Source organism: Schistosoma haematobium, chromosome 2 (genome assembly GCF_000699445.3).
Source record: "Schistosoma haematobium chromosome 2, whole genome shotgun sequence".
Taxonomy (NCBI): domain Eukaryota; kingdom Metazoa; phylum Platyhelminthes; class Trematoda; order Strigeidida; family Schistosomatidae; genus Schistosoma; species Schistosoma haematobium.
In genome coordinates, this window is record NC_067197.1 from 8821185 (window position 1) to 8893273 (window position 72089).

General features: G+C 36.4%; 1 protein-coding gene across 1 annotated transcript; it reads left to right on the forward strand.

Moving 5' to 3' along the window:
* Positions 1 to 21072: 21072 nt before the first annotated feature.
* MS3_00006147 (uncharacterized protein) lies at positions 21073 to 31505 on the forward strand (the record flags this gene model as incomplete). Its single annotated transcript, XM_012940977.3, has 2 exons — positions 21073 to 22221; positions 29025 to 31505. 2 exons carry the CDS (start codon positions 21073 to 21075, stop codon positions 29928 to 29930), a joined length of 2055 nt encoding a protein of 684 aa, XP_012796431.1. The 3' UTR covers positions 29931 to 31505.
* Between the last annotated feature and the right edge of the window lie 40584 nt (positions 31506 to 72089).

Consider the following 72089-nt stretch of genomic DNA (forward strand, 5'->3'; position numbering starts at 1 on the left):
GCTCGTACCTACTGGGATCACCGGGTAAGTAATAGTGAAGTTAGACTCAGGGTATTAGGGAACGATGGTAAATCAGTTGATGAGGTTGTGAATCTTCATCGATTGAGATGTTTGAGCCACGTGTTACGTATGCCTGAACACCGATTACCACGACGTGCAATGCTAACCGGTGTTGGAAATGGTTGGAAGAAAGTTAGGAGCGGCCAAACCAAAACCTGACATCAGTGCTCTAAGTCACTAACTTCTGATCTGAGCCATGTTGATAGATCCAAACTACTTGTTTAGGGTCTGCGTGACTACAGCAACCACTAGTGGTTGAAGACTCTGGGTGACATGGCTCAGAATCAATCACAATGGTGTAGGTGTATACACTCTCTGTCTTCCCTTAAACTATGAGATTAAAATCGCTTCATATCTTTCTTTCTATGAACCAATTCTTTCTCCCTGTACTATATCCTTATATGCAATCTTTTTTTATATATTACCACCGCTGAATTAACCACTTCTATAAATCCGATGTCCGTCTTGCTGTGCAAATGAGGTATGGCAACTTGGACCGATGCATATATGTGCCTGGTCCTACGTTGTAGCTGACTGACTGACCGACAAGGACGTTTCGTAATTAGCTGAACTATATCATAGATTCGTTTCTGCTAATATTATGGATACACATAAACAAAAGTACAACTTATATAGATATATCTATACACACATATGAATTAATTTATTCCATGTATATTCTATTGTTAATAAATAATTAAATTCATGATAATATGTCAGTTAGAAAATAAATCTGAGTTATGCATTACACAATTCAATTCTCTAGAATATGTAAATGTAAAGGGTAGTAACATGTATAATTTTATTTTATTTTTTTTACTAAGAGAACTTTTCATTTTTGCTTTTTTTTCTTTTGTTGTCTACAAAATGATATAATACCATTCAATAATATTCGCATACTATACACTACTGATAAACGTATATAAGTAGAATGAAATCAACCATATAGTAGATAATAATAATAATAATAACATTTACTATTGAAGTTCAAGTTATTTAATTAGTTATGGTTTATTCATTGAATTATTACATTTAATCTGTGGAGTTCGTAACCAGTTGGTGGGTATAGGTAGAGTGGGTGATTAGCCCGATCTCCAGCACCCGGGTTACCACTCACGTTAGTTCATGAGTCACTCGTCTCATTATCCAGGAGGCACGACGCGGACGTGTGAGTCGGATTTCGCCCCCCATTACATTTAATAATGTTCTTTAAATATTGTAGAAGATGCTTTGAAAATTAAGACTGTGGTGAGTGCTACTTATATTGACAATAAGTAGTATATAACACGAGTCAGGAACGTAATATCTGGCAGCAGAAGATGGGGAAGATCAAGAAAGGAAGAACGGGGATAGAGAGCAATTAGTATAGAAATGTAAGAACAATGAAGTCCGAGACAATTATTGAACATTTTGCAAATTAAGAATTATAGTATGGTTTTTCTATTTTAGCAAGTCACTCTTTAGTGTTGTACCAAGTACAATTCGGTTATGCTCACTTATGTTCTCCTTCACTACGTTTTGGTAAAGTAGAAAAACCATACTATAATATCTAATTCGCAAAATGTTCAATAACTGTCTCGGACTTCATTGTTCTTGTATTTCCATACTGACTGGTTTCTATTCCCATTCTTCCTTTCTTGATCTTCCCAATCTTCTGCTGCCAGATAATACATTCCTGGCTCGCGTTATATACTACTTATGTCAATATAAGTAGCACGCACCACAAGACAATGATAACTCTTACTATATGCTAGTATACTATTTAATAAAGTTACAATTCCAATCAGAATGTAAGCAATTTTGTAAGATATTTGAGGAAAAAGAATATATGTTCCATGATGTTTAAAATACATTATAATAACAAATAAAAGCCTATGGAACTGTATCCTTCTACATAGATTCTTAAGTCAGTTGAATTTGAACAATGCATATTACCAAATATTCGATAATTAATCAGTAGTGTAGCAGCAGCTTCAGCATTACGCCTCAGTATGCACAACGAGAAAATCAAGATCCTTAAATACAACACAGATAATACCAACCAATCAATCACACTTGATGGAGAAACTCTTGAAGATGTGGAAATGTTCACGTACCTAGACATCATCATCGATGAATCAAAAGGATCTGATGCAGACGTAAAGGCAAGGATTGATAAAGCAAGTACTGCATTCCTATAATTAAAAAAACATATGGAACTCAAAACAACCGTCTACAAGCCCATATCAAAGTCACAATCATCAGTACGAACGTCAAGACAGTTCTACTGTATGGAGCTGAAACGTGGAGAACTACCACAACCATCATCAAAAAGGTACAGGTATTTCTAAGCCATTGTCTACTTAAGATACTCAATGTCCGTTGGACGGGTACCATTAGCAATAGCCTACTGTGGGAGAGAACAAACCAACTTCCAACTGAAGAGGAAATTAAGGGAAGACGATGGAAGTGGGTAGAAAATACATTGAGGAAATCATCAAACCACATCTCAAGGCAAGCTCTAAATTGGAATCCTGAAGGGACGAGGAAAAGCGGAAGGCCGAAGAACACACAACATCTAAAAATGGAAGCAGATATGAAAAGAATGAATAGTAATTGGAAAGAACTAGAAAGGATTACCCAGGACATGGTTAGATGTAGAGTGCTAGTGAGCGGCCGATACTCCTCCACGAGAGGTAACAGGCGTAAGTTAGTAAGTAAGTATAACATTCAGTCACAGCTTAGAGATTAAAATATGAGTTTAAACAAAGCGATAACTAAAGTATTTACAGAATACTATGAATTTATGTTGTATATTCTTGGTTTCACTTCAGCTGTATATAAACCAATAAGTATAGTTCAAAATATTATTATGGAATTTCTTTCAAGAAACAGACGTATAAGATTTGTTTCCATCATTGAAAAAATGATAATTTCAACTCCATTTTCTGTTTTATCTTCTTTTATTCTTTATGATTTTTTTGACATTACTTCATAACGACATTCTAGAATAATAATAATAATAAAACACATTAGCCAGGAACTTTTAATTCTTCTTAAGTGGACATCCTGTTGACTTATGAACAATGAATTTAAAGTCATTTCTTATGCCATAACGAAGTAAGTATATTCATCTACAACTAGAGAAAGTAAAATGAAAACAGAGAGCACGGAACAACAAAGCAATAATTACTAAAATACCTCAGTCAGATCTACCATAATGCATGTGTTATGTGACTCAGTGATATACTGTTCATGCTAGATATTATTCAAGCTAATTACGGTTCTCAGGGATGGTATTAATGTAAAGTAACAGCAGATAGACAGTTTTAACTAATGGATTCAGTAATAAGAATGGTTAAACATTTAAAGTTCCTATAGTCTCATTTGTGCAATAAGATACACTTACAGGTGCTAGAACATCTCTTGTTGAGAAATGTCGATAAAGATAAACTGCAATGAGTTCACGTCTTATCGGTTACCTTCATGCACTTAAAATTAAGTTGGACATTGAAATAAGTCTTCAATCTGATTTAATCGAATAACTGATTCAATGTTTCCTTTACACACACACACACTCTATGTGTGTAGTAGTAGAATATTACTCGGCATTCTTAATACTTTATTTCTATATTTTACAGGCAATTTTACCATTCTGTTACATAACAAAATAAATACAAAACACCATTGAATGATTCATTAGCATATTTTGTTTTAGTTAGAACTTTAAGACAATTTATAATGTTAAATTGAATGACAAATCTGAGATATGTATCGTTATATATTGTTCCATATCTTTGTGACTGTGTGAGGGCATATGCATGTGTAGGTTTGTTAGCACAACAAATATACTTGTATATATGTATACATACAAAGCACTCTTCACTGTGAATTAATTAATTCGATAGCCTTAAATATTGACTATAGTTTAAGCCATGATTGGTGTAGTGTAACCATTTCTCTAGTGAGACAATCATAAAGAATGACAGTCGTTAGTTGTTGCAACACAGACCGAATAAATCAAAGTTTGACATATAAATTATTGGATTTCAACACAATTGCTGAAGGACATTGTGTACAACGTGATATGTAGAGATTCTCAGTTTCCCTTGGTGTGGAGTCGTGAGTTTACACTGTCTATAAAACACAAACTAGAAAGTAACAGTAACTCCTGTCCAACTTGTGGTTTCTCTTTAGTTGAGTTTAGCTCTTGGAAATAATGACATCACAATTTTATCGTCCATTAGTAATATACTTCATCAAGCCATCTGATAATTGAACTGACAAATATCTAAAGGTACCTGATGGATAAATTATTATCCAAGCCTTCAACTCTAAAATTACTATTATTTTCTTAATATTTCTTAATTGTTTATATAATAGACGCCAGTTATTTTTAATAACCATCTGACGGTATCTTTCGTTAAACTGACATCATCACCAAGAAAGTTAGATGTACCTCATTTGTTTTATTCCAATCAGAAGATTATTTACAGGTTCATGTATCCAAGTTAAGCTTTAATGGAGACTAGTGATACTACCTAATTGTTTAAACCAATACAGGTGGACTGAGGTTCAAACTTTTAACATAGCGATTCAAAGTGAAGTGCTTAACTACCGCTCCAGAGAATTTTAAAATAAATCTTTGATCATGAACATGTCTTGGGAACACAAAACCACGAAAATATGAGAAAAGTTAGTCTATAAAGAAGATATTTCGATAGTGTTTGTTATTCCACTGAGAATCTCTTTCATTGTGCACTATGGTCGTTTTTCAATATCTCCTTATAATTCATGTAGTCCATCAAAATGTTTTTGCAAACTTCAATTCATTTGTAACCTTATATGCTAGAAAATAAATTATTTGTAGTCTCAATGTATAGACGCAACTGAATTCGTCATCACCCTTAGTTTTTTAGGTAAAGTTGTAATGCTACATAATGTTTTCCAATTCCTCACCAAGGTTACGGAATATGAAGTGAATTGTTGAATCATCGCATATGACCAATGTAATACATATGCATTGATCATTCATTTTAATCGGAAATAAAAATGTTTGTCTTACTTAAGCTACTTACAAGTAATATAAATCTAATTCCAAAACGTTAGTATTTATGAACTGTAATTTTGGCGTAGTTTACAAACTGCATTGTGATCAAGACATTACAGGAAGGTTTAGGTTGATAAGTAACGAAAAATACGTTGTTGAACATTATGTGAACACTAAGAAAGTGCCATTCTTGAAAGTGATTTTAAAATACCTAGTACATATTCGTATCAATCTACCAAGAATAATAGCGATAATTACTCTGGACGAAAACGAGTTCTTAAATTCCACAGAACCAAGCCAACAATATTAATCATATTTTTCTACCAAACTTATAATAGATTAGAGGCACTCAGCAAAAATTGCTATTGATATATTTTTTAACCGTCACCATCCAGTTACTATTCCATAGGTAAACATATTATTTCTTGATTGAAAATTTATTCATATGACGAGTGGTTTTGTTTTTGATCATTATTCATTTTGGGGCTTAAGTCAATAATATGGTCTCGTGTGCAGCCACTGTTGGGCCACTTCAATGTCATTCATGTTATTTGTTTGTTAAGATTCTATTCACTTAAATACGAAGCCTACTCAAGACCCTGTAAAATCTATATAAAAACTAATATATAAATAAAAAGGCTCCAATAGCTTCGAAAAAAAGGGAGATAGCCAATTGTGTATCACAATACAGTTTTTAGCACTATATTTTATAACTACACATAATCCCATACTCTCAGCTCCTTTCTGAACCACCTCCGTCTGTCAGCAGTTCATTCACTCATACATTGCTCACACATATCTTCTTTAACTTATTAGAATGCTCTTGCTTAGTAAATACTCTAATAAAAGAAAATTATACTGAGTAACCATACCTTAAATTTTCTTTCATGAACATTGGCTGCTCTGCCTCTCACCCTTTCTTTTACTTGCTCCCTTTTTCAGCCCCCTTGAGATATAGAACGAGTGACTTCATCCTGCACGATCCTGAAAGCCTCAGATATTCCAAAGCGATATAAGGTTGCGATTTCTAGAAGCTCCCACCTTCAATGGATCTATCCTTGACCATCAGTTGCACATCGCAACGCCACTTTCATGAAGCGCGCCAACTGTTATACTGACTACAACCATTTACGTTTCATATCTTATAAATTATCAACCCTGCAGAGTAATTTACTACAGTGGATATTGTATCATTTGTAACAATTTGATCTTGCCTGTAAACTGGCATGCCTCATGTAAAAAACTGTTATTTGAGAATAAATTATTATTATTATTATTATTATTATTATTATTATTAGATTTTAATCATCAGTCATTACAATCCACCTTAATAACAGGGGTCGAATACTAAGTTCCGACCAGATTAAAACTTCAAACACTAATGATTTTGAAAAATAGCAATATACAAAACCAAACCGTTGTATTTTACAACAGATATGGTACAGTAACTCTGTAGTGTCGGTTATTATGTTTAGCCCATATACCTTATTCTGGCTTTCGGACAGACCAATCTACTCATCCTACTTGAGTCATATCTTGACATTGTTAATTATCCGCTTATCAATCTTGACTGTTTTTATATAAGCGCATATGTGTGTGTGCATTTCTTATCCTATTCATCACATGTCTGTAACTTATTTTTGTGTGACTATAAATATTTATCAACGCTTGACTAAATAGAGTTGGCTTACCTGCCATCTCCTCTGTGCGTCGTTTCACTTTGCTCTATTCCGTTCGCTTCATATACAAAATATATGTATTCAAAAATCCATTGTCGTTATTTAACTTATTTAATTCCGTTATTGACTAACGCGATTTAAGTCGATGATTATATACGAAGATAGGCGACATATATATTTCAATAACAATCACTCATTCGATCAAACTGGAGTAAGAACTCAGACCACTAAAGTGGAGAGCCCATCGAAAACATCGATCTAAGGGGCTCACTAAAACTCAGCCGTTGAAAATTCAAATCAAAATCTTATCACTGGACTCCTGTTTTTACACTACCGGAAGGAAGTTGGATCATTAGAATTGGGGCAAATAATTATTGAGATTTAATTTCGAATTATTACGTCTTTGAGTCAAATTAAAAACCACTTCTACCAACCATAACAGTGCTATCCCGTAACACTTTACTAACATCGTTATTCGACTCAGTTACATTATAACGTGAACAAACCCATTTGTGAAATATATATATTATTGGGTACACTTTAACGCCGTCAATGATGTACTTCAAACTTAGGTGCATAGGTTGCACTATCCGTATTATTGTCTTTACAGTTAGAAATATTGAATCACATGATCGGCAACTTATTCCGAGGCCTTAGAAACACAAAACTCTGCTGAGGATCGACATATGATACAAGTGGGGCAGTTTCTGATGCATGACTGATGTTGATCAAGTCAACGTTTAGATCTTGTCAACTTGTTCTGAGATATTTAGCATATCACTATCAGTGTGCACTGACTATAAAACCACTGCTTACTTATTCTTGTATCTAAAGTTAAAAAACATAAGCCTTCAGGAAATCGAATTAATGATAATCCGACTTTGATTTCATTCACCCATTAAGTATAACTTTATTTGATTGGTTCATATTTATTCCACATAGGACTTTTAAGAAATATTAACGAATATGACACTGTAGTAAGTAATTTCCTACAGATACGATTCAAACCTACTCCTCAAACTGTCGAGTACATAGTCCTAGCTTAGCCACAGTCAGAACAAGTAAGTATAAGCGAGTTCTTCGGTTGCCGTTCTCAACTTCACTGTCCAAAACTGTCCGTCAGAACCATAGCTTACTTCCTCGACAACGACTTTAGGTCATGGACTTCTTCTTGCCTCAGTATTGCTAACGAGGGCTAAGTCGCCTGGTTGTCAATTTTTTATTATGTTTGTGGTGACCTACTTTTATCAAAAGAACGCGATGGCTTTAATGGAAACAATCATTATTATAACCAATTGTACCAGTGATTGTTTTATTGTGCTCGTTTGTTTAACTGTGCTAAAGACAGCCACATTACTACTTCATTGATTGTGACCTTGCACGGGTTCGGTTACGCTCGGTAACCACGCTTGTACTTCTTTGGCACGATCTCGGTATCCTTTCGATACCACGAGATCGTCAACAAATACATCTCCACTACAGCCATCAACTGCCTTCTGATATTTGGCTTACGCGGGATTTTATCGGTTAACTGGCACGTAGTCTTCTTGTAGTAGAGTTCATGGTCAACCGCGACTCGACCCCACGCTACATGTTCAGTCACTTGTCCCTGATTTTGAGAGTCGGTAGATATTTTCGTCCACAACTATTCCGAAGTGTGGCAGTTAACCTTTGGGCTTCTTTGTATCTTCTATTGTATGATAACGTCTAGTCGGCGGAAACTTCGTCGGATGATAATATCTTACAAATCAAAGACAATTTGTTCGGGATTAGAGCCCCTAGGACACCGGAATCACCTGGTATTTTCACCAGTGGTCTGTTGTTTTATATCATTTTAGCCTCAGCCAAAAACGTTTACACTTTCAATGGTCAGTACACTTTGAAATAAAAAGCCCTTCAAATTCTTCTTGTTGATCTTCTGACGCACCCCCATACTCCGCCTCGATAACTTGCCCTAATCGAGTTGAAACGCCATTGACATACCCATATATCGAGATTGTTCTCTATCTTGTTTTGATCCCAAGATCATATTATCTGCATCAAACTAGCATCTGCATGTCCTGTCCGCGTTCAAAGTTTTTTCCTAACTTCCTCTTCATATGGAAGCTGGTCTGTTCTCTCCCAAAGTTGGGTGTTAATGATGCTGTCCGGCCAATTGGCACTGAGTATCTTGTGTAGAAAACTATTCAAAAACACTTCTACTGCTTTGATAATGGTTGTTGTACCTCTCCACGTTTCAGCTCCGTACAGTAGAACTGTCTTGACGCTCATATTGAAGACCCTCACTTTGATATTGACTGGTAGACAATTGTTTTGAGCTGAACATGTTGATCTCGAAGTTGAGTGTCTTTGGTATTTTGAATTACTTGAATTGTAGTATGAACTAAGAATCCCCGAAATAACGCAATTGAGATGCGGCCATTACTTTGTCAATCCTCAACTCCACATCTGCATCAGATCCTCTTCATTCATCGATGATGTTTCCCAGGTACGTGAAATATCCTACGTCTACCAGAGTTTCTCCATCAGGTGTGATTGCTTGGTTGTTCTTCGTGTTGTGTTTGAAGATCTTGCTTTTTCCCTTTTGTATGTTGAGGCCAACTGATACGGAGGTTTCTGCTACACCAGTTGTCTTCATCTGCATTTGTTTTTGTGTATAGGATAGAAGAACTAGGTCATCTGCGAAGTCCAAATCAGCTAGTTGCATGCAAGCTGTCCATTGCATTTCGTGCTTCTCGACAGATGTCAAGGTCTTCATAATCCAGCCAACCACCAAAAGAAAGAGCAAAGGGACAGAGTAGACAGCCTTGTCTGACTCCGGTCCTCAGTTCAAATGAATTTTTCAGCTGTCGTCCATGCACCACTTTGTGGTATAGTCTGTCGTATGAATTCTGTATGACATTGATGACTTTCTCAGGAACACCACAGTGTCGAAGAAGTTCCTTTAATGTTCTTCTGTCTACACTGTCAAATTCCTTCTCATAGTCGAGAAAACTGATGTATAGTGATGAGTTCCGTTCAACTAGTTTTTCAACAGTTATCCATGGTGTTGCGTTTTGGTCCGCGCACGACCGATCTTTACGGAATCCAGTTCGTTGATCTCGAAGTTGGGCGTCCAATGTGCCTTTCATCCGGTTTAACACTACATTTAAAACGTTTCCTGTTAATGATAGTAGAGTGATTCCTCTATAGTCCTCACATTTGCTCAGATCTCGTTTCTTTGGAATCTTGATGAGATGTCCTTCGTTCCAGTCTGCGAGCAATTTTCCCTATTTCCAATTATTTCTGAATGGGATGTGGAGCATGTTTGCTGTTGTATCTTAATTGTATCTTGATTCACTTCTCCAGTTAGTACACTGTCTGGTCCTACTGTTTCCCCACTGTTGACTTGTCTGATGGCCATCCTGATTTCTTCGGTCATTGATAGAGTGACATCTGTGTAAAGGTCTGTGTATGCTGCCCTGATGTCCGGTATGTTTAATGGAGCTGGCCTCTTTAAAAGTTCCTAGAGGTATTCTACCCATCTGTTTATTTGTTCCTGAACCATGGTCATTGTCTTGCCTTCTTTTACCTTGACTGCCCTTTCTGATTTACTATATCCCCCTGCTAGTTTCTTTTTTGTATCATATAGTTGTTTGATATTTCCTCCTGTTGCGGCTTTTTTCCGCTGTCGTTGCTAGGTCTTCCATGTATTTCTGCATGTCAGCTCCCATGTTTCACTTCCTTGTTTGTATGGAGCTGAAACATGGAAAACTATTACAACCATCATTGAAGAAGTATAAGTACTTATAAACAGTTGTCTATGCATGATACTCAATCTTCGTTGTCCCAATGCCATCAGTAACAACCTACGGTTAGAGAAAACAAGCAAGCTTCCAGATGAAGAGAAAATTAGGTACAGATGATAGAAGTGGACAGAACATGTAGTACGTAAATTGCATAACGAGGTAGGTTCCAACCTGAATTTATGAAAGGAAACGGAAAAGAGAAAGAGCAAAGAACATATCGCGGTCATAAACTTATCATTTTGAGCCGTTCAAGCATTCAGACCGCTCTTCTGGAACGTTATATGTTTTGCGTTTTCTTGCTCACAAGTTTATAGTTTCAGATTGGATGACACATATCTATAACCATTTACATTCTTCGTTCCAGCTATTATGTATGTACTTTTGTTTAACTCTCGGGCAAAGTTTTTTTAGAATTACGGACATCCGTATCACTCAATCTCGTGGACCTTTATCTGACTCTAATTGGATCGTTTGATTATTGTTATTGAAATATACATGTCAACTATGTAAGATCCATTTTGAATGCTTTGTGTGTTTGTGAAAATCCCTTCATGTATATACTTGCACTTCGTTCCTACTGATCCTCTTAGTTGTACATTGTTAACTTTTTGACTACATTTGAATTGTTAATATTTGTAGTTTATTATAGTTTTCGTTTTTACTACACCTTCACTAATTCCCCGTGTTTCTTCCCGAACTGCACTTATGTTGTTTTACTTTATGCTAAGTCTGGGCGGCAGCCGTTTTGGTTTGTTCCTGCTTTTGACTGCTTGACCTGTGTTGACTGGAATTGTGCATTTTGGTTGTGAATTGAAGCACTCTTCCAGAATTGAAAACACTCTGTGTTATAGAGCGACCAATTATTACTTTTTGAACGAATCTGTACGTGATCTATCCAGACAGGATAGAATAACAGTTATTTGTGGTCATTGGTAATTTTCTTGCATCCTTTATCAACTTTCTTATTTATTGTAATTTAGATTTGATCAATTGAAAAATTATTGGTTGGATAGCTGAGTGGTTATATTTGTTTAGGTAATAATGTACACTTAAATTTATGGTAAATTATAGAACCGTCATCTTACCCAATTACTTTGTTTTGGTTTCAAACGTGCGAGGGCGCGTATCTAACTCATCCAGACAGCTGTCCATCAGTCCAAACCATAGTTTGGATCTTACATCTATCCTCGTATATAGCTATCGACTTAATCCAAGTTAGCGAAAAAACGGAATTAATAAGCCAAATACGACATAGGACCAGTCACTACAAACTATCTCCTGCAATCTCAGTTAACTTTGTATTACGAAATACATTCGCTCACATAAATGGCAGAGTTAAACAAACTAGGTATTGTGATGTACGCTACTTATATAGACAGACATAAGTAGTACGTAACACTAATCAGAAGTGGGAAGTTGGCAGCGGAATGCCAATTGGGGTTTAGTAATAAACATTAAGTGTGACTTGCTTGGTCACGCCATCCACTTCCAAATCATGTAAGCCAACAATCATCTCACCTGCATTCATGATCTACAACGCAGACAAAAGTGCTGTTCGTAGAAATTAAATGCACTTATCCAGTTCAAAAAACTCGAGTAGACACATAAAAATGAAATACGCAAATGAGCATATAGACGCAAACGTACAGCTATACAGACATCTTATAGTCATGTGTATAGATTGCAGAATGTGGGAAACGGCCGGGATAAATTGTGTCCAAAATCCAAGATGAATCGTGTAAGCGTGTATTAACATAAAGGCTTTTACAGAATCACGTATATTATAGGCGGTTGAATCAGAGCATTATGTCTAAACTGTACAGTTATTGGAGAAAATAGTTTCCGCAATGAGTTGAGACGTAAAATTTTGTGAATATCTAGCTGCTTCCTTTCAGTCGAGAATCCGTTATATGTATTTAAAAAGGTTAGCATCAATAGCTTACTCACATGTTATTTATTTTGAGGACTAATATACAGATTCAGTAAAAAAAGAAATCGCGTAAGGGTTAAGTGAAAAAAGCCAGGATAACATTGTTAACCATTTTCCCATGATAATTATTTATAAGACATGGAATTCTTCTGAGTATTGGATAGTGGTAGTAAACTTTATTAATATCTTCCAAAGTACGTGCAGTCGATCATAGTATTTATATAAATGAATAACTAAAATTTTATCTTTATAGCGTCCTAAACGATCAATGCAAAGCTTTGTAGTGTTCGACAAATGAATGCAGGCTTCTGCAAATCAAAAGTTCACTCTAAGTTACTGTCTGTCATCTGTTTCTGTTGTTTCAGTTTCACTTCCAGTTTGGAAAGGACAGGAGGCTTGATGACCTGTGTTAGTCCTGGCAACACTGGTCTCTCAGTTGATCCAACTTTCTTTTGAAAGAGTCGACGGATTGAGCCTCAACCACGTGCTGAGGTAATGAATTCCACTCCTTGATGATTCGATGGGAAAGTTGATAGTCAGCTGACAAGTAATTTGTTCTGGGCTTGTGAACCTTTTTGGAGTGTCTTCGTAAATTCTGTTTTGGAAGACAAGAAAAATGAGGGCATATCAGGTGCAAATTTATCACTAAGCAATTTGAAAAATGTAATCAAGTCGCCTCTAGTTTTACGATGTGACAACGGGAAAAGGTTTAGCTTGGCCAGTCTAGCATCATACGGAAACTTCGCTAGCCACTTGTATGCAGTACTCAAGTTTAGGACGTACGAACACTGTGCACAAAGTCAAAAACGTTTTGGCGTCGACATGACTAGAAGCCCTACGTATTGACCATAAGTTTCTAAAAGCCTTTGGCGGCTATTGCACGACAATGTGCAGTAGTCTTGAGGTCTTGGCTAACGATGACTCCTAAGTCATTATGTGTCTGGACGACAGGTAGCTCAGTGTTATTCATTGTCTATGCATCTGTACCTTGATGACCGATATGCATCACAACACGCTTGTAATTATCTACCGGAAACTGCCAGGTTTGAGACCATTCAGATAATCCCTTCAGGTCTGTAGCATGGAGTCGAGTCGCGGTTGACCATGAACTCTACTACAAGAAGACTACGTGCCAGTTAACCGATAAAATCCCGCGTAAGCCAAATATCAGAAGGCAGTTGATGGCTGTAGTGGAGATGTATTTGTTGACGATCTCGTGGTATCGAAAGGATACCGAGATCGTGCCAAAGAAGTACAAGCGTGGTTACCGAGCGTAACCGAACCCGTGCAAGGTCACAATCAATGAAGTAGTAATGTGGCTGTCTTTAGCACAGTTAAACAAACGAGCACAATAAAACAATCACTGGTACAATTGGTTATAATAATGATTGTTTCCATTAAAGCCATCGCGTTCTTTTGATAAAAGTCGGTCACTACAGTAGCCGCCACTAGAAAGGGTTTACACTTTCGATAATTGGCGGTTTGGTTCGTGGGACTGATCGGCAAACGTGCGGTTGTAGGACGAGAGGATTGGCGGAACAGGAAGCGATCGTTGATCCTCAAGTTGCCAACGAAGGTCTTTCACGGAGAACGGCGTCAGAAGTGTGCTGTATTTGTTGCTCGAGTTAGCATACCATACCAGAGTGGTTTGTACCCAGGATCTGAAGATTGCGCTCGTAGTGATACGGGCCAGAAAACGCTGCAGACGTAGGATGAAACCACGTTGAGCCAAGAAACCGGAAGCGACCATAGCAACCAAGTACGAAACCGAATATATGCTAGGCAGATTCGAAACCAGAACATCGACTGCGTGCGTTGACAAGAGCGTGGGCGATCAGGTCAGCTTTCGCCGAAGTTGACTGAAGTCGACGGTACCAAACGGAGTATGGCCTGCAGCGTGGGCTCAAAATACAAAAAAATAAAAAAAGAGAAAAATGTAGCATGCATGTAGTGTAGGGATAGTCCTACACAGCATCCGTTATTGACTGTGTGGTTAGACGCGAAAGCGTATGGGTAAGCGTGCTCGGCGACCGGAACGTGAGACGGTAGTCTCGTTCGTATTTCGTGAGCCCGCAATCTCATCTGAAGTCAAGGGCGGCGTGGTCTGCTGATCTAGACGTGAGACTTAAGTCTCGTCCGTAGATGGTGCAGATGACGCGTGCTGTTGACCGAGACATGAGAATGAGGTCTCTGATGTATCTAGCGTGGGACCTGAAGTAGATGTAAGGATCCCGCCATTAGGTTTGATAGGTCTAGCATTGAGTCTCAAGTTATCGTGTAGGGCCCTGTCATCGACGTGTTCTGGGTTGAGACGATCAATGCTGACGGTCTCGACGCGGCCATGTCGATCAACCTTGAAGGCCTTTTCGTGACGAGAAATCACGTGAAAAGGTCCTTCGTAAGGCCGTTGCAGAGGTTTGCGTACCGAATCTACTCAAATGAAAACGTGTGAACAGGTAGATAATTCTCGAGTGAGAGCGACCTGTCGATATTGTATTCGAGTTGACACCGGAGACAGTGTTCGCATAAATTCAGACAGTCGGTGGATGTGGTTTGATTTGCCGAAATCGTTACTGCTCCGTAGTGTTAAGAATTCCCCAGGCAGACTCAATGTTGTGCCGTATACAAGTTCAGCGGCGGAACATTGGATATCTGCCTTCAAGCTCGTCCTGCTACCTAAGAGGACGAGCGGTAAGGTTTCGTACCAGTTGTCGTTTTCGTGTGCCCAAAGAGCACTTTTAAGTTGGCGGCGAAACCGTTTGACTAAACCATTCAATGCTGGGTGGTAAGCGGTAGTGCATATGCGTCCCGTACCAAGCAGCCGGGTCAGCGAGGAGAATAATACGGACTCGAATTGTTGTCCACGGTCAGTCGTGACAGTCGAGGGACAACCGTACAGCGCTATCCATCGTTCTACGAAGCGGTGAGCAACTGTCTCCGCCGTGATAGACGTGATGGGAATAGCTTCAGGCCATCTTGTAAAACGATCGATGCACGTGAGTATGTGATAATACCCGTGCGATGTTGGCAATGGTCCCACAACGTCTTATGGACGTGATCGAGGCGAGCATCAGGCGTAGCAAGCGTGCCGATGAGGGAAGCTACGTGCCTGCGCACTTTGATCTTTGGCATTGTAAGCGTTGCTTCAGCCACATACTGACATCTTTACTCATGGACGGCCAGACGTATCGTGCAGCGATGAGACGTAATGTAACTGCCATACCTGGATGAGACAATCCATGCCTGGGATCGAGGACGAGACAACGGTAAGCAGAGGGTACGATGGGTCGGGGAAGACCGGTAGAAGTATCACATAGGATAGTACCTGAGCTGGTAGCTAGTGGTACCTCCTGGCACTGAAGGGATGTAGATTGTGGGGATTCTGTACAAAGAGGATCGTTTGCTTGGGCGGCAGCCATAGCAGGAACATCGAGAACCGGTGAAGTAACTGCTTTCATTTGGATACGTGACAGAGCATCGGCAACATAGTTCGACTCGCCTTTAACGTGACGAAGGTTTGTCGTGAACTGAGAGATATAGTCCAAATGTCTGCATTCTCGAGGTGAGTAGTGGTCAGACTTGGTATGCATAGCATACGTTAAAAGCTTGTGGTCGGTGAATAAGATGAAATGGCGTCCCTCTACTGCGTGCCGGAAATGTTTGATGGCACAGTAGGCTGCTGGCAGCTCTCGACCAAAAGCACTATATCTCATCTCCGTGGGAGTAAGGCGTCGTGAGAAAAATTCAAGAGGTTGACAACTTCCGGAGATGTTCTGTTGCGTAACGGCTCCTATGGCAAAATCCGATGCATCAACCGCTATACTAAGCGTGGCTGATGGGTCAGGATGAGCGAGGAGTACAACTTGAGCCAGAGCCGTTTTGATCTCTGAAAATGCAGTGCGTGCGGTATCTCTCAATTCTAATTTGCGTGGATTATCGCGAAGTAAGTCGGTTAATGATCGTAACCCTTCTGTCGCGTGTGAAATGAAACATCGGTAGAAGTCAACCAAGCCGAGAAATGCCTTCAGTTCCTTGAGTGAGGACGGCACGTTGTACTCTCTTATTGCACGTACTTTATCCTCACAAGGTAAAATACCCTCTTGCTTGATGACCCAGAAACATTATTTCCCATTTGCCCAATTCACACTTGGTTGGGTTGACTACTATTCCATTATCCGAGAGACGTTGGAATAATAGTGTAAGGTGTTGATAATGTTCATCTACGTTTGATGATGCGATTAGCAAGCCATCAATATAGACATGAACAAGATCTAAGTCTCATACTATGCTATCGATAAACCATTGGAAAGTTTGGGCAGCATTCCGTAATCCAAATGGCATTCGTAGGAGCTCAAACAGACCAAAAGGAGTCGTGATAGCGGTTTTCTCAATATCTTCAAGAGCGACTGGGATCTGATGATATGCTCGTACCAGAGTGATCTTAGAAAAGATAGCTGTGACCCTGAGCGATGCCGTGGTGTCGTGTATGTGGGGGATGGGATAGCCGTTAAAGCGTGTAACTACGTTTAATGCTCGGTAGTCGCCGCATGGTCTCCAGCTAACCCATCCACTGTGCGCACCATATGAAGAGGTGAGGCCCAGGGACAGTGAGAAAGATGAATAATATCAGTAGCTAGCAAACTGTCAAACTCACGTTTAGCGAAGGCTAATTTGTCTGGTGCCAATCGGCGTGGTACGCGTACGTCGGAGTCTGTAATACTAATACTATTGTTATCGTTATCCGTCATCACAAGTTGTTGCCATAATATTATATATTGAAAAATATCAACATAAAAATCTGCAACATACGTGGATAGATAAGTAATAGATTCATCGGAATTGGTTTCTTTGGAAGATTTGATCAGAGGTTGAGAAGTGTTCGCACTTTTGGGTCCACCAATTGTAGCATGGAGTCGAGTCGCGGTTGACCATGAACTCTACTACAAGAAGACTACGTGCCAGTTAACCGATAAAATCCCGCGTAAGCCAAATATCAGAAGGCAGTTGATGGCTGTAGTGGAGATGTATTTGTTGACGATCTCGTGGTATCGAAAGGATACCGAGATCGTGCCAAAGAAGTACAAGCGTGGTTACCGAGCGTAACCGAACCCGTGCAAGGTCACAATCAATGAAGTAGTAATGTGGCTGTCTTTAGCACAGTTAAACAAACGAGCACAATAAAACAATCACTGGTACAATTGGTTATAATAATGATTGTTTCCACTAAACCCATCGCGTTCTTTTGATAAAAGTCGGTCACTACAGGTCATTTTGGAGTTCTAAGCTATCACCCTGACATCTTTTCGTTCTCCGTATCTTGACGTCGTCATCATATAGCAAAACCGATGATGATAAGAGACGAGGAAGGTCATTTACATGCGAGAGGAATAACACTGGCCCCCAAAACTGTACCCTGGGGCACTCTACTAAGCACAGTTTCCCAGTTAGATAACTTTGAGTTCACTCATACTCTTTTATCCACACCAATTGATTGCCTCCAATCCCGACTTTTCTTAACTTATATAACAGCCGGCTATGCGGAACTTTGTCAAAAACTTAGCTGAAATCAATGTAGGCTACGTCTACAGGTAAATTTTGGTTCTAAAGTGCGCACAAGCTTTCACGAGCGACTAATAAGTTAGTGAAAGAAGAATGACCCATTCTGAGACGGTGATGCTTCTCCGAAGGGATCCAGTTTTCATCGAGGCACCTAAACAGCTCCTTCCGAGTAATCTTTTCTAAGATTTTAACAACCGCACTAGTTAGGCTAACGGGTCGGTAATTCTCAGGTTTATGTTCCGTACCTGTTTTCGAGACAGGACTTACTATGGCGTTCTTCCAGTCTTTTGGTGAACAACCCTGCGTTACGGATAGATTAAAGCATATGCTTAAAGGGTTCGCAACGAAGTTGGATAATTCCTTCAGTAGCCTAGGATGCAGTTCATCGGGCCCCGTGGATTTACCTATGTCAAGCTTATTTAGCAGACCAAAGACATCGAGTTCTTTAATGGCCACGCTATCCAATGTATGTGTGGGGAGATTTGTACGCGCTTACAGGAAGTGTGCTTCTACGGTGTATACACTGCTAAAGTAGTTCCAGAACACTTGAGCCTTACCAAAGTCGCCCTCCACTAATGATCCGTCAGTACTGTTTCCCTATTGTGCAGGAATAAATCCTCCACTTTTTATCCTTTGGTTTATATAGGAATACATGCGTTTGTGACATCCTATGGATTCTTTAACAATTTTTTCTTCGTACAACTTTCTAGACTTACGGAGGGTCGGGGTACAGGTATTCCGAGCTTTTCGACGCTGAGATTTTGTCTCATCAGTCCCCGGTAACCTAAATATATCCCACATTTCTCTTCTCTTATGGAGAAGGACCTCCCTATTGAACCATGGTGAAGAGTCTCTCGGCCCCCCTGGTATAGTCCAAGGGGCGTGGGGTGCAGTAACATTTAAGTATAAATTTCGAAATACGTCCCAAGCTGTTTCGATTGGGGACTCTCGCTCTATTGTTCAATCTACTAACGATGCTGAGTGCACGATATCTGGTATGTTTGCCTTCCAGACGTTAGGTCTGGATTGAGCTAACGCGTACTCGTGATTGACAGTTATATGGAAGTCGAAAGTTAAAACTGCGTGATCACTTTTACCTAGGGGTGGCATGTAATGGAGGTTTGCAATGTCATCCTCATAGTGAGACAATATAAGATCTAATAAGGATGATTCAGTGTTCGGGTCGTACCTAGTCGCTTCTTTCAAATGTTGCACTAGAGCACATGTGATAACCCCATCAACTAGTTCCTGTTCGAGAGAATTCTCCGACGATTTGGTTTGCAGATTTTCCCAGTCTACCATAGGTGCATTGAAGTCCCCTAGGATTAGACATCGACCTTTTTGGGACCAAGTATTGAGACTGCTTAACAGGATCTCATTTGCCTCACAGCTTGGACTGCGATAGACCAAACCAATCAGCAGCTCTCGTCCCTTGCATTTCAAGCGAAGACTAACTAATTCACACGTCCCACTCTCATGGGATACACTATCGATAATGGCAAATGGGATAGCATTCTTAATGAATAGAGCTACCCCCCCTCCTTTGCGCTTTTGTGTTCTGTCGGCCCTTACTAACGTAAAACCCTCGAAATCAAGTTCCATACTATCTATAGCCTGTGTCAGCCAGGTTTGTGTGACTGCGATTATGTCTGGCTTTGTGGAGTCAATCTGTACACCTAGTCCCGATTGCTTATTGAGTAAGCTTAGGGGACTAGTGTAACAGATCCGAAGTCCATTTAAGTGGCTTCGTGCTTCATCCAGAGTGGCTAATGAAGCATTCTCTGTCGAAGCCTTACGACCCGAAAATTTACAATTTTTATGTACTTTTCGCCACCGTCTAACCTAATTCTTTTTCGGCTTCTCGACTTTTTGCACGGTCTGCCAACTGCAAGTCCTAACGGATAAAAACTCCTGAATCCTTTAATTTGTGTCCATTCTGTAAAACTAAGTCACTTTCATTCGAAGAATTGAATACCATCTTAAGCAGCCTGGATTTATTAGACTTTAAGTTCGCTAGACTACCTTGTCTGTACACCTTTAGCAAGGTGACCCCGGTCATATTTTGAGGCATGAGTTGATTAAGTAGCTGTTTTATCAGCACAATGTCATACTCAAAACGAGTTTTTGGTTCAGAGCATTCACTCTCCTTGATTCTATAAAAAATAACTGATCTGTCACTGTGATCAGCCTTCGATTTCTCGACTCCTTTTATGGGGGCAGAATCCCCTATTATGTCGTTATGATGTTTCTTCTTTACAACCTGTACCCATTCGTCAGCGTTACGTGGAGAAGCAACCACAGTCGCGTCGAACGTACTGTGGGATTCCGGAAGGTTGTCGACGATTTGGGAAGTCGGGCTATGTTTCCCGCTAGAAACCGATCGAGCCTTGCGATTGCGGCTTCTAGGCGTTTTCTACTGGATACCAATTAGAAGACTGGGGACAGAAGAAACTTCTTTTCTTGAGTTTTTGGGTAAGACAGACCTCTTTGAAGACTGTTTTTCCTCCTTTAGTCGATGTGAGTCAGCTGTTTTCGAATTCGCATGAGTTTGCTTCACACCAGTTTGCGTGTCGACAGAGAGTACTGTTCGATGTGTCTCGATCACGCTTGCCAAAACACTTTTTTGCAGCATTTACCAATGAGATGACCTCGATTAGCAAGCTGTTTGCATCCGAACAGCACTGCTGACAAAGCCATACGCAACCGTTTTTACTGAACTGTTTGGAAGCCACAGGCGTTGGATTCGTTCAAACTTCGTGGTACCAGCCTTTGCACTCATCGCACTACATGCGATGTTTGAGACATAAAATAAAGCTACCTCCTACTTCGACCTTCCTTTGTATTTGAAAACACGAAATAAGGGATTTATCATGTTGCTAGATTTCATTTGTTGTTATTCATTCACATTTACTGGAACTTTGTTTGTTTGTATGTTCAAATGAGTTGAACGCTCAAGAATTTCTACGAGTTTAAATATTTTTTGCATTTACACTTGTTGAATCTTCCTCGTAGACTTCCCCACGTACCATGTCAGAAGGCTATATTTTGGCTGCTCTTGAATTCTTAATACAATATGGTGGAACTCAAAGCATTAAAGACTTGTGGGTACTAATGTGTAACAAATTCCACCAAGTTTCTGATTTTAAACATGGTGTTGGGAAAAGTCATCACAGTTTCGAGAAATTTTTGTTATCTAACCCAACAATCTTTAATGTTGCTGATAATTTCGTTTGTCTTACTGATATTAGCAACCCTTTAGAAAATGAAAGGGACTACTCACATCAGTATAATAGTCGTTGCAATAATACTTCTCTTAAAAATTCAAAAAATATCCGAAGTAAATACACCATAGAGTCAGAAGCTTCAGCCGTTCGATATTTCCAAGAACAGTTGCTAAGAAAACCAGAAAGATGGGTCCCAATAAAAAACTTGGCTGGACATTTATCACAGGCATCTCCTCATATTAGACTATGTGTGGGACCACAGTCCGAATTCCTTAATTTTTTGACGCGGCACTCACTCATCTTTGAAATTCAGGGTGATCTGGTTGGATTAAGGAACAGGACCAAAGTAGTTTCCTGCACACCTCAACAATCTATTAATAAAAAGAAAGGAGTACGGCCACTGTCATCACATTTTCCTGATGATCTACACCGGATAGCTGTTCCCTGTTCTCGTACAGACAATCATTTCTTCAGTCTTCACCGCACTGGCCACGAGGAACCGGCACCTAAATTGCAAAGTGAAGATAATATTATTGTGTGTTTAGACGACTGCAAAGCTATATTTTGGGTAATGTACGTCATAAAACATAACCTAAAGGATGAAATTATGATTTCAAGATTACTTGCAGAGCTTTCAAATGCCCCTGATTTGGTGAGGAATTGTATTGGTTGGACTCAGATCGAGCTTTCGGAGTTTCTCAAAAAATATAACAGGATATTCACTGTTGATGATGTTACCGGTGTCGTCGCAGTACACTACACAAACAAACTTAATATTTTTGTTGCCTCAAGGCATATAAATGATTCTTCTAGTGGCCTAATAGTTTCTCAAAAGGGTTGCATCTTTTGTGTAAACAGGCTATGGGGAATAATTGATCTCGGATTTCACGAACATGTCTTCTTCGACAGATCGCTATTTAAGAATGTTACAGACCTTACTAAACATTTCAAGGTAAGTATTTGCGCATCCTCATATGTTGGTTTTTCTTCATTCTATGCTAGTTAAATTACTAAATTACTTAAGCCAATATCTTAAGGAGCCGAAATACAACCTGATAGTGAATGATATTTAAGAATGCAACAGAAGTTGAATGAGTATATCTTGATGATTACGATTTTGAGCATTGTCTAGCTAGAGTTTTCAATATCTCACAAACCCCTTTGGAAAGCACACTTATCATGTTGGATAGTATCTGATAAATAAGTAAAAAAACAGCTTATGTTAAATCTAGGATGTTTTTATCATTTCTTAAATGTTTAATCTGAGGAAATTATTAGTTAAGAAATTTTCTAATCACTCTATTTTACTTTTCTTCATTTCTGCAGTGCTATTTTAGGGAAGTATATTTATGTTTCTACTGATTGATTCGCCAGTACGTTTTCAATTATATAGTTTTAAAAACAATGATTTTATACTATTCCGATCAGTTTTGTCACCAGCCCACATCGTAAAGCTTAAGTTTCTGTTCCCATCATAAAGTTATGAGAGCTAATGAGTAGACTAAGTTCATATCCACGAAGCGTTGTTTGTTTAGTTTACATATCAAGTAATCGAAAATGGTATTGTATAATACCATGTAGAAACAGACGTTTCTTAAACGTAATTCTACACGTTCAAAAATAAAATCGTTGATGTTTATATATGCCCGTGAGTTATGCAAAACATACACTACCGTTAGAGTGAGTGAGAAAATGGTGGGAAATGGCACAAGCAGTACATAGGCTCAAAGTTAAGTACATCTTAGACACATACTTTGGACAAGAATCATTACATTCCCCGATTATTGTAAAGATTAATTTAAAAACCCACATGTGGTTCTCAAATTCGATCCAAAAGCGCTAGTTTTGCTTCTGAGTTTAATCTTATACATGTGTAGAAATTTGATGACCATAGAAAGTTACTGCATCCGCAAAAATGTGAAGGATAAGTCATTCTGGTTATTTATGCTTGCTGACTGAAATCATGCAAATAAACACAATTCGATCACAGAATACTGGCTAGTGGATACTACTGTTTGATCTTACTGAGCATTGAGAGCTTCAGTATATGGTCTGAAATGTCGCCACAAAAAACAGAGATAACATATTGTAAAATCTATCTGTTATTGCTGTTTTCAAGTGGGAAAGATGGAGTTTGTGAGAAGGAGCGAACGAGAAGGGCAACAGGAAGTGGGTTGATGTTGAACAGAATAAACTCGAGTACTTATGAAAGTATGAATGTCACTGATATTTGATGTTTCCATGTCCCTCAAGTACTTCATGTTGTAGAACTGAAAGGTGAATGTGAACACAGAACTCAGGAACAATTACTTTCGGCCTGCGGGTAGTTTATTCTTATTCCATAGTATTGGTTATGTACTTTTTAAATTGTATCTTTGGCATTGAAAATGTATGCTTCAAGGAGGTCCTCTGTTTTTATGATTCACGTTGCATAAACGTTTCACTCATCTATCAAATTTTATAATTCGAAATGCCGAGGCAATAACCTTAGTGACACCAAATTAATATGCATTTGGAAGTAAAAGTTCAGTATCAGATTCAAAAGTTAGAGTTTTTGATCTCACTACTCTCCAGTCAACTTAACTGGGGCTGTTATCTTAAGAAATAAATACTTCAAATATATAGTTAGACCAAATCTTTATGATAATTAAATTTTAGAGCTGTCCACTTGTTTATATTAAATTTGTTTTCTTTCTAAACTAGCAACAAGTTTGTGTAAATCTCTGTACCAAGGTTTCTTCTAACTTCCAATACTGTGATAATTCGGAACAGTCACAACTAAGTGTTCTGTAACACCTCATTAATATCGTCCTAATGAACAACTATTTACTTGACGTTTAGCATGTAATCCATTAGTAACAACGATAATTGTTAGTTACTTTTAAATTTCATAAAGTAGTATAGATTGCAAAACACTTATGCGCTCTTAACAGCTTTTTCATATATAGTTGCTCATTGAAATATCAAGCCATCAGTTTTGAGAATGTGTTAGTAAGGATACAAAAGCTTGATTAAAAAACAGTCCACACCATATTTTATTGGTTTGTGAAGTATCATCGAATAAAATGAGGTGGTCTTTCTAAACTCGCCCCTATTTTTTAGTGAGGACTGCTGTTCTTGAAACATTTATCTCTTGTTTTTTGTTAAACATATTGTTTCAAGTGCATGTTACGTAAAATCTCTTATCCATTTTTATTAGCATATGAGCTTTAAATTAAATTATTTTTAATTCGTCGCCTTTTTCACGTCACTGCTTGCGATTTGTAGTGTTTTTATATTAGTCATTAGGAATAAAATGAATAATTTTATGTACTTCATACTGATGATTATAATCTGCTTGAATGTTGTAACTCCCATTTAATAACACTACTGATCTTGTACGCTTTACTGATATTTCTTGTACATGGTTATTATGACAATTTTCCACTATTTCATGTTCAGTCTAGTTTAAAGACATTGGTTGAAATTGTTTAACCCAAATTTAATACATTTTTCTCTGCTCACTACCTAGATCTATTATGTGGATCGATCATAGCAGTTGGTCAAGAACTAACTTTTCGTCAATGCCTAATACTTTATCATAGGTTTAGTTGTTATCACGAGTTAGTTATTTATATTACAGATCCGTAATTATCACGCCGTAACACATTTTTGATAAGTTATTTTTCGTTTCCTCAAAAAATAAATATCATTATACAGTACACTGATATTATTCAGGTATTCAACTATACGCCAATCGATGTCTGCCTATCCGAAGAAGTTAGGGTTATAAGAGAGTGATTTATTACTTCCAGTTGTCACACTTTGAAAAGTTACAAGCGTATAATAGGATAAATCTTAGATGTATAACCGGTAGTCTTGTTTATAACATGCACAAAAGATTACTTTGTAGATGGACCGGTTTCTTATCATGCATAAAAGCGTTTATGAAGAGGCAAGAGTATCAGTCTTCAAAAAAGCAACCTGTCAACTGAAATATATCAAAGGACTAGACAAGCAGATACCTAGAATTGATTTTCCAGGCGACTGTGGGGTGTGTTTTATTTTTTTTTCCTCTGTTAATCTCGACGGGACTGAACTAGAAGTTTTATCATTAAAACCTAAATTTTGTGATAGACTATGACCTGTGGATCAACTAAAAACTGATGTTTATTTTGAGAACCTATTTACCTGGACAAAGGAATTGATGCTCTCGGTAGAGGTCGAATATGAAGGGTTCAAGGCTACACTGGTTGGTCGGTGTAATTAATTTAAAAATAACAAGCGTCACACAAAGAGTATGTTGACTGACGAACATCGAGAAGCTATCCGGTAAATAAAATCAAGCAAGCACATTTTTGTCACTAAATCAGACAAAGAACCGGGCACTGTCATTCTAACAAGGCCGATTGGATAGATAAGCTGAATACCTGTTGAGTGACTGAAATAAATTTCGAAAGCTTGGGTCATATGAAAGCCTCAATGAAAAACCGAACTTCAAATAACTACGGCAATAGAACTTTTGAAACATCTCTGAGTATACTTATAATGGGGTCAAGTCATCTGTAACAAATACCCCTTGACTCTATGACTTACCAAAGGTTTATAAACCAGAGGTCCCTTTACGTTTAACTCCATACATGTCAAACTCACCATACTATTCAACAACAAAATGTTTGGTGAGATTGTTGGAACCACTACACCAAGATTTGGTTAAGTACAACGTGAATGACATATTTGAATTCATGGATACAGTAAAATGTATGAATATAAGAGGCAAAACTATGTTACCACTAAACATAAAATTTTTGTTCACTAACATTCCTCTGACAGAAACCATCGGTTACACATGTTAACGACTGCTAGAAATGAAAATAGAGACACTGACCCCCATAAATAAAACGAAGGAGCTTCCCTTGAAATGCACTGTGAATGTACAATTTATGTCCAACCATGAATTTTACAGACAGACAGATAGAATAGAAATGAGATAACCCCTATGCTCGATCCTCGCTAATATTTGTCTAGTCAAACTGGTAAATAGACCGTTGAAAGACATCCTACATAAACCAAATTATTACTGTAGATACATAGATGACACACTAATCGTGTATGACGAAAGTATCGACATACAAGAACTGTCGAACAGTTTCGATAACGTCCACCTATTTACTAAATTCACCAGCAAAGAGGAGAACGATAATAGTATAACTTTTCCCGATGCCCTACTTTCCAGAAGGATAGATGGCTCCATAAAATGAAGTATCTCTAGAAAGAATACTTGGACGGGTCATTATACCCATTTCTATAGCATTCCACCTCTTCAATACAAATCAAATTTCGTGGATGCGCATTTCTGAAGAGTCCCATACTAGGATAAAACGGCTGTCTAGTGCCTCCAGGTTTCCAATGGTGGTCTGGCTTAGATCGACTCGTAAATTCAACATATAACATTGCCAAACTAATTAACACATGCCTTATTTTGGCCTTTGTTAAATATCACAATAGTTATGGTCTTATAACTATAGAGCCTGATGATGAAGTTATTTGAAAAATTATTCGCTCAAATATTCTTTGTTTCTAAAACGCATCGTACAAAATCCTATAATAAGTTTTATTTTGTGTCTCATTGCTGTAGGACTGTTTCTGTCTAGCAAAGGTCCCTAAACATCTTTTCTATCTCTTTAAAGTGTAACTTCTTCGGAGTTCGATATCTTATGTTATTCTATCGATCTACACTTCTCGATGAATCGTTTGGTATATCGTGTTGAACATTTCTTAACTTAATACAAATCGATGCACTTGACTTTAATCCACACCTTCTTGTAAGTTACCTGAAGACATTATATGGCTGTCTAAAATGAACTAGGTAATATGAAGGTTCAGACGTTACAACCAGTAACTGAGTGTTATTGTGGTTTGAGCTACTTATATCCACATAAGTGGAATATAACGACCGTCAGGACTAGAATGTATTACAGTAGAAGACCGAGAAGGAAAGAACGGGGACGGAAAACAATTGGTATGGAAATGCAAGAACAATGGAATCTGAGACGATGGACTGATAATTGCAAAAGAAACAGTCAAGTTTGAGACAATTGATTGATATTTTGCAAATTAAGTATTAACTGAATGGTTTTCAGGTTTTAGTGAGGTGTTTTGTAATTTTGTCCCCACTCGTGTTCTTGTTTACTACATTATGACTTCAGATGAAACAGTGGTTTACTCTTCATAGCTTACCATATAAAAAAGTACATAATAAACGAAACTTCATTAGAAGACATCGGAATTTTGAGTATGTAAAACGACTGGATCAGTGTTCCCGTTAATAATGTATTTAGATTCCGTCTTAAAATGTTCATTATCATCTTTCTCTATTCAGGAATATGTAATAGAAGTATAATAATTTCAATAAATAGATTATTGTTTGGTAAGATATCTTACTCTATAGGATTCCTAATTTAAAACTGAGATACCGCTTGATACTTAATGAAAAGTCAGACTATGCTTCAGTGATTTTAAACGTTCAGTCAAGAATTCTAAATAGCACCTAATACTCACTTTTTAATACATATATTATAAAACCCAACAGAATGTTGATTCTCCCAGTGTTACATTTTTGAATTAGTAGTTTCCAGCTTCATAAAAATAAATAAATCCGCTTTGTGACTCCAAAACCAAATAATAACAAGCGAACTCTCTTTTATTAGAAGTGAACACACATGTTACTTAATATGCTGTGTAAGCATTAAATAGTCATCAAAACGCAACAGCACCTTAATGAACGCCACAGTTGACTTTGCACCATTGTGTTTCAACCATTTCCGAAACCTTTTCCATTTACTTAGGTTTAATACTATCAAAAAGGTGCTTGTCACTGAAAATTAAATATATATACTCCTGTTTGTTCACTGAGTCGTGTTAGTGCCAATCAATAAACATGGATGAAAAAACATTAGGTAATACAAAACTATTCCTTCTACAGTTAGATTGTCTAATCAACTCAGATGAAAATTATTAAATATCTTGGTTGTAATCTGTCTTAACAAAAGTTTATTAATGATAGTATGCTTTAAAACTAATTACAGCTAGATGTATGCATCTTGTAAATAAATAAGACGTTTTATTTGAAAAGTAGCTCCAGAAAACATGTCGATTGATAGGTATGATCAGATCTGATAAAGATAGAGATATTACTTATAAGGGTCAGATATATGAGTTTAAACTGTTTGGATTAATGTAGTTCAAAAGTTGTTGTGGGAGTAAATTTGTCACATAGATCCATTCGGGACTATTAATTCTTTGTTTGGAGACTAGGAGGCTATGACGTTTACGACCTAAAAGTTGTTGAGATATAAAGACCTGCTCTGAGAAGGATAAACCGTGGGAATAATTGTATCCCAATCTCATCACTTTATGATAAAACCTTACCGTTTATGGTTAAGTCTAGGTTTAGAAAAGAATAACCAAGGCGAATGCACTCATATCTAACAGTGCTAAGTTTCAATCTTACACACTAACTTATTTGCTATGAATATTTCTCCACACGCAGTATCTGTATCACTGTCGTATTTTTGTTATAAGAGTATTCCTCTTCTTTAGTTTCCAACGTTTGAACTATTAAGCCACTAAGTCAAAATAAATATAAAAAACAGAGTTCATTAATGACTTGATCAAATAAATAATAACTGACAGTAATAATTATGTTATATCACATTTTATGTTTTAATTATTACCAACTATCATTGTTTCGTCTTATTTTATTTTCATTTCTAGATTAAAGAAGTAGTTTATTTCAATGCTATTTTAGCACCTAAAGATTCTCGTGCAAAATGGCGTGCTACATGTGTTTGGAAAGAAACTGATCAAATAATTAATCAGTTAGCTAAAGTCAATTATCCTGATAACAATACTAATAATAATAATAACAGTAATTTACAACATTCTGATAATCAATCCCATCAACATCATCATCATCATCAACAACTTAATGATGATCCTGATTCCGGTTTAGATAATTCTGATGAAATAATAGATCCCAAAAAAAATAAATTGAACGATGATCCAATAAATAAAAGAGATCAGTCACTCAAGTCTTTATTTGATGAAGATAATATGTCAGTAGAGTATGAATTTATTATTAAACAGTTTGCTAATGTACGTATGGCTGATGTTTGGGAGATTGAACAGTTTACAAATCAGTTAAAATGTACAAATTCAGATGTGCTCAATAGTAATACTAATAGTACTGTTGTGAATCATAGTAACAATAATAATAATCAGTATAATCATATCAAAGATCATCATCGTCTATCGTTATTATCACAATATAATCCAATTGACCATGAACGTAGTTTATCAATTAGTAATGAATCACTGTCCGATCTAAATACATTATCTGAAATACCTAGTATTATGTCTGGTATACAACTGGAACCACCATCGACAATAGTATCTTTAAATTACTCTGAACATGAAACCGATCATGGTGACAGTCCAAGACAATTATATAAACTACCGACTCATAAACCAGGTTGTCCATGTCAGTGTCTATTATCATCCACACTAATTCAAGAGAAAAAATCCATGAATAGTGTAACTACACAAACATTGTTTACAGGTGAAGTTAAAGGAAAATTTTTTTATCATGAAACACAAGATGGTCATAATCATCATTCTTGAATTCTATTGTTATTAACGTCGTAGCGGTGTGTTTCTTTAAAATCATTTTTAACCATAATTTCTCCCTATTGACTCTTTTTATTTCGAATCCATTTTAGATAATCATGTAGCAACACACAGTTTATTTCATAAACTGAATTAGTCATTAGCTTGTTATGAATTTGTGTATTCTAGATTTACTCCGATAAGACGTTTCCTAAGTCTTATCTATCTTGAATTACATTTTTTCTCCTTTTTTTGCTCCTACTGACAATAAAAACACCATCGTATGACTATCTACATGGATAGTCTTAATACTGTCATTAAAATAGAACAGGATAGGTAAAGTACTCAGCCATCATTATGATTCATAGTTACTTTTATCTACCTAAGTAAAGTATTCCAAATACAAAAAAGATAACAATAACCACTAATCAACTTTGTCAGTTTTGCGTATATCTTAAAAAAACGAAAAATCGACTGATTTTTCATTGATATTGTCGTCAGTTTACATGATGATGTGCTTAGTCTGTGGTGATTTCTATTCCTGATTTTGCTCATAATTCTCTAGAAAAAATTTTTTTCTAGTAATAGTAGTAGTAGTAGTCGTTGTTGTTGTAACTTTTCTCACTCTTTTTACTTTTTTTCTTTCTTTTTTAAATATTGAAAAAAATATAAGCATTTCAATCAAGAATAAATTGAATAATTTTTTCTGGTTAGCGTATTTTTAGCGAGTTCATTTTCTATGGGATGGGGTCACAACCCCCCCCTCCAAACCCAACCCTTCTCCTTTATCCGGACTTTGGACCAGTAGTAGCCCCAATGGGGCTCTGGGTGGAGTTATTTCATTTTCGAACATTTATTAATACATGTATATCTATTCTTTTAATTCATTATTTCTTTCATGTGATTATATTTTGTTTATTTACTTATTTTAAAATGGAATTTCTATTCTTTTCAACGGTTAAATAAAAGAATAAACTCTGGGATATTTAATACTCCTCATGATATATAACTATAATATCATATTTACTCATCTTTCATATTGTTAAACCATCTTATAAACTTGCCTCCTTACATTACTTACATTGATAAGTGACATTAAATATGAATGAAATGAATAGGTTACTTGATTAGTTCATAAAACGTCAATTCTTCTATATAGATCCAATCATTTATCTACATAGAATATTGTAACATAAATCAATGGGCATGATTTTTTCTTTTTCAACAAAATTCATATTTCATTATTATTCATCGATTGTAATGAAACGTTTTCTCCGTTCTTTTTTCTCTCCATGTTTTTCTTTTCTATTTTCAATGGCTGTGAATATATATAGATATTTTACTAAAGAATATTTATACATAAGTTACCATAATTGACCATTGTATTTGTTAATTTACTTGAAATTTTGCTTAGATTACAATCTACAGAATGATTACAATGATGTTGTTACTTTCATAGATGAAATTTCATCAAAAAATGAATAAATTACGTTGTAATATAACTTCCATTAGATATTGATAAATAATCATATTCATTGGAAGGGTAATTATGTGAAATGAGTTTATTAAAATATAATTTATTTTGTATAACAATATGTTCTACTTTATTACAATTTATTTGTTTGTCTGTTTAGTAACTACAGAAACAATCATATTCCCCTTAAAATATTACTGATTTATCAGAAGCGGTTTCGTGGAGATTTTAGTAAGTTCAGTAGTTGAACTCAAGAGTCAATTGAAGCTAGAACACCATGGGAAACCTGGAAGCACTGAATGGCCGTTTAGTCCTAGTATGGCACCCCTCAACAGTGTGCACCCATGATCCCACCCCCCACAAGATTCGAACCCAGGACCTGTCAGTCTCGCGCCAGGCACTTAACCATTAGACCACTGAGCTGGCCAGCATCCAACGATGTTAATGTCTAACTGATAGGTCCTGGGTTCGAACCTCGCTAGGAGCGGGATCGTGAATGCGCGCTGCTGAGAAGTCCCATACTAGGACGAAACGGCCGTCCAGTGCTTCCAGGTTTCCCATGGTGTTCTAGCTTCAATTGACTCATGATCTCAACTATTGAAATTTCTGATTTATATTAATAAATTTCGCTTATCTTCATTTTTAAAGTTCAAAGCATTTTTAAGACATCCTTAAATGTTATGCTAATTGGATACTTTATGATTACACATTCTGCTAAAATAGTGTACATGGTTAATTATTGTAAAAATTGGTTGATCACCGATCGTTGATTGAGAGGCATAAGGAAATTTACAAGCTCAGTGTTTTCGTCGACATAACAGGTCAATTGTTGTCTTAACTTCGGGTCATTCTTGCACTGTCTTTGGTTCAAATTTACACATATGATCCTGTGGAAAATATCTATTTCTCCTATCGTTTATCTTTCGAAATACTTCTTAACACTTCGTGAATTTCCTAAAAGTCTTTACTGACTTTCACATAAGCTCTTGGTAAGAATGAAAGCTATCAGACAGATGCTAACTTAACCATCGTAATGTTAAATACTTCCTGTGAGCCCTGAAAGTCCTAGGTTCACTAGTTTTCTAACTACGTTCACTGTTTGATATGAACTACAAAAACCATCATTTACTTGTTCGTTGAATAGATATTGTATTTACTTTCTACAAATCACTAACTCAATCAATCAGCTGGTTTGGGAATTTTTTCAAACGAATGTTAGGCGATAATCACGAGTTCAAAATAAAATTGAAAAACGATTAAAGAATTCAATAGGATTAGCTACCACCTATTTATCATATGATGCTACATAAAGTCGAATATTTGTAATCTGTTTAAATTATTTGTTAGAATAAATTTAGATTTATCGGTTATTGACACCATTAGACAAAAATTGTACCTACAATATATCAAAAGAAATTGTATTCATGAAAATCCATTTCCAGTTATTTACATTGACGGTTAGAAATAACAATGTTGAATTAACCTATAATGTATTTATTACTGAATAGTTCACTGAATAGTGAGTTTTGTCGACAAATATATAGCGTAGCAAGATTTTACCAGTAACAATTATTCTAGATGACTTATTTAAAGAAGATAATCTCACTATCTGACAACTAAAACAAATCAACTTTTGGATTTTAAACCGTATAACTAAATATAATGGATTCAAAAGTCACAAGGCAGTGTCATACTATGCAGTCTGATGTATTTGTCATATTCAAAATACAATTGTCATGATAGCAAGATATTAAATAATCGGCAAAAGAGTAGCAATAAAATACTTAAAATTTGGATAGTAAATGAGTGGATCTATCTGAACTGTTGTTAATGACTTTAAGGAATATTTTGTAGACTTCTGAAATACTGGTTCATTTCTCAAGAATCTCATCTAGCAAATCAAGTTGTTGGAGGTAGTCAACAGAAAACCCTGCTCAACGTAGGTTTCGTGAGAGGCATACTTGCAATTTTGAGGGAGATGAAGCTCCCCGAGGGATTCTAATCTGCATCAGCCAGTTTTACAGTCTGTAATGTTACCAATGAACTATTTAGGTCTTGATTGATCTCCTGTAGGACTGAGGTACTTGCCATTGGTTAATCACTAGATAGTGAACAATGTAATGTTTACCTAATCCTTTAGTGTTGATCGAATTTCAACCACCAACCGTTTCTTCAAGATTATGGGTACAGATTCTTGACGATTGCTAACCAGAAGAAAGCCTGGTTTTGAAGTTTCGCTCCAACTACCCATCATGTAAGCCGGTCATTGTAAATGTAGCCTGATGGCTAATAAATTAAGGCTGGTAACTATAACAAACAAACTAAAATGTCAATCATTAATTCCTGGTTGCCTTTATTTTGTGGTTGTAATCACGTTTATTGAAAGACTTTTTGCGCAAGTAAGTCTTCCATTCACTAAACAAAACTGTTTCTCCTTTTTGTCACTCTCATAACTACAGTTCAATTCTTTCGCTGAGATTTTACAAATACATTCTTCCTCATTAATGTTTACACTTAAATTTGATTAGAAATTTGTAAAAGTTCAGGATTGCACATCAGTGGAATCATAGTAGATCTTATTTCACAAACTTTTATCCTAATAGCTAACTGTAATTAATTTGAAGTGAAATCAATAAACGAACTCAATAAAAAATTAATTACTAACCATCTTTCATAGCTTTCATAACAACTAATATACCTTACATTGACTTAAAATTAACACAAATAGAAATCTGCATCATTGAGTTAAAGTTTTGGCTTTCCCGAAGTTCGTACTTCAGCCACCTGAACTTATGAATAGAGATATGACTAATCTGTGTGGCGAAATACACTTTATGGATGCTCTTCAGTGACGTCTGAAAAAGATCCTGATTCTAGTGAATCAGAATTTAGGTGATATAAATGAATAGTTTATTACAACAAACCCAAAAATGTTATGGCTAAGAGTTTAAGTTAAAATTCAATATTAGGACTGAGAGTTAGTGTTCGGAAGTAAAGTTCGGGTTAGGAATAGAGTGGAAGACTTCTTGTACCCGTCGTAATGAACAGTTATACAGTTAATTCTTTAGTTCTAAACATCAAGAATATTTTATTCCCTTTCAAAAATCCGTTAATAATAATAATAACATTTATATATATATATATATATATATATATATATATATATATATATATATATTCTGAAAACAATAATTACAGAATTCATGCCAGTTTACAATCGTAATCAGTTTGATATAGATAGTAATGTTAAATGTAGAGAACAGATATGCGACATTAAATTGTTTTAAGTTTACTAGCTCAAAAATTGTTTATGTAGTACATTTTTCACAAGTATCACAGCGACGAAAGTCACCAGACGGGAACTTTTAATTCTTTCTAAATGGACATCCTGTTGATGTATGGACGGTGTATTTAAAATCATTTGCTGAGCCATAATAAATCAGGTATACTCAACTACAACTAGAGAAAATAAAACGGAAGCAGAGATCACAGAACAACAAAAGTAATAAATACTACTACTAGGTCAGTCAGGTTTATCATAATATGTATGTCAAGTTATTTTCTGATCTACTGTTCATCTTATTATTATTATTTTAGGTTGTCAGAGTCAGTGTTAGTGTAAAGTAACAACAGATCGGGAGGTTCACTTAGTGGATTCAGTAATAAGAATGGCGAAACGTTTAAAGTTCCTATAATTTCATCTGTGAAATATAATACAGGTGTAATGACATTTAAAGTATTCATGTTTCAAATATCACATACATTTTAATTGTTTGTTCATAATCGTTCTTTCCATGAAAAGGTAATCATTTTCTCATTGTCACTCAAGAACTTACTTAAATTCATCCTTATTCTTTTGTTTTGCCATGTTTATCAATCTTAAGTATCTTAGTAACTAAATATTGATAGTTTTTATATGCATCTGATTGGTATATTAGTGAAGTATGCCTTTAACATCTGTAAAATAATATAAACAGGTTTTTTTTAGAACCTAACAATAGAGTGTTACATCGTCTATTTTTTTTCATTTGATTGTGTAACATGGTCACTAGGCTGATATGGTACAATAGACTTTATTACACAGTGAATAATTGATATACCAAATAAGTGAATGATAACACCGATAGTGAGAGTCGAACACAGTGAGTACGAAGCTCTGAGGAATAATAAATTCTTTTGAGGTTTTAGTTGCTACGTACTACTGTAGTGAACGAGAACACCAGTAGGTACAGCCAAATGTATTTTAACGCAAAATTACAGAATCTCTTAGTAAAATCCGAGAATCATACAGTAAATAATTCATTTGCAAAATGTCAATCAATTGTCTCAGACTAGATTGTTCCTTTGTCTCCTCATCAATCATTCTCTGTCCTCCTTCTCTTCCCTTCGATCTTCTTAACCTTCCGCCTTCAGGCATTTCACCTTCAATTAGTGATACACACTACTTACATCTGTTGATGTTGGTAGCACACACAGCACTATGAGCGTTATCTAAGAAGCAGGACAACAAAATACAGTATTTCACAACAATCATGCCCAACTATTCACTACGTTTATATAACTCAGCAAAAGACTTAGATCTAAATGTTGACTAGTTGAAATGTTGGCATTATTTATAAATGTTATTTTTTGTTTTACGTGTTATTTTATTTAACTTTATTTCGCTTCTTATAAAGGTTAACCTAAGGTCCATGTGGATACAAAATTTACCCATTTTCAAAGATATACATTATCCCCCTGTTGATGTTATGAACTATAATTGATCATTCTCTATTGACATATGTGCACCCTAAGAGGATTCCTTCACTAAAACTTCTTAAACATGAATGCTTAGTAAAGTTGAACAGTGGCTAGCACTAAAATTCAGGATGCATGTTTCGTCCTACCTGAGAATCGTCAACAGGGTGTACGTTTATCTCGCTGTTGCTGTTCTCACTGAAACTCAAATCCACTATGTTTCACTTCATGCATGCATAGATTATCCACTGAGCTATTGATTTCGGATAGCCACAAGCTTATAGAATGATTAAGAATTTTGTCTTTAAGGGTTTGGGTCGTCGTTGTTGATATTAAGGACTATGACCGATCAATCTTTATTGGTATGTGTGGCCGTTAAACTCATTGAGGAAGTTGTTGGTTATTTGCGCTTACAAGCTTAGTGGACAATGCATTGATATTTGACGAGATAATGGGTTCGAGTCCTAGCATGAGTATCAACAATCAGTTTCATGTACGTCCCGCTGACGAACCTCAAATAGGACGAAACACGTCTCGGATTTCTAGGAAAGTCACTATCCGACCTGAACAAAATCCAATCTCAACTTTTGTTATTGTTTGTTTTTAACTATTAATTTAAGTCGTTTATTTTATTAATTCATGTCAATACTAATGGGATTAGAAGAGAAGGATAGTTACTTAAAAAACATCATAACTGATTTAACTCATTTGAAATCATTAATTCAAGATATATTCAATCATAAATATGTCCTCATTCACAAATTCTTAAGTTTCTTTTGCTTTTATACAAGTCTGTTCACCAACTGTATTGTTTATAGATTATTGTATTTTAATGAATGATAGCTTCCTTATTAGTGTTTACATATCTATGTGCGTGTATATGTATGCGACAAGTTAATTTATTCATTCACCCATTACCATGGTGACCTACCGTATTGAGGATTAGGTATTGGATAACACATCCTAGTTTAGGTATGTTTTTTGCGGTACATTTAGTTTGCGAAACAATATATGCAACTAGGAATTTGAAATTATTTCACTATTATTACCATCTAAAATCGATAAGACTGAGAAAGCAAGAAAAAACTAAGCGCTATGTATTTTGTGATATTTGAAATCGCCCAACGTTTTGAAAATTATCTATCTTTCCTGACCAGATATTTCAGAATTTACGTGACTGATTATAGTTTAAATTCATTATTAAGGAACAGTGATCGGTGGAATTAAACCACGCTGGTCGTGACAAAAGTATCATCCATGGCAATGAATGATTGTTATGAATGTTGCAAATTGAATGAAACACGAAATATGGACCATTGGATTCTAATTCAGTTGTTGGAAGGCCATACGTTTTGTCAATGGGGTGGCCCTAATTAGAATTTTCTAAATATATTGTTACTAGGACGAAACAACTACCCATTACTACCTGGTTTTCAACGGATGTCGAGCTAAATTCAATCCGTACTGTTAACTACAAATCAATTTCTACAAAGCCTTAGAAAATGCGTCCATTCAGAATTAAACTTTTTCATCTTCGTAATGTATTTTTTAACACACTAGTTACATGATTCGCATATAATCGATTTATGTTTTGTCTTTAAGTTTCATATATACTATGTCCTAGCCAAGTCTAGACTACCTTTACTGAATAAGTAACTATCTGGCTTACATTAAGTCACGAAACGTCAGAAATATAATTTTTTTCGCATTGGGATATAACAAAAATATTATTATTATCTGGGTCTAAATTTATTCTTTGTAATCAACGGTCAAATATAATGTGAGAAGTTTACGCAGCTTACCGGTTATGTGGTTGTCGCTAAATGCTCTCTAGAGAAGTCTCGATGCAAAGAAAATAACTGTACAAAACAGACCTCCAAAAATTCATTTTTCAGATTAGCGAAATGCTGCTCTATCAGTTGATTTCTCCTGCCTGAGACCTGAACAAATAAAATATTCCAAATCATGATTCGTTTGTGACATTATTGTCCCTTTTTCCACGACAGAAATTTGCTTCAATTGGTCAATTATTGGTCAGCGATTCGGTGGACATCTGGAGGAACTATGCAAACAGTCATCACCCGCTTTCATTCTTATTTGTTAAATGATAGAACTTGTTTCTCCTGGTCAGGACAATTTATCTATTCTTCTTGAGTCATACTTTGACCTTGTTAATTAGTCACTTATCAACCCTAACTGTTTTTATATGAGCATGAACATCTTATACTACTCATCACATGTTTGTAGCTTATTTTTGTGTGATTATAAATATCGGTTAACCCTTGATTAAATGGAGTTGGTTCACACGCCTTCTTTACTGCTCGTCATTTTGTTTCGCTCCCTTCTCTTCACTTCATCCCTCTGATCGTGTGTCCGGATCAATGTGTACAAAATATGGTTACTCAAAAATTCATTTTCGTATTTGACTTATTTAATTCCGTTATTCACTGACGCGATTTAAGTCGATGATTAGACACGACAATTGTCAATATGTATATTTCAATAATAATCAAACATATAAGATAACTGGATTCAGAATAACTCTTTCTTCTCAGTGCTTAATATTTTCTGTTACTACTTGCTCTATTCTAAGAATTGTGTTAATATGGTGCAGTAACTTGAACCGATACACATATTTACCAGGTTCTATGTTGCTAATGTCTGACTTTAATAAATCAAATTATAATATTTATTGTTTTATTCCCGAATATATTTTGACATTTCATTAGAAAAACCGTAAGTCGTATGACGTAAGTAAGAACATGCAGACAATGGATAAAAATTCATTAGACCCCTCACCCACAAAAACAACGAAATCATCTGGAAATACACCTTTTTTTATATGATCTATTAACATATCTAATTATTCCTTCTCAAAGTGTAATCACATTTTATAAAAGATTGAGAGAAAATAAAGACAAATCAACATCGTATATTGATTGGTGAGCCCCCAAATGCCCTAGTACGGCCGAGAGCGAGGAGAGTCAGCTCTCCCTCTCGAAATGCTCTCACTTGGCCACGCGTATATAGCTTCTGTCAGGGAAGTCCTACTCACTGCTTTCTCGTAGCGGGGGTGTTGTTTACGAAATTGAGAGGACGAAAAGCGAATGTCCGGCGCTTTAACCGGGTTGGTGGACATGGAGAGTTCACCTGGAGGAGTTGGAAAACCCTGATTCCAAACCAATGGTGCACATGGGCTCCGGTATCCTAAAGGAACAAATGGCACATAAACTAATCGTTGGTCACCGACTACCATAGGACTACATCTCCTTACGATGCTCCACTGCCTTGTGGATCAGACCTTCAGGTCGAAGGCTCCGGGTGTGGCTCCTTAAGAAAACCACCTATTTCGGTTTGGGCACCCGGGTAGTATCACAGCCTTCACACATATCAAATGAGATTTGTGTGGCGCATATGTATTTGGTGCCTCCTTGTACCAATATCTATGTGTTAAATAAAATAAAGCGTAATACTATGTTATGATCAGAAAGAAACTTAACATGTAAATTTTCAATGGAGGCAACTCATTTATTAAAAGAAATCTCTTAAATTCAACAATAATATATTTGTATTACTAAATTACCTAATATACTTTGTCTTATCATGCTTAAACTTAAACTGATATTACATGTGATATTTAAGTATATACATATATATATCAAATAAATTCAAAAAAAGAAACTTTAAATGTTGCGCCATAATTTAAATATTTAAAAATGAATATAAATTGAATGTATATAACAATCATGTGATATGTACATTTCTGTGAATTGATTTATGAAATATCGATTTATGGATCATTTGAAATGATCCTCATTATGACAAAATTGATTGTTTTGACCTCTTTTTTAAGAAAATATTTATTCATAATGTTCTTTAATTAGAAAACTAAAACAAAAGTGAAAATGAATTCATAGTTATTAATGAATAATTAAAGTCATTTTTAATAGTTGAAATCATAAATCAATTAAAGCTAGACTACCATGGAAAACTTGGCCGGACACTATTAGCAACAACCAACTGTGGGAAAGGACAAACCAGATTCCAGCGGAGGAAGAAATCAGGAAGAAGCGCTGGAAGTGGATAGGACACACATTGAAGAAAGCACCCAACAGCATCACAAGACAAGCCCTCACATGGAATCCTGAAGGCCAAAGGAGGAGAGGAAGACCAAAGAACACATTACGCCGGGAAATTGAAATAGACATGAGAAAAATGAACAAGAATTGGATGGAACTAGAAAAGAAGGCCCAGGACAGAGTGGGTTGGAGAATGCTGGTCGGCGGCCTATGCTTCATTTGGAGTAACAGGCTTAAGTAAGTAAGTAAGTACCATGGAAAACGGCTATTTTGTCCTATTGTGGATCATCTAGTACTTTCAAGTATTCTATGGTAGTCTAACTTCAATTGACTTATAATTTTAACCATTGAAATTACTAATAATATCCACAAAAATTCCATTCTGATGATAATTAAAGATTAAAATATGAAAGAATCAATAAATAATTAGTCAAGTTTTATAACGAATGAATGTCATTGATAAATTTGATCTATTTGGTAGTCAAATGATAATTATCATGACAACAAATAATGTTAAAGAATGAAAGTAATTGAAATTTAAGATTATTGAATGACTTTCAAACTACTTTAGTGAATTCCAACAGTTGAGATCATGAGTCAATTGAAGCTAGACCACCATGGAAAACCTGCAAGCACTGGATGGCCGTCTCGTCCTGTTGTGGGACTCCTAAGCAGCGCGCGTCAGCGACCCTCCTGCGCGCGATTCGAACCAAGGACCTACCAGTCCTTCAGTGAACAAGAACACAAATGAGGACTAATCAAATATACTTGACAGGGGATTACAGAGCATCTCACTAAAATCTAAGAACCATATAGTAAATCGTTAACTTGCAAAATATCAATCTATCGTCTCAAACTTCACTGTTCCTTTTGCAAATATCAATCCATTGTCTCAGATTTCATTTTTCATGCATTTTCATGCCAATCGTGTTCCGTTCCCGTACTTTCCTTATCGATCTTCTACTGAAATACATTCTACGCCTAACCACCGTTGTATACTACTTATATGGATATAAGTACCCCACACCATACTATGAGTATAAGATAATTGAAATTGGTTTGAACTAATAATACATGAATCACTAGCAAATTTGATTACTATTTCAGAACCTTCTATTTCATTATGTCGAAAATATCAGAAGAGAAATGTTGACCTGTGAATATGATAAATTAAACTTTTGAAAAAATATTTGCGGTTGAACTCCACTAGTCACTGCTTCTCACTAGAACCCCAGGATATACCTCTTGAAGCCAATCGCTAGTGAGCGTATTTTGATCAGTATCAACTGGGTTAGTTGTGAGATAAGAACTCACTGATGAAAATGGTGGATGTGTTGCTCAATTTCGTGGATTAGTTGAAGTTAGACATTAACATCGTTGGATGCCGGTCAGCTCAGTGGTCTAGTGATTAAGCGCTCGCGCGCTAAACTGATAGGTCCTGGGTTCGAATCCCGCGAGGTGTGGTCGTGGATACGCACTGCTGACGAGTCCCACAATAGGACGTAACGGCCGTCCAATGCATCCAGGTTTTCCATGATAGTCTAATTTCAATGGACTCAGGATCTGAACTATTGAAAAATATTATTCCTTGTATATATTTTTAGAAAATGTAAAATTAAAAGGAAAAGTAATTGATTAAATAGATTGAGCTGATTAGATCTACGATAGAACAAATTATCCAATAAGGTCGTTCAGATCATGAAATAAGATCAATCAAAATTCAGAATAAAATAAATTTTGTCTTACTGACCCATGTATGACCTAAAGTGTTGATTTTTACTTCTACTGCTCTAATCAACTCTGAACCATAAATTAAAGTGAACTGATAAATTAGTATTCTTGTAACAGATTACTAATATTATGTGAGACTATTATCTTTCATTGATATGAAACATCCGTCAAGGGGACCTAATATAAACTCAAACACAGGCACCTTTAAAGTTTAAAAAATGTTCTCATATTTCCAGTTGGTGTTATTGAAAATATCCTCAAATTAAAATCAATAATCACAAATTCACTTTACTAAACATTAGATGATTACTTTACCAGTTCAGTGTAATGTTTAAATAATGATGTATTGCAGTAATTTCAACTCAGTTAACCATAATGACTACAAATACATGTACGAAATGACGATTGATTGAATAATCTTAAGGATTTTTTTATTAAAGATAGATTTCGATTCAACAAATCATGATTGTGTTATATCTTGAAAGTTTATTTCTTGATATACTGCGTATAACAGAGCACTAGAACACCATAACCCTTCTAAGTCGCAATAAAAAGACAGAAGACTAATGAGAGGAATATTATTCCAAACAGTGTCAATCATAGTACAAAATTGTCAGGTATTTATAGTTTTTAGTGAGAACGAAGTTATCATTACAGTCCTCCAATCCGCATACAGGGGGTTATTAGCATTATCGAATCGGGAAGCTACACGTAGGAATTCTAGAATATTCTTCCGAAAGGTGACTGGATGGAACGTCTCCGGCTCCTTCTGAGCCTCTTACAGCTTCCTCGAGTTCACTGATGGTCCGTCGTCACAGATTGAAAATGAACAGGAAATGTAGAATTAAAACCAGAGTTTTTACTAGTGATATTTAATTGAATTGTAGTTCTACTTCAATCTAGTTTTATCAATCCATAAATGTTGACTTTGATTCTGATGGTGGGACCAACTGCTGATCAGGCGTAAAGTTCATGTTTGATCGATTACATAGTACTATTCATTTCCTAGTCGGAAATTAAAGCGTACCATTTTGTAATATTGTCTTCTAATAAAAATGCCACAAGTTTTCTTTTTTTCTTTTGGTTCTCTGATAATTTAGTATCATGAAACTATGTAAAGTATTCATCGATTTTTTTATACGTGTAAAGATCAATGTTAAAATTGTCATTTACCGTTAATGTACACTTCTATTGACGTTATTCATTGTGAACTAGTTTCCTTTGAAATTTATGTCAATCAATCTGCAGATAAATATAATAACTAGTTGCCTTTTGTAAAATGCAATTTGTAAATTTATAAAATAATTGATTCCACTCATATGTTTAGTTGATGAGGTGTTGTAGAGACGATTTCTATTTGTAAATGAGGGATAGCTGTTTCATCCTGGTATAGGATTTCTCAAAAGTGAGGACACAGAACGTTCAGCTGCCGTAATAAACACCTAACCACCATAATCATCGAACAACTCTTCACGATTCTTCCTGATTATAGTGTAATAGTTAGCTTATTTGTCCCTTACTTAATGATGCTCCTGACGTTCAAGGGAAACGTCATGACTAATGGGATCCAGATAAGTCTAGAGAAAAGCAGTGGTACTGGGTGATCATCAGTTTGCACCACGAATTGATTAAAATTGCACCATTGAACGCCATTCCAGCGGTTCTAATGGTCAGACGTTCAACACGAGATCAGGTCATGGTGTCGATTCTTAATGGGGTTGCAAGTATACGCTTCTAGGAGTCTCACACAAAGACGGAAGAACTCTCCAGTAATTCCTGGTTTTCCGGCTCTACCCATATGAGATCGATTTGTATTGAGTACATCCTACAAATGAACCTAAGTATATTGATATTAAGCAATTAGTTAATAGTAGCAGGTATATAACTCAATAAATCTGTTCGATTTCTTGGTTCCAGGATTTAAATTTTGTTATATTTATACGTTTTGATCATCCAGTTATTAATCGATAAATCATTTATGAATGTTATGCAAAAATATGAGTAATACCTATAAAAATTGATATATTGAAATAATGTTTTTTATTTGGAAGTGATGGCAACGATTTGCAGTTCAGATGAATGCTTCGGAGAGCGTTATATTCTCTGAGGTACGTATTCTAATTGGGGAACTTTCATTGTCATTCTGCATAATATTATCAGCGCATACTTCATCCAGATGTGAGGCTCGCAGCTGTTTAACAAACATTAAATTAGTTCATTTTTTACGGTCTACTTTCTGACTTGTTATCCTCGCAAGGTTCGTTGTTTTCATTTTTTCCCTACATTCCTGTTGATTGACTTCTTGGTTTGATCATTAGCCATATAGGTAATTGACCTATCCACAGGCAGAATTGTGTACAGACGTTATTCAAGTAAGCAGAAACCTATTGTATCTACTGATGAAAAATAGTAAAAAATTCGTCTATCCGTCTTTCGCAAGAAATTACTACCCCATCAACTTCATTATAAAGTGATCAATAAATTAACCCACCAAAGCAAAATCGTCCTGACAAATCAGGAAATCGTTGTTCCTTCCATGTTTGCAAAATATCTCAGAAATCACGACAAGTATTCTGAGATCAATTACAAACAAACGCGATTGTTTCATTCGTTTTAATACAATAGAAAAAAAAGCACAATATCATCTGAAAAATAAATCGTACCAACAACTTGAAACACTACATTGTACAATGTGAACACCCCTTCATTCAGTCATGCACAAACACAAATTAGCTGTGTAGATCGCATTCTTTTGTGTAGGTTGGTTACAATATCAGAACCGATGGATTAAGGTTTAAATCTGGAATTAAGTGACGGAATTTTTTTTAGATCTTTCAATCAATAACTCATAAATTCATGAATTACTGTGAGAATTACAAGGATAACTTGATAAATTAAACATAAATCAGGACATCTTGAACAGGTAAATAGGTATTTTTTTATTGAGATCATGAACCGATTGATGTTAGACCACCACATTTGGAAACCTGGAAGCACTAGACGGCCGTTTCGTCCTATTGCGGGGCTCCTCTGCAGCGCGCATCCACGATCCCGCTCGCGAAATCCGAACCTAGGGCCTTCGGTCTCGCGCGCGAACGCTTAACCAACTGGACCACTGAGTCGGCATCCAATGGTGATAGTGTATAACATCAACCAATCCACGAAATTGCGCGACCAACTTCCATTGTACTGAGGTAGATACCTGTCTCTACTCGAAGTGGATTAGCTCCACTGATCACGGCTTTTCACTAGAACTCCGAGAATCCCCTCACGAAGCTAGTCACTAGTGAGCACATGTTGATTACTAGTATTGGGGTTGTGGAGGAGTCCCACAATAGGACGAAACGGCCGTCCAGTGCTTCCAGGTTTCCAAAGGTGGTGGTCTAACATCAATCGGTTCATGATCTCAATCAAAAACTTATTAATCTCCACAACCCCTATACAAGTTATCTTTTTTTTATTGACGTGCAATGAACATTACTGATTAACAGTTTATTTTGATCGGTTCAATTTCTTTCGCTCATAAAAGTATACTCACAATTGTCTGTTTATTGATTATTTGTTTTTCGTAAAATGACATTACAATAAGTTTAAATATGTTAACATTACATTGTGGATTAGTGAATCGATAAACAGACACCACTATTTACCGTTTTGTAACAAATATGATTTCTTATTCACTTACAGAGCATTGAAATGTGCTCACCGACTGTTTGTCTGTCATTCGATCGATTAATTATGATTGTGTTTTTCTGTTTAATAAAGGATCCATAGATTAGTAGTTCTAGAATGTTGTTTATTTCAAAACTTGTTGTTTATTGATTTGTGGACTACTTAACCAGTTGTCTACAAATAAGAACTAATGTTAATATTATCATAAAGTGTGTATTACTGACTAACACAATGTTTTTCCAATATCTTTGCTTAATGAGACAGATAAATAAGTTTATACACTAATATTGTTCATTTAACAAGTCGAAAGTGTTATAAATACGATTTGAACGGGAGAATAACATGAATTTATTCAATTTGTTTCTTCATAATTCTTATCAGCTGCTGCTTCTACAATCTGTGACTGACTGATCACTGAATAGTGACCAATGTTTATCTAACACTTAGCGCTGATCGAATTTCAGCAATCAAGCTACAAGGTAGTCACTGGTGTAAGTGGCTTGATACAACAAGGTCGGCCTGCCTGAGCATCTGGGCTACCTGTTCCTGCCATCTAGATATTTCAACAAGTTATCTATTTTTGTTTGTTTTAATATATCGTTATGTTTATTAATCTCATGATCTATTCTGCTGCGTTTCTGAAAAGTGTACAACCTTTCGTTGTCAAAGTTACAAAAAACTCAATAAGAGCCAATGTGGTTGCTGGCAATATACAGCGAAAAGAATGCACATTATTCAGATGTTCATTTACTGAACTGCTAACATCTAACTGACGATCACTCAATATTTATCGCCATGATCGACCAAGAAGAAAGAAACGGAAACTTGTTGAAATACTTTACGCTGAGAATTCTATATTTTACCAAAAACATAATATTGAATATAGCTGATGACAATAATAATAATGTGTACTATGTTAAGATGGTAGGTGGTTGGAGATAGTCAACAGGAAGCGATGGATCTAAGTTCCATGCTAGTTGGCGCTTGCAACCAAAACGTACATGAGATTTTGAGGGATTTAATGCTCCTTGTCATATTATAACTCTTATAACCCAATTTCGCAATCTAAAGACGTTGCTAATCTTTTTTTTTTTGGTCCTAGACTGATCTCCTGCTGCGGTGAGATACTTACAAATAAATCGTCACTAAGTAGTACCTAATACCATGCTTATCGCCAAGTGGTCACCAGTCTAAGTGATCATTGAAATCTGTAAGAATATAGATGTTTTGTATCTCAGATGAACGCTTCCGATTACGTTGCAATCTTTGAATTAAACGATTAAACTGTGAAGCTTTCATTGTCATTCTAATACAATATCATCCCTGACTACCTCAAGTACTAGTGGGTTTTTTTATTATTTCATGAAATGCCTAATTGCATAAACTGATTTATAAGTGTGAAGCAGATTAACACGTCGTCATAAAATCTAGAAAAGTGTTTGTCCTATCACACAAGAAAAATATCTCAAAACTCATCACAAAGATTTTGAAACCCTTAATAATTATTACAACTCCGCCTGTAGCTCTTATAGGGTCACTGCGGGTCCCAAGCCCGGGTAAAGGAGGAGGGTTGGGTATGGGGTTAGCGTCCCCATCCCGTAGAAAACTAACTCGCTAAAAAAACGCTTACCAGAAAAAATAATCCAAACCATTTTAACTCTGCGCTGGGAGTTAGAAGGTCTTCATTTAGAAGAATTATGACGCTTCATGGTGAAAGCTGAGTTCCTTCGGAAGTCACGAGGCCGATACCCCTTCTAACAACCAGAGCAACAATTTTTATACGTACATGGAACGTTCTAACAATGTGGGAAACCGGGAAGACCAGTCAAATATCAATGAAATGAGGAGATACAACTTAGCAGTACTGGGAATCAGCGAAACCCACTGGACCCAAGCTGGACAGAAAGGGCTAGCTACGGGAGAGATGCTGCTTTACTCCGGTCACGAAGAGGACAATGCTCCACACACTCAGGGAGTCGCTCTTATGCTGTCCAAAGTAGCGCGAAATGCACTTGTAGGATGGGAATCTCACGGATCCAGAATCACCAAAGCATCATTCAAAACAAAGAAGGAGGGGATCACAATGAATATTATCCAATGTTATGCACCCACCAATGATAACAGTGACGACGAAATTAAAGATCAGTTCTACGAGCGGCTGCAGTCAATCATTGAGAAATGCCCAAGAAAGGACCTAACTATTCTGATGGGAGATCTAAATGCCAAAGTCGGAATAGACAACACTGGATATGAAGATATTATGGGACGACATGGACTGGGAGAGAGGAACGAAAATGGAGAAAGATTTGCAAATATGCGTGCATTCAACAAATTGGTCATAGGAGGCACAATATTTCCACACAAGCGTAAACACAAGGCTACATGGATCTCACCAGACCACACTACAAAGAACCAAATAGATCATATTTGCATCAACAAAAAATTCCGAAGGACAATGGAAGATGTGAGAACCAGGAGAGGTGCTGACGTAGCTTCAGATCACCACCTAGTTGTAGCCAATTTAAAACTGAAGCTAAAAAAGAACTGGACAAGTGGACAAACAGCAATACAAAGGTTCAATACAGCCTTCCTTCGAGATACTGACAAACTCAATGAATTCAAGATAGCTCTCAACAACAGGTTCCAAGCCTTACAAGATCTACTGAAAGAAGAAGAAACTAGTATGGAAGACAACTGGAAAGGCATCAAGGAAGCATTAACTTCAACGTGTCAAGAGGTTCTGGGTCTAAAGAAATACCATCATAAGGAATGGATCTCTACAGAAACACTGGACAAGATCAAAGAAAGGAAGAACAAGAAGGCAGCAATAAACAACGGCCGAACACGAGCAGAGAAAGTCCAAGCACAAGCTGAATACATAGAAGCAAACAAACAAGTGAAGAGGAGCATTAGAGCCGACAAGAAGAAATACGTGGAAGAACTAGCAACGACGGCAGAAAAAGCTGCTAGAGAAGGAAATATGAAACAGCTTCACGATACAACGAAGAAACTGGCAGGGAAATACAGTAAACCAGAGAGGCCGGTCAAAGACAAAGAAGGCAAGCCAATCACCGAAATTCAAAAACAGAGTAACAGATGGGTAGAATACTTCGAGGAACTCCTGAATAGGCTGGCTCCAATGAATCCACCGGACATCGAAGCAGCACACACAGATCTTCCTATAGATGTCAACCCACCAACGAAGGAAGAAATCAGAATGGCCATCAGACAAATCAAGAACGGGGAAGCAGCAGGACCCGACAACATACCAGCTGAAGCACTGAAATCAGACATCGAAGCAACCACAAGCATGCTCCACCTTCTGTTCAAAAAGATTTGGGAGGAGGAACAAGTGCCGATGGACTGGAAAGAAGGACACCTCGTCAAGATTCCAAAGAAAGGAGATCTGAGCAAATGTGAAAACTACAGAGGCATTACACTACTGTCAATATCAGGGAAAGTCTTCAACAGATTGTTGCTGAACCGGGTGAAGGATGCAGTAGACGCCCGACTACGAGATCAACAAGCTGGATTCCGTAAGGATCGGTCGTGCACAGACCAAATTGCAACACTACGGATCATCGTCGAACAATCAGTTGAGTGGAACTCATCACTATACATCAACTTCATTGATTATGAAAAGGCATTCGACAGTGTAGATAGGAAGACATTATGGAAACTTCTTCGACACTACGGAGTTCCTGAAAAGATTGTCAATATTATCCGGAACTCATACGACGGACTACAGTGCAAAGTAGTGCATGGAGGACAGCTGACAGATGCATTCCAAGTAAGGACCGGAGTCAGACAAGGCTGTTTACTCTCTCCCTTCTTCTTTCTTCTGGTGGTCGACTGGATTATGAAGACCTCGACATCTGAAGGAAAACACGGAATACAATGGACAGCTCAGAATCAATTAGACGATTTGAACTTCTCAGATGACCTAGTCCTCCTATCACATACACACGAACAGATGCAGACGAAGACAGCCAGTGTAGCAGCAGTCTCTGCATCAGTAGGCCTCAGCATACACAAAGGGAAAACCAAGGTCCTCAAATTCAAAGCGGAAAACAGCAATCCAATCACTCTTGATGGCGAAACTCTGGAAGATGTAGAACCCTTCACATACCTAGGAAGCATCATCGATGAACAAGGAGGTTCAGATGCAGACGTAAAGGCGAGGATCGGCAAAGCAAGGGTCGCATTCCTACAATTGAAGAACATATGGAACTCAAAACAACTTTCAACCAATATCAAAGTGAGAATCTCCAATACCAACGTCAAGGCAGTTTTACTGTATGGAGCTGAAACTTGAAGAACCACAACAACCACCATCAAGAAAGTACAAGTATTTATAAATAGCTGTCTTCGCAAGATACTCAACATCCATTGGCCGGATACCATCAGCAATAGCCTTCTGTGGGAGAGAACAAACCAACTTCCAGCTGAAGAAGAAATTAGGAAAAGACGATGGAAATGGATAGGACATACATTACGCAAATCGTCAAACTGCATCACGAGGCAAGCCCTAACGCGGAATCCTGAAGGGAAGCGAAAAAGAGGAAGGCCAAAGAACACATTGCGTCGGATAATAGAAGCAGATATGAAAAGGATGAATTACAACTGGAAGGAGCTGGAAAGGATTGCCCAGGACAGGGTTGGATGGAGAATGCTGGTGAGCTGCCTATGCTCCTTCACGAGGAGTAACAGGCGTAAGTAAGTAAGTAATAATTATTACGACCAAGAAGCCAACAGAACCATTTTACTGAAAGCAATTTTCACCAATCGTAAAAAAACATTAAATTGGACAACCTGAACGCTCTCGTCACCTACACATATATGAACAGCGACTAATAGGGATAATATACTACCACTTAAATCGATGAATATAGACAACAACAGGAAATATCGAGGTTCCTGATCGAGGAAATGGACAGTACGTTAGAAAATTTCTGAAAGTATATAATGCAAGCAGCGATCAGTATGACAACAGAAGCACATAATCAAACTGTAGTTTAAAAAATGAGACACTATTAAAAACAATCTGTAATATATCATTATCAAAAAGTACAAATGGAATGCAGTATACCTTTTACATAAATGAAACTGATTAAACAATAGATGTAAACATATTGAAGAATTTCTGTCACGTAACATATTACTCATGGCAGAATGAAAATCGGACCATAATTAATACAGTAATGAATTTGAACTTTTTGATTAAACTCTCTGTCGACAAATAAATAAAAATTAATATCAGATGGTTTTTGTGGATATTATAGTAATTTCAATGGTTAAGACCATGAGTCAGTTGAAGCTAGACCACCATGGAAAACCTGGAAGCACTGGATGGCCGTTTCGTCCTATTGTGGGACTCCTCAGCAGTGCGCATTCACGACCTCGAGCGCGAAACCAGTAGGTCCTGGGTTCGAATCTCGCAGGGGGCGAGATCGTGGATGCGCACTGCTGAGGAGTCCCACAATAGGACGAAACGGCCATCCAGTGCTTCCAGGTTTTCCATGGTGGTCTAGCTTCAACTGACTCATGATCTTAACCATTGAAATAAAAATTAGTTATTAGCCTAAGTGATTTATTCATTACTGCATTTGTGGATTTATTCTACTGATTATTAAAACAGAAAATTGTAATATTCGATACAGAATTGAGAGAATGTAGCTAACCGTCAAAAATACCAGCAACGAGATAGTCCAAACCATTTCAAATTGAATTACAACTCATATGTGTTACACAGGTTAGTGGCTATCTAAACTCAATAGCTAAGCGAATAATACGATAACGTTTGAGGAAAACGCTCCTGGGTTCGAGTCCTGGGATGCAGGTACATCCATCTGACGAGTCCCAAAATAGGACGAAACGTGTGTCCTGGATTCCTGCGTTAGCCACATTTTATCCATTCTATATCAGCTTGTGTTATGATGGTCATACTGAAGCTATCTCTACAGGAGGTATATATGTCAACCAAGACTGATCAAATTTCAATCAAAAAGATCAATGACGAGATAATCCAAAACATTTTAAATTGAACTAGAGTATAGTAACAGTTCGTTTATTAGGATTATAGTTAGTAATTAAATACAAAACTCACATTTTGTCCTATTAGGAATTCATCAACTGGATGTACCTATATCCCAGTGTTCATGTTTAATAACATGACAGTATACATCTTTGAGAATAACCCAATAGTAAGTTTATTACCAAATGAAGTGAATAAATAAACTTACAGAGTGGACGAAATCGTCTCAAACTATGGATGATTGTGTATAAAGTAAATCAGTATCTTCTTCACAAGACGAATTCCATAAAAATAAAGGTCACCAGCATGAATTTGCGACGTGTTCAGAATTAACCGTGAGTTACAAAATTAGATTATAAATAATATAATAGATAAAGTGAGACACGTACATTCTTAGATACCTGGATCCTGAGTAGAAAACAGAAAGTAGGACTATCTAAACGAATGACTCAAAGGTTAGTTTTTATACAAAAAAATTAGGACAACAGACGATTCAGATTATCTAAAAGCTTTGAAAAGAGATCCTAAACTAAGTTACAAATCTAGCAATAGTACAGTCACATTTTGGGAGCAATGTGTTTTTTCCAGATATTTCTTAGTGTTTTCCAAAGAACTGTAGTTAATCAAAATATTTTCGCCATTTTGCCTAGTGCTTTGAAGAATTTTACGAAGAATTATAAGTGAGTCTCAAAACTAACGTTGGTGAATATTTTTTGTATAAATAATAACTTCGTTTTATGCAATGTGTATTCAGTCATTCGGCCATATCAAAGGGTCTTTTCTTTCAACAGAATCCTTTCATATTATAACTCTGGAAACAATTAGCTCTCAGTATAACATTTTTTTAAAATATTTTACCTTCAACCTAATTCATTCACTGTAATATATCAGGTTTCCAGGCTCTTTTACATGTCTAAAAGTCTCCATCTTTAAAAATCCCATTTTATATGAGTTTTCCGTCCCTCTTTTATTCATTGATCATAGTTGATTAACACCAATTGAATGACATATCAGTCATTAAATTAGTCTCTCTGTTTCCAAGTTTATATCCACACTCTATTCTACCCAGACGTATTTTACTTACTTACTTTCGCCTGTTACTCCTCATGGAGCATAGGCCGCCGACCAGCATTCTCCAACCCACTCTGTCCTGGGCTTTCCTTTCTAATTCCATCCAATTCTTGTTCATTTTTCTCATGTCTATCTCCACTTCCCGGCGTAATGTGTTCTTTGGTCTTCCTCTTCTCCTTTAGCCTTGACGATTCCATGTTGGGGCTTGTCTTGTGATGCTGTTGGGTGCTTTCCTCAATGTGTGTCCTACCCACTTCCAGCGCTTCTTCCTGATTTCTTCCTCCACTACAACCTCGTTTGTTCTCTCCCACACCAGGTTGTTGCTGATAGTGTCTGACCAACGGATCCGAAGTATTTTGCGTAGACAATTGTTAATAAACAACTGTATTTTCTATATCATGGCTTTCGTAGTTCTCCAGGTTTCTGCCCCATACAGTAGTACTGTCATGACATTTATATTGAAAAGCCTGGCCTTATTGTTGGTCGACAGACAGTTGTTTCGAGTTCCAGATGTTCTTCAGTTGTAAATATGCTGCTCTTGCTTTACCGATCCGCGCTTTCACATATGCATCCGATCCACCATGTTCATTATTGGTGCTGCCCAAATATATAAAGGTATTTACATCTTCCAAATCTTCTCCGTCAATTGTGACTGGATTGGTGCATGCTGTGTTGTATCGGAGAATCCTGCCTTTCCCTTTGTGTATATTGAGACCTACTACTGCTGAGGCTATTGCCACACTGTTCGTCTTCTCCTGCATTTGTTGTTGCGTTTGGGATAGAAGGGTCAGATCATCTGCGAAGTCCAGATCGTCCAACTGCATCATAAATGTCCATTGTATCCCATGCTTCTTCCACCCAGATGCTGAAGTCTTTGTAGAATTATGGTCTACTATGATATTAGTACTGCTCTAATAATAGACCTAATCCTAAATTTGTAGATTTGTCATGATATAACTGCCTAATCTATAAGATTTTACGTGGATGTCACACCATCGACTACACCAACTCACTGTATCGTATCAATTACCAATACATGATGTAGAACAAGGTTAGGCTAGAGAAAGAACAATATATTTAATATGAATAGAAGATATAAGGTAACATTCAGCAGAGACCACGCCTGCACGGCCGAGCCATGCCACTCGATCAACTCCAGTCAATTCATTATTCGCGCCTTCTCCATTGTTAGGTATTTCTCCGCGTTAAATATTGAATATCTATTTTCTGAGTAGTCTCGTGTTCACAGCTTTGTGGATTGTGTGGCTATTGTCCAATGCCACTACACTACTCTCCCACTAGAATCAACGTGATGTTGGTTCGATACCAAATTGGATGGGATCGTCGCGCGCCGGAGGTTACCAAGGATAATAAGAATCCTCCGGGTATTGGTAAGCTGAAAGATAAATCAAAAAGAAGGCGGCAGCTTCTGGTCGGAAAATACATGTAATAATTTTAAAATATCTACCTTCATGCTTAACATGCTTGAAATGAGAATTTGGGTGAAGATTATTTGAACTATAAAGAATGGCATAACAATAATAATAATAAAACGATGCGTGCTAATAGCCGTTGGTTAATAACTTAACGTATAGGTAGTAAGTATTTTGTGTTTAGAAGTATTAAAGTAATGAATGTTGTAGAAATATTAATATTGGTATTAGTTTTGGTTTAAATTATGAAATCAAATAACGATTATGCCGGTAAGTTGTCCATATGAGTTGAATTCCAAATGCATCTGTATTAGTAGGCTAACTGAAGGAACAAAAGTATACCGTGGAGAAGAATTCCGACTAGTGTTCCAGTTAGTTTGATACGGTTTATTTAGTTACAGGGAGATTTTCTCAACCTCATTTTTACTTGGCCGTGATAGAATTTAGTAATACTACTAATACACATGAATGTTCATCAAAACAAAATTTAAATACGTGAGTGATGATTATATGAATTTCGGACAGATAGCTAGGAACAAATCGTTAAACATGAGTGTGTTCGTAAGAGACATGCTCTAGACTCAATGTTCTGATCTGTGGCAGACTATTTATTTATACTTATACTTGCCGGCTGATTGGGCATACAAGTTAGTTGCAAGTATGCAGTTTATTATAAGGCGGAATACGATTTAATTGAGATATAGTGGTTATAAGTTATTGAAATCAGTTAAGCCTATGTGTCATATTACTAAGTGATGTGGTGCTGCAAGATGTATTTGGCTAAATATGTTTTTACAAGATGATTAACAGTGAGTGATGCTCATGTGATTATCAGGGAGAACATAAGTTGTAACCAAGGGGAGTACACTCCCAACTCATGTCTATGATAATGGCTTGAACCTTAGTCAGTGTTGGGGTAAATTCGACATTGATGTTTTCAGTTTGCAGGAGATTTGCTCGACTGCTTATACTGATTATTTGCATGCATGATTGTGTCGCTAAACCTCCAATTAGACTGACAAGGTTTTGAGATATTTACTGAATGAGCAACTGATAGAGAAACCTACTGTAATCATCTGTAGTGAATGAAGATAAAAGAAAAACAACACTAGTGATAATTATAAGTCAATTTGCTGACCGATTTTGCTAATAGTTTCATTAATTTTATCAATCGTATTACGTGATTGTCAAGTCATGACAATGCTTTATGACGATATCCTGAAACTATTATGTTTAACTAGTTATAGTGTTGATTGAGGATTAGTCAGTGGAAAAATAGGTATTGTTGCTTTAGGTGATTCGAAATTATCAGAAATTTATAACGTTAAAGAATCAGAGACGCCTAATTTAATTATAAATTTCAATTCAGAAATATTCGTTTAGTGTTAAATCTAGTAGGCTACGGAGTTTTGATTTTAAACGTTTGTTTAGCCAACAGCTGCCTAGGGATTTAGTTATTTTACTAGTGCAGTTGATAATACCTAAATTTTTAATCTTATTATCCAAACTATGTTCACATTTTAGGCTGCTAATATGATAAACCAATACATAAACTTAAATACGATTAGCAACAACGACTATGATGGGTTTATTGATAAATGTTAAAGTCCATTCAGATGATTCCTAAATTTAGAAGACATGTAGATATAGTAAAACGTATGTACGGGCCAGGTTAACATGCAGGTTGTTGACGTATATGACAATTTAAAAATAATGAACATGACCAGAAAATAATTTTGAAGTTAAGACTACTTATGAAACTTTAGGCAGGAATATGACGCAAAGTAAACATTCCATAAGAAGTTACTGCATTCAGCCTAGGGACACTTACAAATATATGGCAAAAGCAACTGGAAAACATATATATGTTCAGTACAAAAAATCATTAAGTAAGATAGTTGAACTCGCCTGGATTATTTCTAAAAATTAGATTATTCAGTGGACGACATATATAACGCCATTCGTGAGTAGTATTGATCCAAAAGCATCCAGAATAAAACATGCAGTATGGCAATTAATTCCAGGGTGCTTGATGCTGTTGAGGTTTTTGCCACTCGCTCGGATCAGAACAATCGAATGAATCCAGATAATTGTGTGGTTGTCATTGAACGAGCCATCTAAAATGACCTTATGCTTGCAGAAAACTTATAGCTGAAACTCACCGTATGTTTTTGGAGAAGTGTCATCCTTGTTGTTTGACAATGGAACTCGAGAATATGAAATTCGGCAGGCAGTGGTCGGAAGAAAAGATATCACAGGATAGTGCACAGTTTAAAACAGGATGAGGAGTTAAGTGAAGGAACACTGAGAATTAGATCCAGATAACTATTTAGTCCTTGATTGCATTGCTAGTCAATGTATATTTACGCTATTAACAGGTCATATTTGCTAGAGCTTGATGTTTAAACAAGTCTATGTTGCTGAAGCAGGTAAATGCTATTAAAGCTTGTTAACGAACCATCAAAGCTAATTAGTTGATATAGATGATCAACTTTTATTATCGATTGAGCTAGTAGGTTATGTGAACTAATAGATATAACATTACGATAATATATGTGACCATTAATCAAAGGACTATTAGAATACTGGGTTTACAAAAATAAAAACCAATTGAGAAGGTTAAGGTGGAAATAACGATTAACAATAATAGATTGCGTTTCATTAGTTGGGCTCACCAATGTAGAATTATGGTCTACTATGATATTAGTACTGCTCTAATAATAGACCTAATCCTAAATTTGTAGATTTGTCATGATATAACTGCCTAATCTATAAGATTTTACGTGGATGTCACACCATCGACTACACCAACTCACTGTATCGTATCAATTACCAATACATGATGTAGAACAAGGTTAGGCTAGAGAAAGAACAATATATTTAATATGAATAGAAGATATAAGGTAACATTCAGCAGAGACCACGCCTGCATGGCCGAGCCATGCCACTCGATCAACTCCAGTCAATTCATTATTCGCGCCTTCTCCATTGTTAGGTATTTCTCCGCGTTAAATATTGAATATCTATTTTCTGAGTAGTCTCGTGTTCACAGCTTTGTGGATTGTGTGGCTATTGTCCAATGCCACTACACTACTCTCCCACCAGAATCAACGTGATGTTGGTTCGATACCAAATTGGATGGGATCGTCGCGCGCCGGAGGTTACCAAGGATAATAAGAATCCTCCGGGTATTGGTAAGCTGAAAGATAAATCAAAAAGAAGGCGGCAGCTTCTGGTCGGAAAATACATGTAATAATTTTAAAATATCTACCTTCATGCTTAACATGCTTGAAATGAGAATTTGGGTGAAGATTATTTGAACTATAAAGAATGGCATAACAATAATAATAATAAAACGATGCGTGCTAATAGCCGTTGGTTAATAACTTAACGTATAGGTAGTAAGTATTTTGTGTTTAGAAGTATTAAAGTAATGAATATTGTAGAAATATTAATATTGGTATTAGTTTTGGTTTAAATTATGAAATCAAATAACGATTATGCCGGTAAGTTGTCCATATGAGTTGAATTCCAAATGCATCTGTATTAGTAGGCTAACTGAAGGAACAAAAGTATACCGTGGAGAAGAATTCCAACTAGTGTTCCAGTTAGTTTGATACGGTTTATTTAGTTACAGGGAGATTTTCTCAACCTCATTTTTACTTGACCGTGATAGAATTTAGTAATACTACTAATACACATGAATGTTCATCAAAACAAAATTTAAATACGTGAGTGATGATTATATGAATTTCGGACAGATAGCTAGGAACAAATCGTTAAACATGAGTGTGTTCGTAAGAGACATGCTCTAGACTCAATGTTCTGATCTGTGGCAGACTATTTATTTATACTTATACTTGCCGGCTGATTGGGCATACAAGTTAGTTGCAAGTATGCAGTTTATTATAAGGCGGAATACGATTTAATTGAGATATAGTGGTTATAAGTTATTGAAATCAGTTAAGCCTATGTGTCATATTACTAAGTGATGTGGTGCTGCAAGATGTATTTGGCTAAATATGTTTTTACAAGATGATTAACAGTGAGTGATGCTCATGTGATTATCAGGGAGAACATAAGTTGTAACCAAGGGAGTACACTCCCAACTCATGTCTATGATAATGGCTTGAACCTTAGTCAGTGTTGGGGTAAATTCGACATTGATGTTTTCAGTTTGCAGGAGATTTGCTCGACTGCTTATACTGATTATTTGCATGCATGATTGTGTCGCTAAACCTCCAATTAGACTGACAAGGTTTTGAGATATTTACTGAATGAGCAACTGATAGAGAAACCTACTGTAATCATCTGTAGTGAATGAAGATAAAAGAAAAACAACACTAGTGATAATTATAAGTCAATTTGCTGACCGATTTTGCTAATAGTTTCATTAATTTTATCAATCATATTACGTGATTGTCAAGTCATGACAATGCTTTATGACGATATCCTGAAACTATTATGTTTAACTAGTTATAGTGTTGATTGAGGATTAGTCAGTGGAAAAATAGGTATTGTTGCTTTAGGTGATTCGAAATTATCAGAAATTTATAACGTTAAAGAATCAGAGACGCCTAATTTAATTATAAATTTCAATTCAGAAATATTCGTTTAGTGTTAAATCTAGTAGGCTACGGAGTTTTGATTTTAAACGTTTGTTTAGCCAACAGCTGCCTAGGGATTTAGTTATTTTACTAGTGCAGTTGATAGTACCTAAATTTTTAATCTTATTATCCAAACTATGTTCACATTTTAGGCTGCTAATATGATAAACCAATACATAAACTTAAATACGATTAGCAACAACGACTATGATGGGTTTATTGATAAATGTTAAAGTCCATTCAGATGATTCCTAAATTTAGAAGACATGTAGATATAGTAAAACGTATGTACGGGCCAGGTTAACATGCAGGTTGTTGACGTATATGACAATTTAAAAATAATGAACATGACCAGAAAATAATTTTGAAGTTAAGACTACTTATGAAACTTTAGGCAGGAATATGACGCAAAGTAAACATTCCATAAGAAGTTACTGCATTCAGCCTAGGGACACTTACAAATATATGGCAAAAGCAACTGGAAAACATATATATGTTCAGTACAAAAAATCATTAAGTAAGATAGCTGAACTCGCCTGGATTATTTCTAAAAATTAGATTATTCAGTGGACGACATATATAACGCCATTCGTGAGTAGTATTGATCCAAAAGCATCCAGAATAAAACATGCAGTATGGCAATTAATTCCAGGGTGCTTGATGCTGTTGAGGTTTTTGCCACTCGCTCGGATCAGAACAATCGAATGAATCCAGATAATTGTGTGGTTGTCATTGAACGAGCCATCTAAAAATGACCTTATGCTTGCAGAAAACTTATAGCTGAAACTCACCGTATGTTTTTGGAGAAGTGTCATCCTTGTTGTTTGGCAACGGAACTCGAGAATATGAAATTCGGCAGGCAGTGGTCGGAAGAAAAGATATCACAGGATAGTGCACAGTTTAAAACAGGATGAGGAGTTAAGTGAAGGAACACTGAGAATTAGATCCAGATAACTATTTAGTCCTTGATTGCATTGTTAGTCAATGTATATTTACGCTATTTACAGGTCATATTTGCTAGAGCTTGATGTTTAAACAAGTCTATGTCGCTGAAGCAGGTAAATGCTATTAAAGCTTGTTAACGAACCATCAAAGCTAATTAGTTGATATAGATGATCAACTTTTATTATCGATTGAGCTAGTAAGTTATGTGAACTAATAGATATAACATTACGATAATATATGTGACCATTAATCAAAGGACTATTAGAATACTGGGTTTACAAAAATAAAAACCAATTGAGAAGGTTAAGGTGGAAATAACGATTAACAATAATAGATTGCGTTTCATTAGTTGGGCTCACCAATGTAGAATTATGGTCTACTATGATATTAGTACTGCTCTAATAATAGACCTAATCCTAAATTTGATATAACTGCCTAATCTATAAGATTTTACGTGGATGTCACACCATCGACTACACCAACTCACTGTATCGTATCAATTACCAATACATGATGTAGAACAAGGTTAGGCTAGAGAAAGAACAATATATTTAATATGAATAGAAGATATAAGGTAACATTCAGCAGAGACCACGCCTGCATGGCCGAGCCATGCCACTCGATCAACTCCAGTCAATTCATTATTCGCGCCTTCTCCATTGTTAGGTATTTCTCCGCGTTAAATATTGAATATCTATTTTCTGAGTAGTCTCGTGTTCACAGCTTTGTGGATTGTGTGGCTATTGTCCAATGCCACTACACTACTCTCCCACCAGAATCAACGTGATGTTGGTTCGATACCAAATTGGATGGGATCGTCGCGCGCCGGAGGTTACCAAGGATAATAAGAATCCTCCGGGTATTGGTAAGCTGAAAGATAAATCAAAAAGAAGGCGGCAGCTTCTGGTCGGAAAATACATGTAATAATTTTAAAATATCTACCTTCATGCTTAACATGCTTGAAATGAGAATTTGGGTGAAGATTATTTGAACTATAAAGAATGGCATAACAATAATAATAATAAAACGATGCGTGCTAATAGCCGTTGGTTAATAACTTAACGTATAGGTAGTAAGTATTTTGCGTTTAGAAGTATTAAAGTAATGAATGTTGTAGAAATATTAATATTGGTATTAGTTTTGGTTTAAATTATGAAATCAAATAACGATTATGCCGGTAAGTTGTCCATATGAGTTGAATTCCAAATGCATCTGTATTAGTAGGCTAACTGAAGGAACAAAAGTATACCGTGGAGAAGAATTCCAACTAGTGTTCCAGTTAGTTTGATACGGTTTATTTAGTTACAGGGAGATTTTCTCAACCTCATTTTTACTTGGCCGTGATAGAATTTAGTAATACTACTAATACACATGAATGTTCATCAAAACAAAATTTAAATACGTGAGTGATGATTATATGAATTTCGGACAGATAGCTAGGAACAAATCGTTAAACATGAGTGTGTTCGTAAGAGACATGCTCTAGACTCAATGTTCTGATCTGTGGCAGACTATTTATTTATACTTATACTTGCCGGCTGATTGGGCATACAAGTTAGTTGCAAGTATGCAGTTTATTATAAGGCGGAATACGATTTAATTGAGATATAGTGGTTATAAGTTATTGAAATCAGTTAAGCCTATGTGTCATATTACTAAGTGATGTGGTGCTGCAAGATGTATTTGGCTAAATATGTTTTTACAAGATGATTAACAGTGAGTGATGCTCATGTGATTATCAGGGAGAACATAAGTTGTAACCAAGGGGAGTACACTCCCAACTCATGTCTATGATAATGGCTTGAACCTTAGTCAGTGTTGGGGTAAATTCGACATTGATGTTTTCAGTTTGCAGGAGATTTGCTCGACTGCTTATACTGATTATTTGCATGCATGATTGTGTCGCTAAACCTCCAATTAGACTGACAAGGTTTTGAGATATTTACTGAATGAGCAACTGATAGAGAAACCTACTGTAATCATCTGTAGTGAATGAAGATAAAAGAAAAACAACACTAGTGATAATTATAAGTCAATTTGCTGACCGATTTTGCTAATAGTTTCATTAATTTTATCAATCGTATTACGTGATTGTCAAGTCATGACAATGCTTTATGACGATATCCTGAAACTATTATGTTTAACTAGTTATAGTGTTGATTGAGGATTAGTCAGTGGAAAAATAGGTATTGTTGCTTTAGGTGATTCGAAATTATCAGAAATTTATAACGTTAAAGAATCAGAGACGCCTAATTTAATTATAAATTTCAATTCAGAAATATTCGTTTAGTGTTAAATCTAGTAGGCTACGGAGTTTTGATTTTAAACGTTTGTTTAGCCAACAGCTGCCTAGGGATTTAGTTATTTTACTAGTGCAGTTGATAATACCTAAATTTTTAATCTTATTATCCAAACTATGTTCACATTTTAGGCTGCTAATATGATAAACCAATACATAAACTTAAATACGATTAGCAACAACGACTATGATGGGTTTATTGATAAATGTTAAAGTCCATTCAGATGATTCCTAAATTTAGAAGACATGTAGATATAGTAAAACGTATGTACGGGCCAGGTTAACATGCAGGTTGTTGACGTATATGACAATTTAAAAATAATGAACATGACCAGAAAATAATTTTGAAGTTAAGACTACTTATGAAACTTTAGGCAGGAATATGACGCAAAGTAAACATTCCATAAGAAGTTACTGCATTCAGCCTAGGGACACTTACAAATATATGGCAAAAGCAACTGGAAAACATATATATGTTCAGTACAAAAATCATTAAGTAAGATAGCTGAACTCGCCTGGATTATTTCTAAAAATTAGATTATTCAGTGGACGACATATATAACGCCATTCGTGAGTAGTATTGATCCAAAAGCATCCAGAATAAAACATGCAGTATGGCAATTAATTCCAGGGTGCTTGATGCTGTTGAGGTTTTTGCCACTCGCTCGGATCAGAACAATCGAATGAATCCAGATAATTGTGTGGTTGTCATTGAACGAGCCATCTAAAATGACCTTATGCTTGCAGAAAACTTATAGCTGAAACTCACCGTATGTTTTTGGAGAAGTGTCATCCTTGTTGTTTGACAACGGAACTCGAGAATATGAAATTCGGCAGGCAGTGGTCGGAAGAAAAGATATCACAGGATAGTGCACAGTTTAAAACAGGATGAGGAGTTAAGTGAAGGAACACTGAGAATTAGATCCAGATAACTATTTAGTCCTTGATTGCATTGCTAGTCAATGTATATTTACGCTATTAACAGGTCATATTTGCTAGAGCTTGATGTTTAAACAAGTCTATGTTGCTGAAGCAGGTAAATGCTATTAAAGCTTGTTAACGAACCATCAAAGCTAATTAGTTGATATAGATGATCAACTTTTATTATCGATTGAGCTAGTAGGTTATGTGAACTAATAGATATAACATTACGATAATATATGTGACCATTAATCAAAGGACTATTAGAATACTGGGTTTACAAAAATAAAAACCAATTGAGAAGGTTAAGGTGGAAATAACGATTAACAATAATAGATTGCGTTTCATTAGTTGGGCTCACCAATGTAGAATTATGGTCTACTATGATATTAGTACTGCTCTAATAATAGACCTAATCCTAAATTTGATATAACTGCCTAATCTATAAGATTTTACGTGGATGTCACACCATCGACTACACCAACTCACTGTATCGTATCAATTACCAATACATGATGTAGAACAAGGTTAGGCTAGAGAAAGAACAATATATTTAATATGAATAGAAGATATAAGGTAACATTCAGCAGAGACCACGCCTGCACGGCCGAGCCATGCCACTCGATCAACTCCAGTCAATTCATTATTCGCGCCTTCTCCATTGTTAGGTATTTCTCCGCGTTAAATATTGAATATCTATTTTCTGAGTAGTCTCGTGTTCACAGCTTTGTGGATTGTGTGGCTATTGTCCAATGCCACTACATTTTCATGATCCAGTCGATCACCATTAGATAGAGAAAGGGTGAGAGTAAGCAACCTTGCCTGACACCGGTCTTCACTTCGAACAAGTCTGTCAACCGTCCTCCATGCACGATTTTGCAGTTTAATCCATCATAGGAATTCTGTATGATATTGACTATCCTCTCAGGTACGCCGTAGTGTAGAATAAGCCTCCATACTAATGTCCTGTCCACGCTATCACATGCTTTATCGTAGTCAATGAAGTTGATGTAGAGTGATGAACTCCATTCAATTGATTGTTCCACAATGATCCGTAGAGTTGCAATTTGGTCTGTACACGATCTATCCTTACGGAATCCTGCCTGTTTGTCACGAAGTTTGGCGTCTACGCAGTCCTTCATCCTGTTTAACAATACCCTGTTGAAAGAAGAGTGATGCCCCTGTAGTTATCACAGTTGCTGAGATCGCCTTCGGTATTTTGATCAGAAGTCCTTCTTTCCAGTCTTTTGGTACTTGTTCCTCATCCCAAATCTTATTGAAGAGAATGTGGAGTATCCTTGCAGTCGCCGCTACGTCTGCTCTTAGTGCCTCTGCTGGAATGTTGTCTGGTCCTGCTGCTTCGCCACTCTTGATTTGTCTGATAGCCATACCAGTCTCTTCAGTTGTTGGTGAGCCAACATCGATTGGAAGGTCCGTGGGTGCTGCTTCGATGTTGGGTGGGTTCAGTGGGGCTGGTCGATTCAATAGTTCTTTGAAGTGTTCTACCCACCTGTTTCGTTGTTCTTCAATGTTGGTGATTACCTCGCCTTCCTTGCTTTTCACTGGTCGTTCTGGTTTGCGGCGATTTCCAGGCAGTTTCTTTGTCGTGTCATACAGTTCTCTCATGTTTCCTTCTCTTGCAGCCTTTTCCTCTGTCATTGCTAGATCTTCCACATATTTACGTTTGTCGGTTCTGACGCTCCTCTTCACTTGCTTGTTTACTTCTGTGTACTCACCCTGTGCCTTGAATTTCTCTACTCTTGTTCGACTGGTATTGATTGCTGCCTTCTTCTTCCTCCTTTCTTGAATCTTATCCAGTGTATCAACAGTGATCCATTTCTTGTGGTTGTGCTTCTTGTGGCCCAGAACCTCATGACATGTCGAATTGATTGCCTTTTTTATTCCTTTCCAGTTGCTCTCCATAGTAGTTCCCTGTCCATTGATTAGATCATGAAATGTCTGGAACAATTTTTGATTTGTTGAGTTTGTCAGTATCCCGAAGAAAAGTCGTGTTAAACATTTGTGATGTTGTCCGCCCCATTGTCAAGTATTTATTGAGTTTCAATTTCATCTTAGCGACCAGCAAGTGATGATCTGCTGTTATATCAGCTCCTCTTCTGGTTCTCACATCCTCCATCGTCCCCTTGAACTTTTTGTTGATGCAGATATGGTCGATTTGGTTTTGCGTAATGTGATCCGATGAAGTTCGTGTGGCTTTGTGAATGCGTTTATGTGGGAACATAGTGCCGCCTATGACTAGTTTATTGAATGAACATAGGTTTGCAAATCTCTCACCGTTTTCGTTTCTTTCTCCTAGTCCATGTCGTCCCATGGTGTCTTCATATCCAGTGTTGTCCATTCCAACCTTGGTATTGAAATCTCCCATCAGAATGGTCAGGTCCTTTGTTGGGCACTTCTCGACGATTGATTGCAGCCTATTGTAGAATTGATCTTTGGCGTCTTCATTGTAATCGTTGGTAGGTGCATAACATTGGATGATGTTCATTGAAATGCCTTCTTTGTTTGTTTTGAAGGAGGCTTTGATGATCCTTGTTCCATGAGATTCCCATCCTATAAGTGCATTTTGTGCTTGTTTGGACAGCATCAATGTAACTCATTGTGTATGTGGGGCATTTTCTTCTTCATGGCCGGAGTATAAAAGAAGCTGTCCTGAAGTTAGTCGTTGTTGTCCAACTTGCGTCCAGTGTGTTTCACTGATTCCATGCACCTCTAGGTTGTATCTCGTCATTCCTGCAGCAATTTGGAAGACTCTCCCGATGTCTCACATTGTACGAGCATTCCATGTACCTAAATAAATTGTTGCTCTGGTTGTCAGAAGGAGCATCGGCCTCGTAACTTCCGAAGGAATTCAGCTTTCATCATGAAGCGTCATAATTGTTCTAAATGAAGACCTTCTGACTCCCAGGGCAGAGTTTAAAAGGTCTGAATAATTTTTTCTCGTTAGCGTTTTTTTAGCGAGTTAGTTTTCTACTGGATGGGAACGCTAACCCCATGCCCAACGCTCCTCCTTTATCCGGGCTTGGGACCGGCAGTAGCCCCCGGAGGGACTCCAGACGGAGTTCACATGTATCTAGACGGACAGAAATCACCTTTTTATTTTAACATTAGGCGTAACCTATATTGAGGTAGTACAAGGTCGTGTGCATACAATAATTCACATGATTTATTCATTTCTTTCCATTATTAATGACAATTCACGTTTTTACAAAAGCTTTTAGAATACTCTGATTCCTCTATTACAATTATTTCCCCTCCTCCTCGCTTGTTTTTATATACTATTCACTTCACTCTGGGCGTGGTCAATAACAATATTGATAATGCAATGTAATAAATCTCATCCCATGATTTACGTTGATCGATCACTTATGCAGTTAAATTGAATATTGAATTATCACAAGTAGATGTTCTAATTTAAAAAATGTATTATTTATAACATTAGACATTAACATTATTGGATGCCGGCTCAGTGGTCTAGTTGGTTAAGCGCCTGGCGCGAGACTGGTAGGTTCTGGGTTCGAACCTCACGGGGTGCGGGATCGTGGCTGCGCACTGCTGAGGAGTCCCGTGCCAGGACGAAACGGCCGTCCAGTGCTCCCGGGTTTTCCATGGTTGTCTAGCATCAATTGACTCATGATTTCAATCGGCGAAATTTCTAAAATCTTCACAAACCCCTTCTGATATAACATATTTGTAATTCTAAACATTTATAGGTGAGACTATAATCTATTGATGACTTTTGAGCGACGCTAGGCTGACCTTGAGAATTCACCCAACAGCTAGGACCAAATGAGGGTTATAAACCAGTTTGCAGAATTAGAATGATGATATACAGTTGATGGTTAAGGTTAGGAATTGAATTTAGGGTTTTCATCACGAACTGACATCAGCTATAATGCCAAAACTCAATTTAGCCAAATGGATAAATGAATTTCGCACCAGAAACCGAGACCTGTTACCATATACCTAATTGCTTCGTTCGTAAATTATAGTCTCGCCTATTTATAATAACAGTTATCAAAGAAAACCTAATCCTAATATAGATGACTTATTTATGAATAATCACTTCCCCAATGTCATGACTTATAAACTTGATCTGGTACAGCTCAATCCTAAAATAAAGTATTGAGGCTTTATTTGTTTCTACATAAATAAATCTGCCCACTTTCTGAGAGTTTTATAAACCATTTTGATGGATATACAGAACTAATCAGTTATCCGATAAGAAAGGAATTAACTAAATATTGTGAATAAAAGACATAACTAATAATCAATGCAGCTTGCTACCAAGTATCCAGTTCATAAGTGTAAACTACTTATTAGTCAATTTCTCAAAATGTCCACAAGATTTTCGAATTCAAGACTTTATTTTAAATAATCAATTGTGAATATATTATGCTATTATCAGAATGGAGGATCGTGGAGATTGTAGTAATTTTAATAGTTGAATTCGTGAGTCGATTTGAAAACTTGGAAGCAGTGAACGGCCATTTTGTCCTGGTATGGGACTTCATAGCAGTCCACAACCCAAATCCCATTTGTGGGACTTGAGTGCAGGACATTGAGTCTATCGCGAACGCTTAACTTCTAAACCACTGAACCGGTATCCGACGGTATTAATGTATAACTCCAGTCAATCAACGACATTGCCTGACCATCTTTCATTGTCTTTGGTGTGTAATTGGCTCACGTCCGACATGGATTAGCTCCAGAGATCACAGTCAACTGTGTAACTAATACAGGATTCCATATATATATACATATATTACATTGCGTACAACCCATTTTTCATAGAGATCAATGATCACTACCACACAAGCATACATAATATTTAAAATCAATATTCAACGCAGTACCACTACGTCCTTCATACTTTCTTGATTTCTTACTCTTTCTATTACCATAAATATACGTGCTTATCTTTTAACTTAATTTATCTATGAATAACATTCTTTCCAGAACTAGTTTTAAATTTTACAAAGCAAGAAAAATATACAAAAGTTACAACAATGTAAGTTTATATTATTATGAAAAAAAGAATGTTATTCACCATTGTGTTTTGATGAAGTTTTGTTCTCTGAGCTGGATGGTTTAATCGTGTACATTATGTACATTTTGTACATAATGATAAAAACTAGAAACAATGAAATAATAATAAGAACTGGAATAGTTGACCGATAAATAGGTTTTTGGTGATATTTTCAAATGATGATTTTAATCATATGATGATGTTTTTCTTACTTTTATATTCCATCTTATATATTTTAATGAACGGATCAAGTTATTTTGTGAGCTTGATTTAAATATTCTTTTAAAATATCATATTTTTTTAAAGTTGATATTACTTCTGTGAATTATTTAAGATAATTTTGATATTTATATGTTGAATTTCTGGTTAACATTTTTTCTAGAGAGTTACTTTTCTACGGGATGGTGTCGCTAACCCCATGCCCAATACTCCTCGTTTACCCGAGCTTGGGACTGGCAGTAACCCCAAGGGGCTCCAGGTGGAGTTATACGTTGAATTATTTTCATGCTATTATTATTTTCTTTCAAATTAACTTTTTTGTGTAGGCTATTTATATGAATATGAATCTTTGTTACTCTTCTGTGTTATTATTTTTTTTGTTTAATTACTTATTAATATGCGTTATTTCCAAATATCTAGCCTATGCATCAGTAGGCCTCAATATATACAAGGGAAAGACCATAATTCTCAAATACAACAGAGAGAATACCAACACAATCACACTTAATGGAAAAGCTCTGGAATATGTAGAACTTTTCACGTATCTGGACAGTATCATCAATGAACAAGGAGGATCGGATGCAGATGTAAAGACAAAGAGTGGCAAAGCAAAAGCCACCTTTCTACAACTGAGGAACATATGGAATTCGAAACAACTGTCAATCAATATCGAAATCAGAATCTTCAATACGAACGTCATGATAGTTGGTTCTATTCTATGGAACTGAAACGTGGAGAACCACTACAACCATCAACAAGAATGTACAAGTATTTATAAACAAATGTCTACTCAAAATACTCAATGTCCGTTGTCCGGATACCATCAGCAACAGTCTGTTGTGGGAGAGAATTAATCAGCTTCCAGCTGAAGAGGGATTTAGAAAAATACGCTGGAAGTGGATAGGACATAAATTACGGAAATCAACAAACTGCATCATGAAGCAAACACTAACTTGGAATCCTGTAGGGAATTGAAAAAGAGGAAGAACAAAGAATACATTGCGTCGGGAATCGGAGGCAAACATAGAAAGAATGAATAGCATTTGGCAACAACTGGAAAGAATTTTCCAGGACAGAATTGTTTAGAGAGTCCAAGTTGTCAGGTTATAGATTATTCTGGAGTTAACAGGATTAAGTAAGTAATTTTAAGATATGAATTTATTTTATCGGGTAAATTTACTAATTATTCATATTAAAGTGGGGTAGAACTGTGTGATGCAACAAATGACATATCCAATACATTATAGGCTTTCCTAACAGGTTTCTAAATTCCTCTGAACAAAATCAAAAAATGGATATTTAATATAGTGTTTCAGTTGAAGGTTAGTTTTGCTATAGAAATCATTAAAAACATTGAAGTTCTAGAACTTTTTACAGAAGGATTGGTTAAAAATTGATAAACCTTAAGGAGCTGGAATATTTAAAATGGGAAGTAACATGAGTCAAATCTTTTCAACGTGTAACTGATTTTGGAATTAAAATGTTCCAGAATTTCAGCATCTGGAACAAAGATGTAAAAATCCAACGTGGTAAATTTTTAAATTACAAACAGAAAGTTATGTTAATGAAACGATGTATGAAAAAACTGGATTTCAGTTAAGAATAAAAGACACACCTACCGTATCCAAATTTTCTTCTAGTCAGTCATTTCCAGGACCCCAATCAGGAACTTGATGGATGAAGATAACGCTTAATCTTGTCAGTTATTTGTAAGAATATTGTATGGAGAAATATGCTTATATGTGCTATGAGCAATATTCAAAAAAAGTATTTTAATTTGATCTCCGTTATACGATGAGAACATATTGTCAATATAGGTTTGCGAAGATTGTTGAGTTTTAATAGAGACCACGAACTGATCAGTGTTAGACCACTGTTGAAAACCTGCAAGCACTGGACGGCCGTTTCCTCCTAGTATGAATGCGCACTGTCGATGAGTCCCATACCAGGACGAAACGGCCGTCCAGTGCTTCCAGGTTTTCAATGGTGGTCTAACATTGATCGGTTCATGATCTCAAAAGAATATTAGTTCACTCAAGTGACACGCTAGACGATAAAAATTTTCTAAGAGATTTAAAACGTTTAACAACGTGTCTATCAATTACGCAAATCCTATAAATCTTATTAATAATAACTTGATCCAGTAAACTATACATACAGTGAACTCAAGTGGATAATAAAATTTTGAAAGAATACTAGAACAAAGTAACAAACCTCCTAATTAAAATTATAGATAAAAAGCAAAAAATCTCTGGTTAATACATTCTTGATATAATAAGAAGAGAAATTCTTTGTTATATGGATCAAAATAATAATCATAATTAAAAAAATCAACTTTTAATATCGTGCTAACACGGATCTGAAAGTGACATCTACTAAATGAAGATCTAACAACCAATAAATAAGACTATTCTTATAATTTCTTGTTGCCTTACTTACTTATTTACTTACAACTGTTACTCCTAATGTAGAATAGGTTGCCGATCAGAATTTTCCAACTCACACCGTCCTATACAATCCTTTCCACTTCTATCCAATCGCTGTTCATTCTTCTCATGTCTTTCTTCATTTCACGGTGTAATGTGTTCTTTGGTCTTCCTCTTCTCCTTTAACCTTGATGATTCCATGTGAGGGCTCGACTTTTGACGTAGTTCGTTGCTTTCTCCAATGTTTGTCCGATCCGCTTCCAGAGCTTCTTCCTTATTTCTTCCTCCACTGTAATCTCGTTTGTTCTCTCCCAAAGTAGGTTGTTGCTGATAGTGTCTGGTCAACGGATCCGAAGTACTTTGTGTAGACAACTGTTAATAAACACTTGTATCTTCTGGATCATGGCTTCAGTGGTTCTCCATGTTTCCACCCTATACAGTAGAACTATCTTGACATTTATATTGAAAATCCTGATTTTGGTGTTGGTTGACAGACAGTTGTTTTGAGTTTCAGATGTTATTCAGTTGTAAATATGCTGCTCTTGCTTCGCCGATCCTCGCCTTCACATCTGTATCAGATCCACCATGTTCATCAATGATGCTGCCCAAATATGTAAAGGTTTCTACATCTTCCAAATCTTCTCCGTCAATTGTGATTGGATTGGTGCATGCTGTATTGTATTAGAGAATCTTGCCTTTCCCTTTGTGTATATTGAGATCTACTGCTGCTAAGACTGCTACTACACTGGTTGTCTTGTCCTGCATTTGTTGTTGCATGTGCGGTAGAAGAGCCAGATCGTCTGCGAATTCTAGATCGTTCAACTGAATCCTAGATGTTCACTGTATCCCATGCTTCCCCCACCCAGATGCTGAAGTCTTCATGATCCAGTCGATCACCATTAGATAGAGAAAGGGTGAGAGTAAGCAACCTTGCCTGACACCGGTCTTCACTTCGAACAAGTCTGTCAACCGTCCTCCATGCACGATTTTGCAGTTTAATCCATCATAGGAATTCTGTATGATATTGACTATCCTCTCAGGTACGCCGTAGTGTAGAATAAGCCTCCATACTAATGTCCTGTCCACGCTATCACATGCTTTATCGTAGTCAATGAAGTTGATGTAGAGTGATGAACTCCATTCAATTGATTGTTCCACAATGATCCGTAGAGTTGCAATTTGGTCTGTACACGATCTATCCTTACGGAATCCTGCCTGTTTGTCACGAAGTTTGGCGTCTACGCAGTCCTTCATCCTGTTTAACAATACCCTGTTGAAAGAAGAGTGATGCCCCTGTAGTTATCACAGTTGCTGAGATCGCCTTCGGTATTTTGATCAGAAGTCCTTCTTTCCAGTCTTTTGGTACTTGTTCCTCATCCCAAATCTTATTGAAGAGAATGTGGAGTATCCTTGCAGTCGCCGCTACGTCTGCTCTTAGTGCCTCTGCTGGAATGTTGTCTGGTCCTGCTGCTTCGCCAC